The sequence below is a fragment of the Eretmochelys imbricata genome, chromosome 24 (genome assembly GCF_965152235.1).
Source record: "Eretmochelys imbricata isolate rEreImb1 chromosome 24, rEreImb1.hap1, whole genome shotgun sequence".
Classification (NCBI taxonomy): domain Eukaryota; kingdom Metazoa; phylum Chordata; order Testudines; family Cheloniidae; genus Eretmochelys; species Eretmochelys imbricata.
The window spans coordinates 7,746,174-7,817,414 of NC_135595.1; the positions used below are offsets into that span (position 1 = coordinate 7,746,174).

Sequence of the window (71,241 nt, forward strand, 5' to 3'; positions counted from 1 at the left end):
CAGAGGGTTGGGGGTAATAGGAGCCTATATAAGAAAAAGCCCCCAAAATCAGGACTGTCCCTATAAAATCGGGACATCTGGTCACCCTAGGGGTTCTTCCTCTCTCTAGTGGCCTTGAGTGCCGAATGTGACATTAAACAGCCGATGCAGGAGTGGCATGAAACAAATCAAGCCGGGAAGATGTGTTTAACCATCCAACTTATACCTGGCACTTGCAGATTATTTACAGCAGAGAGAAGGAGGACTTGTGGCACCTTAGAGACTAACCAATTTATTTGAGCATAAGGGTTCGTGATGCATCCGATGAAGTGAGCTGTAGCTCACAAAAGCTTATGCTCAAATAAATTGGTTAGTCTCTAAGGTGCCACAAGTCCTCCTGTTCTTTTTGCGAATACAGACTAACACGGCTGCTACTCTGAAACCTGTTATAGCAGAGAGGTTCTTGTCTTTAACCAAGGCCCAGTTGTCCAAAGCACGAAGATCACTGAGCTTGTAAATTCTTTGGGGGAAGGGACTGTCTTTTTGTTTGGCGTCGGCACAGTGCCTAGCTGGCCCTGAGTGGAATTCCCGGGGTGTTACCGTAACACACACAATAATGTAACTAGAGAAATCTGAGCTGGGAACCCCTAGTCCCTCCTTTATTCTCCAGTCCTGTTTGAACTTCCCCTGGTAATGTGGCTTCCCTAATTCCTCTTCCGCTGCTCGGAAATGCTGCTCCCTGAGGTTCAGCCAACATTTCCCTTTGCTGAAGGACTCCAGGCATCTGAGGAAGTGGGTTTTTTACCCACAAAAGCTGATGCCCCAATAAAGCCGTTAGTCTTTAAGGTGCCACCAGGCTCCTCGTTGCCTGCGCTGAAGGGAAGCCACGCTCTGCAAGGCACTTGGCACGATACATTAGGGCCACTAGATGCCACTGTTGACACATTTTGCAGAGACTTTTACAGGCTTGGCTGAGGGCTGCACTGCAGCGGGGCAGCAGTACGCATCTTCGCCAGGCATTCTGGGCAAGTGCAGCTACCCAGGTGGCAGATGCCCCCGTGTAGGAGATTGCTGACTGTGGAGGACAATCCTAGTTCTGCCATGAACTTTAAATCCAGGCTTCTGGCCAGCCAAGCAGTGATAAGACCTCTCCCAGAAGACACATACGCTCTCAAAGTCACCGCCAAGAACAGGGCCGGTGGGAAAATCCAAGCAGAAGGCTTTGAACAGGGAAGCAAGGCAGACTGGCTCTTGGCTGGGTTTCTTTTTCAGCAGCAGCTTCATCGGGCCAGGCCAGGCTGATGGGAAGGGGATTCGCCTTCTCACCTTGCTATAAGTATGATGCTGCTTCACTCCACAAAGGGCTTCCCCATGGACTTGCCTGAGTGAGTTTCATTCATTCATTCATTAGTGCCAGTCCGTGACTGACACCTCCATCCAATCTGTAGTTACTTGAGGCCTCTTTAGCAACCACAGAGCTGGGCAGAGTTGCTGATTTGAGGGGGAGAGGCGATCACACTTTTTTCCTTTGGCCTTCAGCTCCCACACCACCTTCAAAGGGCTCACATGCTGTCAACTCCTCCTCCAGGTGTCATCTCTCACACAGCATGAAGGAAATCCCTGGAACTCCCTGCTGCAGGACAGCAGAAAGTCAGATACAGTGGCTGGGCTTGAAAAGGGGGTGAACAATGTTATGACCGATGCAGGCTACGCTGAGGGAATCAATTCTCACGTTCCAGGGCAAGAGTTGATCGCCATGAGGGTCCAGCAGGAATTTCTGCCTCATGCACAGAATGACCCAATAGGCCAGGTGCATTTTGGGAATCTTTTTTAACCTTCACCCGGGGCCCAATTCATCATTTGTGCTGGCTTTTATACCAGTGTAAAGTGGGTACAAAACTCCCAGTCACTTTGCACTGCTGTAATGAATGCACAAGGTATCAGGCAGCAGAAAATTCTGGCGCAGCTATCAACCACCAGCATTAGGAGTGACGGGCATGAGCCTTCCCTCGTTTGTGGGCCCGGGACTGTATTCTGATGCCTTTTAGAGGGAGTGGGCTTAGCTTAACGGGCCCTCCTTCCAGTAGGTTCAAATTCTAGCTGAGTTGACCTGTTGTGGTAGCTAAACGTGAATTCCATGCAGCAGGCTGGGTGAGAGTTTCTCAAAGAAAACTTTAAAAATCCAGGCTCTGCGTGGACTTTCTGGTCCCCTCGCCCTTCTTCTCCGAGTAGGGCTTTATCCATGGCCAAAATTCCACCCCCACAAACTCCATTTTTATGCACAGGGCTGCAGAGCTGTTGAAAGTTTTCAGCAGTTCACCAGTATTTCCAAATAATGTATTTCAACTCAAAAAAAAAAAAAATAGGGACAAAAGCTGACCCGTTTTCACAAAGTCTCCCTCCACCTTCATTTTGCAACTGACTCTAGAGCTGGGTCAAAATTTGGACAGAAGTTTGACACACAAAAAAAGCCCCCCAAATTAATTTTCCCCCATTCTACCCGACTGCTTCACTTCACCCCAGACATGGCTGCATTTCTGTGGCACTGTACAGAAAGCCAAGCAGATTATAACAATAAGGCCCTGAGCCTGCAAACACACACCTGTTGAACTCAACAGTACGTTAATAAGAAGACCTAGCTCTTGTGTGGTAGCTTGTAGCTTCAGTAGATCTCAAATCACTTTACAAAGGAGGTCAGTATCATTATCTCGATTTTACAGATGGGCAAACTGAGGCACAGAGAGGCGCAATAACTTGCCCAAGGTCAGCCAGCAGCCCAGTGAGCAAGCCAGGTATAGTACCCATGTCTCCTGAGTCCTAATCCAGGGTACTAGCCACTATGACACACTGCTTCCCTAGAGTAGAGTATCGTTGAAGAAGTACAGACATCCCTAGTGTGAATGCAGCTATATAAAGGGGCTTTTTACCAGTACAGTGATTCCAGTATAAGCGGTACTATTATAAGGCACTATTATACTCATGGCGCTGGGTCCACTCTTATGGTAAAACTATTTGTTGCAAATCAGACCCCTTAACCGATAGATTGTACAAAATGTGTGTCTAGACCAGGCCTTAGTTCAGTGGTTCCCAAACTGGGGTTCGTGAGCCCCTGGGGGTTCACGAAATGTTACAGGGGGTTCTCAGGGAAAAATTCCCTAATGGCGGACAGAGCTGTCCCTAGGAAGCATGGGGCCAGCAGCCCGGAGCCCCTGGACTGCCTAGAGCTAAGCAGATCAAAGCGAGCATCTCTATCACACTGAGGAGATTTAAACTTCAAGACTCCTTATAAGAAATGGAAAGGGAGGTGGATATTTTTTGCTGTTTTTAAAATTAAATAGGCGGCTAGTGTTGTTTGTAAAATTATCATGATGAACAAGTTTAAGCTTTGTTGTACCGTGTGTCGTTTGCCTGGACTGCTCAAGACCTGAATGCTTGTGTAGCAGGAACTCCTTGAGTTGGCTTTTTAAATCCCTTTCACAGCTGATGCTCCTTGATGAAACCTAGGAGCCTTGTCTTAGAACAGGCTTATTCAAAGTGATAGAAGCTACAAAAGTGAGATCTTGGAAGAGTGTTGCCATTTTCATAATGTAATAAAAATACTGTAATGATAAATAATAATTATTAATAAATAGTGTGTAATAAGCGTGTCATTAAAAACAAATTTTATATTTCCAGGATCACTGCTTTTATCATTTATACTCAGGTAAAGGAGAAAATCCCTGGAAATATTCATTTTTAGGAGGGGATTTGCGAGACTTGACATTTTAGTGAAAGGCGTTCACAGGTTGTTAAAGTTTGGGAACCACGGCCTTAGTGGAAAAGAGAATCCAGCCTAATTATGAATAGGGCCCTCTACGATGCACTCAGGGGTCAAGGTATTTGTAAAAGACCCCAAATGGTAGACTCACGGCCCCACATGAAAGCAAATTGACTGAGCCTGGAGCTTTTCAATAAAGGACATTTACTTTGTGGGTAACATATCAACACAAACAGGTACAGACTGAGGTATCCAAGAAAAAACTTTGGTATAAAATGTACATGTCTTTAAAATGTTTACAGGCAAAGAGACTTTGGTTAGTTAGCACAGTCAACAAAGAAGAAACGAAGAAGAAACATTCAAGTGAATATATAGCAATGCACTGCTTTTCACACATGGTCACAGCACGCTACCAACAGGAAAGGAAGGAAAGGGCTGGTCGAGTTTAGCGTCACATATTATTTGTGAGTGGCTTCCGGTGGGGTCATTGCTTGGTTGGGTGTTTTGTGAATCGGTGCTGGTCGGCCAAAAAGAGAGAAAGGAATTCAGCAACAGAATTCAGATGTAGGTTTGGGGACGGTGGCCATGTGTTTGCAGTGGGATGGCACAGGGCCCAGTTCTGGACAGCGATCAAAGGGACCTGACGCCCCCCCCAGCAGCAGCCACATGGATCCAGGAGACTCCTTGGCAGGGCAGCTACGCTCAGGGGGCTAGTCCCATTCCCACCCACCTTAAGTGCTCCCTGTATGTTACCAGTGTGGCACAAAGAGGCCTGCATGTAACTGAGAATCAGGCCCACCGTTCTGTATGAATCCGTGTAGCCTGCCACAGCCAGAACGTGGCATCAGGGAAATGAAGGAAGGAGTATTACAGCAGTTGTTTGCATTGTGCACAGATAGGAACAGAGGGCAGGGTGCTCGCATGGCTAGGAACAAATGATGCTCAGAGCTGCTGCTAGATAATTCCCAGTTCCCCACTGTGGAGAAGAGGCCAGGCTGGGCTGCAGAGAATATAAAGGGGATTCTTGACTGAGGCTGCTGGACCCAGCCAGACCCTGTGGTTCTCTCTGACTGGCTTCTGCCAGTTCTGCAGCAGAGATGTGCCTGCCAGGGGCTGGCTGACAGAGGCACCTCTCAAAGTTGGACTGCAGTAGTGGGTGAGAATCTTACCATGCCTGACTCACTAGAGAGCTTCCACAGCCTTTTCCCTTTATCCCCATACTCCCACCAGCAGTCCTGTGTAGGGGAAACAGTTCCCCTGACCAAGACCAAAAGGCAGGGCTTAGAGGTAAAGTCAGCAGGTAGGTGGTGTTGGGATGATGGTATCTATCATCACAAGTTTAGGGATGGATGGGTTCAGAATCCCACTTTTGTGCCCTGGGGGGTGAATTGTCCAGGTCTTTTCTTTCTCTCTTTGATGTTGCCAATTCCAGTGTAAATCTGGACGTTAAAAGAGATGCCCTTTAGCCTCCCAAGTGGCAGACAAAGCCGCTGCTTGAGAGACACCAGTGGGGAGTGGGCGAGGTTCGTGTCCTTAGAATCACCAGCATTTCCCAGCAACTGGGATTACTGGAGAGAGACTGGGATTTCCAGTGGAGTCTAAGGGAGTTAGGCACCCAGCTCACACTGCCATTCAATGAGATGCCTCAAAGCTCCTTTGAGCGTCCCCACCAGAGAGTCAAAGGGCCAGAGGGAAATCAGGGTACTAAAGTGAGCGGGAACTTGGACCCAAACAGCTCTGATCCTTGGGGATCCCCGTCTTGACCTTCCCGGCTTGTGGTGAAATAGCTCGGGCAGAATAAAGCCCTGCCTGAAACGCAATCAAAGCCCCTGAGCAGAACCATTTCAAAGTGCTGGATTGTTTCCTGCTCCAGGGGATTGTCTGTGTTGGCGGTGACGGCTGTCTCACCTGGTTCCACATGAAAGCACCCCCAAAGGGCTTGTGTAACCCAAGCCAACGGGAGCTCCCTGCCCCAGCCCCCGTGGCCAGACCGCGTGTAGCGTTTCAGCAGCCCACTAGTCTCTCTGAGCCAACGGATCTGGGGCAAAATCCTGGCCCCACTAAAGTCATTGGCAAAACTCCCGTTGATTTCAAGCTTTCACTAAGCTTTCATTCTCTAATTCAGGCAGGGGCAGCTCAGGCTTTCAGATCCAGCGGTTCTGCATTTGCTCGTGACCCACCCAGGGACGCCCACTAGGAAGGCTCCTGCTGTATTTCTCACCTAAATGGAGACAGAGTCCCCTGAGAAACCTCCCAAAGGGGCCTGGATTTCATTCACAGGCAGAGCAGAGGGTTTGGGTCTGTCCCAGGACTCTGGGACGCTGATCCGGACCCAGCCATCTGGGGTTTGCCCCTTGCTCTGACGGGAATGTTGAGAGGCTGTCCCCAGGGGAGTCAGAGACGCAACTGCAAGAATGGGTTGCGGTCCTGCTCAGTAGCTCTGCTCCCGGGGAGCATTCAGGCTCATAGCAGCTGAACTGAGGGGCAAAGGGATGTTTTTAATGTTCCCAATTGCCCTGCAGGCTGTGGGGGACGGAGCCTGGTTCTAGCCTGGCTTGGGCCTCATGAATACAGTTAGTTCCTAGGTTCCCATTGCAAATCTCCCCCACAGATGTAGGAGCCAGCAAAGGTCCTAGGCACTTGTGCAGCCAGGGAAGTGTGCGCTGGCTGGAATGACATGGGGGCATGCTATGCAATGGAGACAGCAGAGCTGCCCAGAGCAGGATTTTTAGCGGGCAGAGGTTTTGTGGCTGGGGATGATTCCCAATTCAAAGCGAACCCAGTTTGATTCTCAGAGCCCAGCAGGAGTTTGCAGCACTGACAGCTTGTGGGGAAACATCTTTGCCCCGAGGATGTTTCTTGCTCAGTTAAGGGGGGGCGGGAACGAGCAGAAAAATAATCTTTGGATCTTTTTGCACAACAGCCTTGTAAACCAATCCGGAGCCCCACTAAACACAGATCCGGCCCCACCATCCTGCTTTTACGGAGAGTGACTCCTTAGCAGAACAGCACCGGTCTGTCCCTTGTTCGGCCACGGCTGGAACCTAATCACCGTTACAGGTGTCTCACTAAAGTGCATTGTATTGGTAACATCCAGAGAGCTGGGACCGTGGGGACTGTCACAGAATGGTTGTCTGGGTTAGGACAGATGATGCATCTAGGTCACATCACTAGCTCTGCAGGGTGACAGTCCGACACCATAGAGCACTTCGAGAGACAAGCCATGCAAAAAATATATATCTATAAATATAGCTATCGACAGACGCCTGCAGGCCCACATAGGTGCCCACACGGAGACTCCTTGCAAAATCTTTGGTATCTTTGGTGCAAGAGACAAAGTGAGGTAGAAATTTGCCACAGTTTGACAAAACAATAGATTCGCACAACACACATGAGGACAAATTCGGGTGAGGAGTGGCTGGGCAGGCAGCGGGATCCCGCCTCCTGGGAGGTGTCGCTCCGGTTTGCGCTGGCGACGGTTTTCAGACAGCAAAGGGGAGATGGAGCCAGCAGAGTCTCGGCCGGGTCTGATGCGTTCATGCAGAAGCCGGGGCAGGGTTTTCTAGGTCAGATCCTTCCTTATGTGCAACTGATTCCAAGAGTTGGGGGTGGATTTCCCAGGGCCCTGGTGTAGCAGATGGATGGGGCAGGGTCTCAGCTGGGGGAATGAGCATCACGCCAAAGAAGCAGAGGCTCTGGCCTGTGCTATTTATCAGGACGCGCGCACGCTGCGTCGGGAGGGCTGAGGCCTTTCAGCACAGCCGCTTGGTTATTGATTCGTGACCGTGGTCGTCCCAGCTTGGGATCAGCCCTGCTCCATAGAAACGGAAGCCTGGCAGCGCCGCACAGGAGGGGTTAGTGGAGATCATTAAGGACAGGCTGCCTCTGGCTCACTCGTTTCACCCCAGAAGCGTCAACCATTTGACAGACCACTCAGATCAGAGCTTCACGGGTCAACCGCAGGTGCGATTTTGAAACCAGTTCACTTACACTGGTGCACCTTCGTGTGTGTCGACGCTCTTGCATGGCTTTAAGCCTGACCTATAGCGGGTTTAGTCTGGCCCAATGTGCCAGCTAAACCAGGTTGAACTGGATAGAATATGTCCATACGGTGGTCTCGTTAATCGAGTGCAAGCATGCGTGTGTGTAGACAAGCCCTAAATCGCACCCGCATCTTGTAGAAGCAGGCAGCATGCCTGCCAAGCAAAGATCTCGGGTGCTGGGGTAGACGAGGGAAATTGGCCCAGGTTGCAACCCCCTCCTGCAGCCATGCTGCCCTGTGCAAAATGGGGCTCCCACCCGCTGGAGGGACCCTGGGAGCTGATCGGCCACAGGGACGCTGGCGCCAGCCCCATCTTACAACAGCACAACGTGTCCACCAGCAGCATAGTGATGCTGGTCAGAACCATCCCGGGTGAGAGTCCCCCCAGCCCCTGGGGAGGTCGGGCACGAATGTCAGCTGTGCCAGGATTTCAGTCCTGCCCCAGGCGCGTGCTCTCGACTCCCAGCATGGGGATCCCATTCGCTTTCGAAATGGTCTCAGGGCATCACCTCGCCCCGCCACCCACAGGGCGCACAGATACCAGGGTGATGGGCACCTTAGTCAGACTCTGATTCTGTTCCTTGCTGCATCCTGTTTCCCCTTGAGCTCCGCCGAACAGGGAACCGGAGGGTGTCTGTCATGCACAGACAGGGGCGGGGCAAATAAATATAAGAGTTGCCACCTCCCCGAAGCAGGAGAGCTGCTCTGGACCCCAGCGAGGCGCCGGGGGGTGGTGGTGGGCAACTCCAGAGGGGGCAGGTTGGAGACGCTGGGTGGCAACCCAAGGAGGGTTTTTAAAGCACCAGGTCTTAGCTATGAAGTCGAGCTCCAGCTCTGAACCCTCCCAAGGCTCCCGGAGGGGGTTGGAGCCGGTTTTTTGGTCTGTCCAGGCTGTACTAATGCCCTTAGCCCAGGCACTAGCAGGGCAGGGGAGAGGGGGCGTCCGTAGTCCTATAAGCGCCCCCAAAACCCAGATCCCCCTTGACTTGCATGGGTGCTAAGGCCCAGATCCTTGGCAGCTCTGCACCTCGGAAGCTTTCAGGATGGGTTTGGTTCATCTACATGCCCAGGCCTCTCCAGCGCACCAATCCCCTCTAGGCCAGGCAGAGATTGCCCATGGCTCTTATGGGCCCAGAAAACCCCCCTGGACCCACCCCTGCAGAGGCATCCATGGAAGGGACACAAGACAGAAGACCCCTTGATTTTTCCAGGCATCCTGGTTGTGAGGAGGAGGGGGATTGGGTCACGTTTGGGCAAAGCTCAAAGCCAGTCTGTCTTATCCAGATGGGGTCAAGCTCCCCCCTGCAGGCAGAATGGGCTCCTTGCCCCACTCCCCCCGAGTTGATTTCCCCATCGCTCCGCACCCCGTGCGGTCGCTGCATCAGTGCAAAGCGAGCGTGAGACCCCCCCTCACTGTTCTGTCCAGTCATGCACCACGAGCGCATCAGCACGGGAGTGTTTCACACTCACTTTGCACGAGTGGAAGCGATGGCACCGAGGCGACAGAATCAGGACTCGGGATTTCAAAGCGCCAAGACTCAGATCCTCAAAGGCATTTAGGTGCCTAACTTCCCACAGGAAACCAATGGGAGTTGGGTGCCTATATGCCTCTGAGGATCTGGGCTTTAGGTCACAGATCTTAGCAAGCGGTCAGCTGATGCTGTTGGGCTGTTCACATGGGGCAGGACCACAGGGGAGCTGGGTGCAGAGCACTTGGCTGCCAGCCATCCCCCCTGCAGCAGGGACCACTCGTATTCCCAGGGATTTGCTGTTTAAATGGATATGCCAAAAGCTCCCTGGGAAAACCTCCACATATGCACTGGGGAGAAGCCACTCGGGGAGCCGCACCACGAGGTGTGATTTGCAATCCAAAGCTCCCCTGCCCCCCGGCGCCTGAGTCTGAGCGGCACCAAGGATCCCCACCTCCCACTGGTGTTAAGAGAAGCTGCGGCTCTTTGCCACCACGCACTGGGTTCAAGGCTTCATTTGTACAGCACCTTGCGCAGCCATAAACGGCAGTGCCGAGCGGGTGGACAAGGCTGCCCTCTTTGAGCATAGTAGTGCGTTGAATGCACTTTGCACCTGTGCAAACAGCCGTACAAGGTGCTGGGCATGGGGGAATCAAGCTCACACAGAAACAGGCCCACAGTCTGGACACTTAGGCCAGAAGAGGAGGCAGGTTTGTCTACACAGGAAAATTAATCCAGATTAAGGTAGAGCATGAATTTAAAGCAGAATAGATATCCTGGAGTACCTCACCTGTAGATAAACCCTTAATTAAGTTGCCAGAGATAATTTTGATGGATTGACTTTACTGCCAGTCAGCAAGAGAGAGGGAGCCAGGCTGGGGGAATGTCCCATTCGCCTTGGGACTTCTGCCCCTCAAACCTCCACCCAAACCAATCATCATATCCCGGAAGGGATCTCCAGAGCACCTTTCCTCTCACAATACTTGACAGACACTGGCTCATTCAGCGTTCTGGCACCCCAGAGAGGTAGGGTAATTGTAAGGACTCCGACAGGTGGGAAAACTGAGGCACAGGACAGGGAGGCGATGTGCCCCAAGGTCACACACCAAGTCAGTGGCAGAGTCAGGAACAAAACCCAGGGCTCCTGACTTATCAGCTTCTGGTGATATTTCTAGAAACCTTGTCAGAGCCACATGTAGAACCCAGGAGTCCTGGCGCCCAGTCAACTGCTCTATCCATTAGATTGCATTTCCCCTCCCAGAGCCAAGGACAGAACCCAGGAGTCCTGGCTTCTAGGCTATCGTTCTAACCATTAGACATCACTCCCCTCTCAGAGCCAAGAATCAAATCCAGGAGTCCTGACTCCCAGATAACTCTCCCCACTACCCCACCCCGCACCCCTCTCAGGGACACAAATAGGACCCAGGACTCCTGGCTCTGCTTCTCACCTCTGGGCAGCGCCGCTTTCCAGAAAAAGGAAACAACCATGGGGTCAATCGTCAAGAGGAAACAAATGCTCTTTAAAGAGCCACGACCTCCCCCAGGCACTCAAATCTTCAGCCATGGGCTTCCCCTGCCTCCCAGGCAGTGTTATTGGAACCGGAGAGGGGGGGCCCAGCTCCCCAGCCGGTGCCAATCAGCGTGGCCCCATTTATCCCAGCTGAGGATCTTGCCTGTGATTATTTAAGCTCCGATCCCCAGCTGGGGTAAATCAGCAAGCCCCCACTCAATGCAAAGGAGCTGATTTATGTTAGCTGAGGATCTGGGCCATGTGGGTTCTGTTGAAACAGCTGAAAAAAAACTCGGGCAGGGGAAGGGGAAAGAAACCACCGAAGAGGAGAAATTAAAAACAACCCACCCCATCAAACCCCACCCAATTGACACCAGCCTGGCGTGGTGCGCCCTGTCCAGCACCCTGGCTTCCCCTCATGCTTTGGTGCAAGTGATGGCAGAAGAGGCGTGGGTGCCCGAGGAGGGGGGGCGCCCCTCTTCCATCCACTTGTCCAGGCTGCGGCGCCGTGCATTCATGAAGAAGTTACTGACGGTGGAGAGCTCCAGGCCCAGCTGCTGGGCGATGGTGACCTGCAGGTCCTTGGAAGGCCGCTGGTTCTCATGGAAGATGGCATGAAGCGTGCGGCGCTGGATGTCCGTGAAGACCAGCCGGTGCCGCTTAGGGACGTGGTTTCTGTCGGCTTTGCCTTGCTCTTGCTCTTTCCTTTTGCAGGCTGCGGCAGAAGGAGAGAAGAGGAGACGCGATCAGAGAGGAGGGGAGCGGCTGCCCAGAGGCACTGAAGCTGGGCGGGTGGGGTGGGTTTAGAGCCAGGGAACCAGCCCAGCCAATAACCCCGGAGACTGGAATCCTCCGGCTACCCCCAGCCCTGGCAAGCTTCCCACATGCTGCTTGGAGCCCCCGGCCCCACTCCAGATCCTCAGCCACAAGCTCAACTCGGGGGGGGACCTGCCCGACTGGATTAGCGCAGGGGCTTGTCCAGCTTCCCAGCTGCTAAGAAATCCTGCAGCAAAGGGATAACCCGCCCCACGGGAAGTTTCCTCCTGACCCCTATTTGGCGCTTGCCCTGAAGGAGGAGGGTGTCTGTCCCAGCAGAGCACGTCTGATCCCCTGGCAGGGGATGGAAATTTCATCCGGCCCTGATCCAGGTTTCCTTAACCACAAGACCAACCTCATGGGCTCATAGGGACTGCCTGGCTGGATCAGAACCAAGGTCCAGCTAGCCGGCTATCCCACCTCCCACAGGGGCCAGTACCAGCTGCTTCAGAAGAAGAAGTCAGAACCTCGCAGTTGCCGATGGGGGAATATATGGGATATAAGTTTGAACTGGGGTAAATGACTGCATAAGGTGCAGGGCAAAGGAGACTCGCCCCCGGCATTAGATCATGTCCCAGTCTCCTTCCTCCCTCCTCCGGGGATGAGTCTCCTTTGCCCTGCACCGTGTGCAGCCATTTACACCAGTGCAAACTTATATCACACAAGCCTGCAACTGGGCTCAGGACCCCGGGGTGCTGGGCGCCGCATGGACACCCAGCGAGAACCGGGCCCTGCCCTAACAACTCACACTCTGCTGCCATAGCCGGGCCTATGAGTTTCCCCTAATTGTCAGCTCAGCTGCAGGGAGTGAACGGGAGCTCAGAAGATGTCAGGACGACCTAAAACAAGAACCGCGGGTGGGCAAAGGGGCAGAAGTGAGACAGACAGAGACTGAATTTGTCCAAACAAACAGGTCTCCTGATATAACTCAAGGACTGAGTTCAGATCATGCCCGTTGAGCCAGAGCTGTGTAAGACTGGACCAGAACTTGTGTGAGACATTAGGCCTAACTGGGGGATAAAAGAACACCCATCCAACTCTTCATAACAACTCTTCCACACATCGCTCCCCCTTCGGGATCCTCAGAAAGGGACTTTGGGAGGAACGCTGGCTGCGGCGACACTGGGTCGACACATGGAAAATGTGTCTAAATCCCTTGTTTAGAATGAATGGAAAACCCATCTAACCCCGCCAGGACAGGGCAGCTCTCAGCTGGGGTTCAGTTTGTGGGCACAGTGGGCTCCAGGCTGCAGAAGTAACTGGGGATGGGACAACCAGTTCAGAGACAACCTGGCCTGAACCTACAACCCAAATCGCAGGTAGACGGCCGACAAAACTGTGACCAACACCCCCTTCCTCCTACCCCATATTCAATGTCCCCCACAGGGAATTCCCCTGCATAGCAGCTTCCCCAGCTGGCATTGAGTTGGTGGGCCCAACCCTCCAAGGTCTCTGCTCTGGCAGCGTAAAGGGGCCTTAAAGGGGATGGACAGGACCCCAGTGCAGGGGTCTCTCTGGCCAATGTGGAACTGGCATAAGGGGAGGCATTTCAGCGTGGCTATTCTCTGCTTCCCAGGGGCCACAGGTAGCAGCGCGCAAGTTAGAGCAACTCTGAGGCCGCTCTAAAATACACCTAGCTGGAAAAGGCTCCAGAGTACGGGGGACGCAAAGATGGCTTAAAACCATTGCAACGCTTCCATGAGCATAGGGACTGAGTGACTGAGACTCAGGCCCATTGCCTCTTTCTGGGGATGGCCACAAAATTACAGCTGTTGCAAAGAAGAAGAAAAAAAAACCGGTCCTCTCTGCAGACGGTTCACTCAACTCCATCACAATGTTAAACCCCCAAGGTATTTTTGCAAAGCCAGAATCCATGCCAGAGACCCAGACAGAGCTGGGCGCCTGGCCAAGGAGTCCAACAAACATTAACGTGAAGGGATTTGATTGCATGTAGTAAAAGCCTTGCGCACGTTCATTTTAAACAAACCTTCTGTTTTCATTAACAATCCCTGGATGGCTGAAGCTTTAAGATCCCTGCCATCTTCTTGGCAGCCAGCAGGGGCAGTGGGGAGAAACAGACCCCATTGCGCTTGGTGCTGTAGGAACACAGAACGAAAAGACCCCACAGAATTTACAATCTCTTATTGATCTGTGTTTGGACAGCCCTTAGCGCAACAGGGTGCTGGTCCGTGACTGCAGTGCGGGGTTGCTACTGTAATACACCTAGTAGCAATAACAATGTACAGCACCTAACACAGTGGGATCCTGGTCTGTGATTGTGGCTACCAGGTGCTAATACAATACAATTAATAATACGAGTTACTATTACTAATCATAAGTGGGAGGCGGAACCTTTCACCTCGAAGCCAGTGGTTCAAATACAGCCCCATGCTGGAGTGACCAAGTGAGGAGCTGGTTGGATGGGGTGCAGGGGTGGGTCAGGCTAAGTCCCAGTGGGCGGGGGTCTATGTTAGTGCCAGCTGTGTGGATGGTTCATCTATTTTACCCCCTGCCCTTCCCTTGTCCACCTCGGTAGAGCTGCCAGTGGCTTACTGGACCAGAGAGGCTGGTGTCTAGGGCAGGGCGGAGGGGAGTTGTCAGAACATGGGGCCTAGCAGGCCTACCCCAGTTATGAGCTCAGCCGCTGAAGAGCAGGTAAAATGAACACACCGGGGGGCAGAGCGCTGAAGCTTGCCCGCCCACTGCCCGTACTGGACATTGACTTGTGCCCGACCTTGCTACCAAGGCTGCTACTCCGGCTAGCTGTGAAAACACAGAACCTGGTGAGCGCCGGCAGAGGGCCTGCAGACTATTTAAAGGGCTACCACCCTCTCCCTCCACACCCCACGCAACTGCAGCCTGACACACCCGCTCCAAGGGAGTAACCGCAGCCCGGCTTCAGGTCGGGCGTCGATAGCCGTTCACAGCTCAGGAAACCAATAATGCATGAGAACCGTCACCTCACTTCACTCGAGCCTGGTCCGAGCAGCCGCCCGCCATGAATATTGCATCAGGCACTTTAGGAGGCGTGTTGGGGGTGATGGATGGGATGGGCCCAGGGAGCCCAGTGATGAGCAAGAGGCCGACGGGGGTGTGTGTGTGTGTGGGCGGGGGTGAGCTGTTAAATGCTTCCGTATTCAGCCACAGATCCTGTCTGAAAGACAGGCAGAACTATTTTGGGAGTCCTCAGTCCAGTGCTTCATGGGCCAGGCTCCTGGATCGACAGGGCCCAGCTAAGACCTGCTGCGACCCAGCAAGGCCAGCTAAGCACTTACGACTCCATATCCTACAGCACAGCCGAGGCTAGGGGACGTCAGGCAAACGTCTGAGCGACACAGAGGGTCACCGGGCCGTTGCCTCTTATATCTGCTGCACCTCTTCTATACCCTAGTATCTGAGTACCTCGTGATCGTTAATGGCCGGATCCTCCCAACCCCTCTGTGAGGCAGGGCAGGGCGATCACCCACTTTGTGCAGATGGGGGAAACCGAGGCACAGAGCGGCCAAGTGACTTGCCCAACTCTGCAGCAGAGCAGGGAATGGCACCGCTTGAAAAGCAGGCGTGTGCCCTAACCACTGGGCCAACCTGAAGGTCACTCATAGAATCACAGGTTTCAGAGTAGCAGCCGTGTTAGTCTGTATTCACAAAAAGAAAAGGAGTACTTGTGGCACCTTAGAGACTAACCAATTTATTTGAGCATAAGCTTTCGTGAGCTACAGCTTCATCCGATGAAGTGAGCTGTAGCTCACAAAAGCTTATGCTCAAATAAATTGGTTAGTCTCTAAGGTGCCACTAGTCCTCCTTTTCTTCATAGAATCATAGAATATCAGGGTTGGAAGGGACCTCAGGAGGTATCTAGTCCAGCCCCCTGCTCAAAGCAGGACCAATCCCCAACTAAATCATCCCACCCAGGGCTTTGTCAAGCCGGGCCTTAAAAACTCTAACGATGGAGATCCCACCACCTCCCTAGGGAACCCATTCCAGTGCTTCTGGAACCCACCACCCTCCTAGTGAAATAGTTTTTCCTAATATCCAACCTAGATCTTCCCCACTGCAACTTGAGATCACTGCTCCTTGTTCTGTCATCTGCCACCACTGAGAACAGCCAAGCTCCATCCTCTTTGGAACCCCCCTTCAGGTAGTTGAAGGCTGCTATCAAATCCCCCCTCACTCTTCTCTTCTGCAGACTAAAGAAGCCCAGTTCCCTCAGCCTCTCCCCATAAGTCATGTGCCCCAGCCCCCTAATCATTTTCATTGCCCCAGTGAACTTTCTCCAATTTGTCCACATCCCTTCTGTAGCGGGGGTCCCAAAACTGGACGCAGTACTCCAGATGTGGCCTCACCAGTGCCGAATAGAGGAGAATAATCACTTCCCTCCATCTGCTGGCAACGCTCCTACTAATGCAGCCCAATATGCCATTGGCCTTCTTGGCAACAAGGGCCCACTGCTGACTCCTATCCAGCTTCTCATCCAATGTAATCCCCAGGTCCTTGTCTGCAGAACTGCTCCTTAGCCACTCAACCAATCCTGTTCTAAGGCTGGCTCCGGGACCTGAGCACAGCTGTCCTTGGACCTGGTTTAGTAGCCAGGCATGCCCGAAGTCAGGACCTCAGTCAGTTGCTAGAGGATAAACAGGTGACTCTGTAGTTCCTAGCGGGACAACTGCAGACGGAGGATGCAGCTGGGCTGAAATCAGCGGTGAGGATGACGAAGGCCTGGTAGAGACAGGAAGGACTAGCTGGAGGGCTGGATGCTTTAGTTTGAGTTAAACTTCCTCTTTGTAAAGCCAGCCACAGAAGGGAGCTAGTGCCCCCCAGCAAACCCAGCCCATGCGGGTAGAACCTGCCACGGCACTGAGATTGCCTTAAAAACCATGAGATTTTTAAGCCAGCAACAAGCCCGAGGCTCTTCTGATTTGGCTCCTGTTGTCCTAGCCGTTCGGGGTCCCATTTTCAAGCATTTCTCTGCAGCTGACAGAATCACCTGACTCCAGGAGCTGGGACTTTAAGCACCAAACGGCATGGGAGCTGGCGACACTGCCCTGCATGCCAAGCACACCCACCCAGAATGCACCTGCTGGTTTACCGGTGTAAGCGGGGCCTGCACACGTCTCTGTCAGCCCTGGCACACCTGTGACCCAGTGGCACCAGGGCACCGGTGGCAGCATACCACGTGATGCAACACCCCCTTGCTCCCCCTCCAGCCTCCTGCCCCACGCGCCCCCCCCAGCCAGCTGTACAGAGGCTTCTCTCCCCAATGGCACCACTGTATCCAGCGATGATCTATGTGTCTGTCTTACGGCTGTGAAACATGAGGGCCCTGCCTTTCCCTCCTCCCCCACCCAGTTCCTGCTGTGCCCCCACCCCCAACCAGCCCCCACCCCACCCCCGCTCCCTGCCTGGCTCCTCGTCTGGGGCCGCGCGCTGATAGAAAATATTGATCAGATCCAAGCAGCGCGTCTGCAAGCAACAGCCTCTTTCACGTTAACCCTTGCCAAGCCGGGCTTGAAGCAGCCACGGATGGAATTGGCGGGGGGCGGGGGGGGAGGTTGGGGTTTGCTCAGCAGCCCTGAGGGAGGCTTGAAAGGAGCATAGTCTCCTTCAGCAGGGGACCGGGGGCTGAGCTCTGCTCTTTCCGATGAAGCCCCTGCTCTGTCAGTTGTAACTCAAACCTCCCACTGAGGTTGCAGCAGGTTCCAGAGTCAAGCAGAATGGGGCAGTTCACGGGGCTCACGCCTCCTGGAGCTATCGTTTCAGGCTGGCTGCGAACTCAGGCAGGCATCAGTCACGTTTTCAAGCTTTCCTTCATTCCTGCTCCCTTCGAACGATGGCAGGAGCTGGGGCCCATCGCTCCTCTGCCTTAATCCGGCCCTGAGGGTGCCTGATTCGAACCAAACCAGCTGCTCTAGTGCACAGGGGCAGCCGTTACCCTGTCACCATCACACAAGGCATCCTCTTGCCAGAAGCCCCTTTCAAAGCCAAAGAGGCCCCGAATAGATGAACAGCTATTCTGTGTGTGTGTGTGTGGCGGGAGGAGGGGGTTGTCTCCTGTCTTAGTACGTAAAGACCCCACCCAAGACTGGTCTGACACAAGATGGGTGCCAGCCACAAAACTTCAGATCCAGGCTTTGAACACCCTCAAACTTCGATGGGGAGGAGTTTGGGTCCGGGGTGCGTGGAGGTGATACTGGTGACAATCCCTAGTTCTAACTAGTAACAATGGGATGACAGGAATTGTCCATCTGGACCGATCTCCTCCTAGCCAAGTAACCCAGCCTCCCCGCAACGACCAGCCCCACTGGCTCCAAAGAAAGAGAGAGCCCAGGGGACAAGATTTTGTTTCCAGGACATCTTCCATCAGAAGATCTCAAAGCCCTTGGCAAAGAAACTCTCCTGCTTTTCTGTCTCTCTCCCCACCCCATTTTGCGTATTGCTCTTGTTAAGAGCCGATTGCAACCCCAGTCTCACTCCCCCCCGGCCCCCACTTGCTCCCCCTCTCCCACCAGCGTATTCCCCATAACAGCTCTGCTGGTAATGTCACAATGGGCCCACAGCTGGAAATTCACAAGACGGCTGGATAGGCAGAAATTCAAAGGCCCCATTTTTCCCTGGTGTTGGGCACCTGCGACTCCCCCTGGGTTTGGCAGGAGCTGGGGGGAGGCTCAGCATCCCTCGGAAATCAGGCCCAAAGGTCCTGCGCCCCACTGAAATCAACGCAAAGTTCCTGTGGAGCTCAGCGGGGCAGGGTTCCCTCTGACTGCGGCACTGGCTTGAACACGGGAAAGGATGAGCCGCTGAGCGCCAGGTCTAAAGCCCTGGCAGGTCGCGAGGCGTAGGGACACTGAAAGTACTTAGGGGCTGAGGGTCAGCCCTGAAAGCCGGACTCAGCCCAGCGCCTACCAAAGTCAGGGCAAGTTGTTTGACTAAAAGCCCTTAGTCTATAATACACAGCAAGTCCCCAGCAGGCGCTTGGCCTCGTGGTGATGGGGCTGGAGTAGAACTGGGAAACCAGGGCTTGATTCCAGCTTTGCCACAGGCTCCCCTGGACGAGTCACGTCCTCTGTCTGGGCCTCAGTTCCCCAGCTGCTAAAATGAGTATAATAACCCTTCACTTGTCTGTCTAGACGTCAGGACAGGGACGTGGCTGGGCAGGGCCCGGCACGACGGGGCCCTGACCTCGGGCACTGTGTGTCTGGGCAGGGCCCGGCACGACGGGGCCCTGACCTCGGGCACTGTGTGTCTGGGCAGGGCCCGGCACGACGGGGCCCTGACCTCGGGCACTGTGTGTCTGGGCAGGGCCCGGCACCACGGGGCCCTGACCACAGTCAGGGCTTTGAGCTCCCTTCAGATTCCTGGGTGTAAGGTCACTGACTTCCTCATTTCACGGGTGTGACTGAGAGGGGGATTTTGGCCCTAAGATTCCAGGCTGGGATCCCAAGATGCCTACGTGATTTAGGTGCCCAAAGCCCATTGGGTCGGCTCCAGTGGTGGCCCTACTGCTACGATTCACCCAAAGGACCAGAGCAGCCTGTTCTCTCGGTGCCCCTCGTGCCGGGGCGGGGTGGGGGTCCGGCACATCGTCCCTGCTCTAGTCCTTGTACCTAGACACCAGGACAGAGATGCTGAGAGCGGAGCAGGTGACATCAAGGTTAACGCAGGCAACAAGGGAGCGTGGCCATGAATCACGCTGCCGAGATAAATCGCCCACCGGGAGTTGCCATGGCAATGGGAAAGGCCAGGCAGATCGGCAGGATCCTCTCTGGACACAGGGGCACCGGGGTAACCGGCCCCCACCCTCCAGGAAGGGCAAGGGGCTGGGAGAGTCAATGCCCAAGGAAAGGATGCAACCTTTCCCCTTCACGTCTGGGAACGTTTGGCTGCCCTGCTCCTCTCGCGGGCATTTATACTGGTGCTGGGGGGGTACGCTGCTCCCCAGTCAGCATCCCTCCTACACACACACTTTGGGTCAGGGCAATGGTCACCAGGTCCCAAACCTTCACGCCCAGGAGGGACAGTTCTGCTCTCTGGGGCAGCCCCCTGCACTCAGTGGTGGATCATGCTCCTTCCATGTGGCCTCTTTTCCCGATTTAATTTGCACCTGCTTCCGCTGTTCCCACACGACCTGCTGTCGTTTAAGGTCACGTCTCCTACTCTCCCTGGCCCCGCCCCCCGAAAACCCCATGGCCAATCCTTTCCCAACTGGATCCAGCCCCCAAGCCTTAAAAGACCCATAGCTGGGGGAACTTCCCCAGCCCTGAAGGAGAACAAACACTGGGAACAGCCAATGCTTCCTTTAAGCATCTTCGCTAGGATACGAAACCTTACCGAGCTAAAAAACAGCCGCTGGCCCACGGAGAAGATATGGCTGAGTCCAAAGGGCCTGATCTCTCTCACAGAATCATAGAAGATTAGGGTTGGAAGGGACCTCAGGAGGTCATCTAGTCCAACCCCCTGCTCAAAGCAGGACCAACCCCAACTAAATCATCCCAGCCAGGACTTTGTCAAGCTGGGTCTTAAAAACCTCTAAGGATGGAGATTCCAGCCCCCAGAGGAAGGCTGGCTGGCCCGGGACTCCAGCAATATGGCCTCCATCATGGCTCCGTGGCTACCCGGCCGCCATGGCCAGGTTGGGTTTTAAGGTGGCTGAGAGGAAGAATCTCTGCTGATGCTGTTTCTCAGCTGGGCCCAGTTCTTATTCCCCACTCCTGTAAATACACCCACTCTCAGGCCGCTCCCAGAGCCACCATGTGAACGAGAATCCGCTTCCAGGGACTCGCCTCCGTAGAGAATGTTGCCCTCGCTTTGCATAGAGGATAAACACAGGCTGGGGGAGGGATGCAAAAAGAGGGGGCGAATTTTGGCAAATCCAAAATCAATGCTGCCCTTGCAGAAAAGCCCCCCTGGGGAATCGGGCGCAGGGAATTGTGGGCTATTGACTACTAGCTTGTGACTGTCACTGACTGACTGACTGCAAGGAGGAGAGAGAGAGAGAAAAAAATCAATGGCTTCCCTTAAATAAAGCACCCCAGGGGAGGTTGGAAATCAGCCAGGAATTCTCTCCTCCTCCCTTCCCCCATGGCAGCCTGGGTCTCTGTGGCATGGATGGGCTCTGGCACCTGCCTTGCTCGCCAGTCTGCATCCCTGCCACGTCCATCTGGTACCCAGCCCCCAGCCCCGCCGAAACAATGGACCCAGGTATTGCAACATTACTTGGTGCTTTCCATGGGAATGTCATGGAGCTTCCCAGCCCCGCACTGTGGGGTGTTAGGAGAGATGGGTAAATGGAGGGGGATGCTCCTGCCTGAGGGCATGCAGAGACTCAGGGCCAGGAATAAAACCCGGGAGTCCTGGATCCCAGGCCCAGACGCTAGTTCATGCTCCCCTCAGGAGCTGGAAACAGAAGACAGGAGTCCTCCAGCCCACGTCTCCTGCTCTAACCATTAAATATTCATGGTAAATACGCCCAGTGGCCTGTGATGAGATATTAGATGGGGTGGGATCTGAGTTACCCAGGAAAGAATTTTCTGTAGTATCTGGCTGGTGAATCTTGCCCATATGCTCAGGGTTTAGCTGATCGCCATATTTGGGGTCGGGAAGGAATTTTCCTCCAGGGCTGATTGGAAGAGGCCCTGGAGGTTTTTCGCCTTCCTCTGTAGCATGGGGCACGGGATTCTCTGCTCCTTGAAGTCTTTAAACCACGATTTGAGGACTTCAATAGCACAGACATAGGTGAGAGGTTTTTTGCAGGAGTGGTGGGTGAAATTCTGTGGCCTGCGTTGTGCAGGAGGTCAGACTAGATGATCATAATGGTCCCTTCTGACCTAAATATCTATGAATCTATGAACCACTAGGAACCACTCCCCTCCCAGAGCAGAGACTAGAACCCAGGAATGCTGGCTCTCCCTGCTAAAATCACTAAACCCCGCTCTCTTGCTTTAATGGGGCACTGGGGATCGCCTGGCTGCAGGAGCCGCTCTCCATTCAGCGTGAAGCCACCAGGCCAGAAATCTGCACCGTGTCCCTCCGTGAAATTCTCCCGATTGTGGGCTTCTCTTTGCCCAATGTTCAGAGTTGCTCTGGCTGGGAGCAGCTGCCACTTTGATGGAGGGCTGGGCAGATTTGACTCATTGGTCCTGTCTGCATCCTCAGCTGACATGGGGTCCATAAACCTCTGCAGCCCCCCCGCCCCCCCGCCAGGAGCTAGATCTAGGTGCGTCTACACTGCATTGTGAAGCTGGGTCAGACTCAGGTTTGAGCCCCAACCACCTATCCATCGCCACACAAATCAGTCTGATGTGGGTCAGCAACCCCTGAGGACCCTATGGCCCGTCTTGGGGGGTGTCTGAGCCTGAGTCCCGCTGAAACTCTGATCAAAGCCCTGTCATTTTGCAGTGCGGACGCAGCTCAAGCCGCAGACCCGAGCCAGAAGGTTTGCACAGGGCAGTGTGTACGCTGCAAGACGTGGGTCCAGCAGCTGCAAACCCAGGTTTACAACGCAGCATGGATGCTTGAAAACACCAAGTCCACAGGTCCAGGTCCCACAGATACAGGTTCACAAGGCAGGGTAGACATCCCAGAGGGTACCCGCCCCCCCAGCCTGGTTTCAGAATCTGAGCAGGAACGGCCAGACAGCTATGTTTAGTGCCATTGCAAGTCTGTAGACCCGAGTGCTGAGGCTGGTTGCTATGGTTTTTAGGAGTTTTTTGCAGTGTAGACGTACGCTTAGGGTAGACCTTTGGATGAGGGCTTCAGCCCAGGCTCTGGGACCCTCCCACCACTCAGGGTCTGAGTCTGAACATCTGCGTAACAGTTAAACAGCCCCTGAACCCGAGCCTAAATCAGCTGGCACGGGCCGGCCGCGGGTTTTTCACTGCAGCGTAGAGGTACTCTCAGTGACTGGCCCAGGGTCAGGAAGTTTGTGGCAGAAGGAATTGAGCCTAGTTGGGACGTCTCCTAAATGACAGGCTTGTGGCCTAAGCCCCGGCCCCAGCCCTAGCCCCTCTCCCTCTCTTGTCTCTGTTTGCACCCAGCCAACATCCTGACTCGACCTGCCTGTCAAATCTAGAGCAGCTCCCCTCTCGCTAATTACCCGGCTCCCTGAAGTCCGGCTCATGGCTCCCCCAGCTGGAATTGGCACAGATCCTAAGATGACAGAGCAGCAACCACTGCTAGCAGGGGACATTTTCTCACTGGTAACGTGCAGCCCAGCCAGTCCCCAGCTGTCTGACTTCATTCTCCCACGTGTCGCCCCCAGCCCCTGAGATTTTACCCCAGCCGTTTGGTCTAGGTTACAGAGCATCGCCTCATTCAAACAGGAGAGGAGTCAATTGCTCTGTCTCTCAGGGACATGCATGTTTCATTTACATTTTTGACACTAGACTAGGGAGCGCGGTTAGTGGTTAGAGCAGGAGGGGACTGGGAGATAGGACACCTGGGTTCTATTCCCAGCTCCAGGAAAGGGGTGTGTTTATAATACCACAGATAGCGGCTCTTTTCCAGTAAGACTCTCAAAGTGCCCCCCCCACCCCGCAGGGTCAGTATCTTTTGTCCCATTTTGCGGAGGGGGAAAGTGGAGTTCACAGAAAAGAAGCCACTGGCGCACGTGGGAACAGAACTCAGGATTCCCAGTCTCATTCCCTGTGTGGGTTTCCTATCTCTGCAGCCGACCTCCTGTGTCCCTTCAAGCAAATCCCCTCCCCTCTCTGTGCCTTAGTTTTCCCATCTGTAAAATGGGGGTGCTGACCCTCCTCTCCTGCAAATGACTATATTAACCGATGCTAGGAAAGTGCTACGAGACCCTGCAATCACAGGCGCTCCTAGGGCGAAGGATGACAGCTGTTAGACTGTTTGCTCTCTGAGTGTGTTTGAAGGTGGCCCAGAAAAGACCCTAGTGCTACATGATTTCTTCTGACCGACCGTCGGGCAGAATTCAGATACTCCTCCAGCCTCAAAGAGCTCCAGCAGGGAATATTCCCGCGCTTCAAAATAATGCTGAGCGACCACTGGATCTTTTGGTGCGGGGACCAAACCAAAACCTCCCCCCCACCCCCAAAATCCTAATCGTTCCTAGCCAAAAACTATTTTTTCCATTGAATCAGAAAACTCAACGTTCATTGGACATTTTGAGTTGCCTTGAAACAAAGATTCCCACCTCCCGGTTTTTTATTTCAATTCAGCCATTTCAGGTAGTTCCCCCCTCCAAGGGCATCATCATGGTGCTGGATGTTTTTGTCTCTGATAACAGGGGCTGAGACCCAACAAGTCGTTTCACACAAAGCAGCCATCAGAGGGAAACAGCTTTGGGTCACTGACGACCAGGCTGTGGAACCCAGACCTGGACCCCTGAAGGGGGTGAGACGCGTGGGGAGGAGAGATGTGTGGGGCAGGGGAAGCTTGACCTGAGCGGCACCTGGTTTTGGTTTCCAGGGGGAAGCCGATCCAGAGATCGCTCCAAAGAGCAGGGCTGACGGACTGGGCCCAGTTCTGGTCTCTCCCTGGTTTTATGCTAGCAAATCTCCAGGGTTTTCAGCGGGCTCTGGCTCGGATCCTCGGTGGAGCCACACCGGCATTAGCACAAGAATTGGGATCCCTGTCTCCATCCACCAGGCTGCTCCCCTTCAAACCAGGGGCCTGGCTCCAGTGGGAGCAGGGGCAACTCGGTTGTTTTCCAGCTGGTTCTGTTTAGCCCCCGTTGCAGCTGCAGCTGCTGCTGCTCGCCCCCCCCCGTTGTCGATTCCCAGCCTCGCTCTTCGATTCCTCTGCAGCAGCAAGGCCCAGTGTTTTGTCTGTGGCTCACGTACTGGAGCGGATTCTGCAAAGGGGACGCGCCATGCCACACTGCGGCGGAGGTGGGGTTGGAATGGCCAGCCTGACGCCCCCGGGGGGCCTGGATTTCTGCGCTGAAGCACACAGGCCAGGAGGCTCTGGAAGGAGTGTGTGTGTGCGTGTGTGTGTGTGTGTGGGGGTCCTATGCCCTTCTTGACCTGTGCACCCCCTAATGCAACACCCCCGCAAAGCAGCCCCCTCTCCCCTTTTCCCAGCAAAGCTGGAACAGCAGAGTGTTCATACCGCAACAGCTTCATCACACTTACCCATGTCACCACAACATTTTTACTCACCTTTCAGATCTAAGGGCTAAGACACTAGACTGGGTCTATTCCTTGCCCTGCCGTGGGCCTGTTTGAATGACTTGGGGAGTGGGACGTCCACGCTTGGTGCCTCAGTTTCCCTCCCCCCCCCCACCTTTCGTCTGTCTTGTCTAAGTTCTCTGGGGCAGAGACTGCCTCTCACTCTGTGTCCGCTCACAATGTCTCCAGGCTCTAGTCCCATACAAGTAATAATGGCTTGCGACGGAGCGAGGGTCTCAAGTTGCAGGGCGGGAGGTCTAGGCTGGACATTAGGAAACACTATTTCACTAGGAGGGTGGTGAAGCACTGGAAGGGGTTCCCTAGGGAGGTGGTGGAATCTCCATCCTGAGAGGGTTTTAAGGCCCAGCTGGGATGATTTAGTTGGGGTTAGTCCTGCTTTAAAATGGGGTTGGACTAGCTGACCTCCTGAGGTCCCTTCCAACCCTGATATTCCATGATTATCAGTATTTGACTACCCCCTGCAGCACAAAGTACAGGTTGTTAAGTAGCGGGGTCTCAGGCCCGGGAAGCTGGGCTTTGCGTGTGGATCCCTGCACCCGCACCGAGCCCGGGTCACATGAATGGGGTTCGGGGGCGGGGTTCTACAGCACGGAACGGCTTGTGGGACTGACGCCTCGCCAGCACATTTGTTACAGAGCTAGACCGATGTTTCCCCCTCGATACATCATATCAGGGGGATTGTTGCTCTCCTGCTCCCCAACACGCTCTCCAGAATTAGGGCCCAGCCGTCCGAGCCCTGCGCCTTGCGAACGCCACCAAATCAGGACAATCGCGCTTTGCACCCCCCGTTTTGGGCTCCTGAAGATGGACGGGTCACAGAGACTCAGACCTGAACACCAAGGGCAGGAAACACCGGTTGATTGAAAGGCTGCTGGGCCAATCCCATAGTTTGCCCCGCCCCAGGAGGGGCCAAGGGGACATATTAATGTTTGTAAAGCACAGTTAAGGTGAAAAATGGCTACAGAACTGCTGTGGGAGGTAGCTAGGGTCCTGGGAATCAGGACTCCTGGGTTCCATCCCTAACCTGCCATCTTGCCCACAGCCTTGCTCTGTGCCTCAGTTTCCCCATCTGTAAAACAGGACTAACGATACTCACCTTCCTTGGAGAACCACGGATGAGACGTACTATCCACTATTGGTGCGTTAAAGTTTCTACTGATTATGAGTTGCCAGCATGTGGCTCCATTTGGCCTGGGTTTGAAGTCTGGGGCGGTATTTGTTTTCACACAGCTAAGGCCATAAGTAAATCAAAATCCAACTCTTACTTATACGGCAATAGCCTTGGTCTTTATTGCTTATAGAGTCAAAGGCCAGATGGGACCCACCGATCATCCTCCCTGATCTCCTGGATAGCCATGAACACTTCCCACCTGCCCCCACATTCATCCCCATAACCAGAGTTACACCAAAGTATCACAGCCCTCAGGAGACTAAACGGAGGTAGCACCCAGGGCGGAGAGTTTACTCAGCGAGCTAGACTAGAACATAGAGTATGGACGCACTTCAAGCTGGTGGCGTGATTCCCAGCTTGATACTGATGCTAGCTGCCATCGAGCTTGCGTGATAAAAACAGAGCAGAGGGGCTGGGGGCCGTGAGTATTGCCTCCTATCTCAGACAGGATCATATTGGGGCAGTTGGCCCCTCCTGGCCCGTGCCCAGCCAGGCTACACTCTATTGGGAGTATGCTAGCTCAACCACACTCCCTTCTCAAAGGACAGACGTAGCCAGAGACGTATTACAGTAGTGTCTACGGTCCCCAGTCAAGACTGGGACCCTATTGCTACAGTGAGAGAGAGAGTCCCTACCTCAAAGAGCTTACAAGCTAAAGAGACAAGCCAAAGGGTGGGAGGGGAAACTGAGTCACAGAGAGGGTCAGTGACTCGCCCAGGAGGAGAGGCAGGATCCCTGACCTTCTGAACCCCTGTTCAGCGCCCTGGCTGGCTGGACCCCAGCCCCCACTTGCTAGGTGCTGCACACAGGAACAAAAAGACACTCCAGTCTCAAACCTTAGGCACCAGACCAGTCTGAGTTTCTGGAGGCTCAGGCTAGGCAGGGTACCTGCCCCTTTGACAGCCTCGTCACAATTGCATGTTGTTTGTAAATCCAAAGCACATTTATCTAAGGAAGCTGGGAAAAAAGCTCAAACCGCATATTAAGGTCTAGTGTGGGCCGACTTTTTATTATGTATTCTTCAGGCAGAGGAGTGACCTCTAAGTATTACTGTATTTTTCCTAACAAGCGCTGTCCTTCTAGGAGCCCTATGTCAGATCACCCTCAGTTTTGGAAAGGGGCTGCCTTAGGTTGAAACAGAGAAAGTCCCGCAAGTTCGTTTTTAAATTTAGTCTCTAAAGGGTTGATCCTGCACTCCTTAGAGTCAATGGCAAAACCTGCATAGACTTTAATGGTGCAGAATTAATAAGATCTCAGCTGATGTCTAGTTGTAATTTTCCCACTGTTTCAGGAAAGCTATTAATTTATAGGGAGTTAGTATTGCCCACCACAAGCAATCAAACAACATGAGTTATGCCTTCTCCCCAAAAAATCACGTGATTGGATCTAAAGGCGTGGAAATTTAACTAGAATAAATCCTGGGTTGTTTTTATTTGTCATCTCCTCTTGGAGCCTTTAACAGCCACATTTGCAAGCTTCTCTCTACAACTCCAAAGGTTAGAAATAATAATAATAAAAAAAGTCATCGGCAATGCAAGATTCTTACATCATCACCTGACTCCAGGAACTGGGGCTTTAAGAAAACCCAACAGCATCGCAATAAAATTGCAAAGAGTTGGCAGTACAACAGGTCAAATCCCGCAATCTTTGTTCCTGCAAGTAATCGCAGTGGACTCAGCAACGCTACTCTCAGGAGTCCGGGATGCTGGATCTTGCGACAGCTAGCCACCATTGTAGTCAACAGCACAACACTCACTGACTTCAGCGCGAGCAGGATTGGACCCTGTGTATCTGCCACGTACCTGTAAAGGGACTCAGTTTCAAATCAATAGGAATAATCTAGCTACACTAAAGAGAGACTCATTTCAAGTTAAATCAATATTTTAAAAAAAAAACCCAAACAACCTTCCCTGCAATCCCATAGTATGGAAACAGCTGATTGTACTAAAAGTGACACGCTTAAGGCCGAGAATTTTGCAAAAGAGACTAGCAAGTTTGGAAGCTCAACCTGAGACATCTTACAGGGGCCTGAGTTCCCACCTTCCGAAAACAAGGTTTCAAGATGGGCGTCTGAAAACCAGGGCACCTGTTACTGACTGTTTGTATTGGGATAGCACTTAGGAGCCCCAGTCAGACCTCAGGAGCCCATGGGGCCAGGTGCTTGTGCCTAAAAGCATTCGTCATCTTTTAAAAAGGCCCGGGGACAGATTTGTAAAGGTTTTTAGGCACCTGAACATGCCGGTGGGCACTTTTGAAACTCCCCCTAGGCGCCAATCTGCATCTTTCGGCACCTAAATGTATTTAAACCAGAGGTTCCCAAACTGTGGTCCGCGGACAGTTCCCTCTAAGGTGCCTGTCTGGGCAGCCGCACACAAGAATGAAGGGCCACCCACCTAATTAGTGGAGCCGTGCTGGCGAGGCTCCACTAATTAGGTGCCTGGATCCTGGAGAAGACGCACATGTAAGGTGAGGTGGTGGCCTGGGGGGGAATAGGGAGTAGGTGGGAGGGGGCAGTGTGGTGAGAAGAGGGGGTGGGGGAATTTGGGATGTGCAGGGTTGTGGCGGCCAGAGAAAGAGGCGACTTTCCCCAGCTCCAGGGTTATGGCTGCGAGGGAGAGAGCCCCCCCACACTTCCCTGCCCCAGCTCAGGGGCTGCTGCGGGCAGGGAGAGACCCCCCCTCCCTTCCACCCCCAGCTCAGGGGCTGCCGTGGGGGGGGAAAGAGGGCACATCCCTCGTATTAGAAAGGTAAGACTGCTGCTATTAAAATATGAGTTGTGTGCTTTTATTTGTAGAACAAAAAAAAGTTAATTGATATTCATTTTTTTATGTAGCGCTTTTATCCAAAGCCCTTTACAATAGTGAGCTAACGGGACAATCAATATTTGGAAAGATCATTAAGTGGCTGGCCGAGACCCTCAGCAATTTTCAAGTGGTCCGCGGGAAAAAAAGTTTGAGAACCACTGATTTAAATAATCTCCCTCTCTTTTTCTGTTTAAATATATCACGCTATTGATTTTATGGGGAAGGTGCTCTGATGTCACAGTGATGGGCAGCAATATAAAACCCTAAGACACACACACCTCCCCCCCCCCCTCCATTGACTTTCGTCACGGATGCTCTGATTTCCACTTCCCTCAGCTTTGGACAGCAAAAGTAGCTTTATCTAAGTCTAGCCAGTTTCATTTGCTGGCTCTCAGGCCCAGGCTCCATGCTCCTGTCCTGACACAGCACGGGAAAATGTATATTAAAAAGCATGTTAAAAGCATGTGCACACGCGCAGGGGGGAGATCCCATTAAGTTTTTGTTTGGTTTTAAAATTTCATAAAAACTTTTCTATTCCTCCCAGGTGAAGTTCGCCCTGCCTCAGGGGCGTGGCACAAAACCTATGCTCCAATTTCATCCCAGGGCCTTAAAGTGCTTTACAAACGTTGATCAGCCTTCACCACCCTTCCGGGTGAGTGATCATCTTCATCTGGAGAGGAGGGGCAAGCAGAAGCCCAAAGAAGTGAAAGTGCCCTCCCCAGGGGGCCCCACATGCAAAGTTTCCGATTTACATTGCAGGACAATCCCTGTGCAAAACCTGGTACCTCGGCACGGAGGGCCCCCTTTCACAAGTCAAGATTTCGCCATGAACCCCGGCGAGCCCGGCTTCTCTTGGCAAAAAGTTCCTGGCAAAAATACCTGATGTTGAGTTCCCTCCCCGGGCCCAGCGATCTGCAGCCTCCCCCAGCCAGAGATCTGGAGTCTCGCTTCCTCCTGAAATAGGGATTGCCTCCATACCCCAATCCTGATCCCCCGGAATGCCTCCCTGCAGCTCACTTCCCAGCTGCTGGTGGGCCGCAGGCAGAGGGACGTGTGTGCTGTTGCATAAGGGCACAATCCCACCAGGCCCCATGCTGGGCACAACTTCAAAGTCAGCAGCACAGGAAGACCCCCAGGTCCTTTCTGTCTCCCACGTTCGCTGAGCCAGCTCAGAGCCCAAAGCACAGGGGCTGATCTCATGGGTGGCTCTTACTCAGTGGAGGCAACAAGACTGGATTGGGGGCCGGATCCCGCTCTTTGTTCCATGTTTGTCCAGGACTGGACACCGTGGGGGCCTGGTCCATGACTGGGGCTTCGAGGCGCTACGGCATAACCAAAAATAATAACATAAATCACCGGTAGGCAGCCGCCTCTGGGGTGGAAACAACCGTCTAGCCTGCAGTATGCTGAACAGTGGCGGAGGGATCAACTGAATCCGCAGAGATGAGGCCATAGCTATGGAACGGGGCTCTGAAGGCAGTGACTGAAAAGGATTTAAGGATCATAGGAGACAAACACTTGGACATGAGCTCCTACTGTGATGCTGTGGAAAAAAAAGGACTAATGTCATACTTGGACGTAAACACAGGGAAGTAGTGAGTAGGGATGGGATTTCCCTGCTATGGGGATATTGCAGCCAGTTCTGGTGACCAGAGTTTATAAAGGATACTGAACACTTAGAGAAGGGGCAGAGAAGAGACACAAAAATTATTTGAGGACTGGAGAAAATGCCTTATGGGGAGAGACCAAGGGTAAGTCTACACTGCAGACCAAACCCCACAACAGTGATTCTCAGAGCCCAGGTCAACTGATTTGGGCTTGCGCTGGGGGGCTAAAAATTGTAGTGTAGACATTCCTGCTCGGGGTCTGAAACCCCTGTCAGCTTTAGTTTGTACTGACTTCGCTAGTGATTTTTATGTAGCCTGTTGTAAAATTAGGCAAATATCTAGCTGAGTTGATGTACCCCTTGGAAGACCTCTGCACACCCGCAGGGGTTTGCATACCCCCAGTTGAGAACCACTGGTCTTGTGGAAAAAGGCAGCATGAGAACCAAATGGCCTGAAGCTGAAGCTAGACAAATCCAAGCTCAAAAAAAGGCTCCCATTATTAACAGTGCAGATGACTAACCATTGGACCAGCCGGCCAAGGCAAGTGGTGCATTCTCCATCTCTTGATATCTTCAGATCAAAACTGGCTGCTTGCCTGGAAGAGATGCTAGAACTCAGCTGTGCTCCGGGAGGTCAGACTGGATGATCTAACGGAGCCGTTCTGGCCTTAAAATCTGTGAGGGCAACTCTCCTTCTCTGGGCGGGTTTTCTCATCCATGCAGAACAGACCCAGGTTTCTCTGGGGATCATCCAAAGGGCGACAGGCCCTGTAGAGCTCAGTGTGTCTCTCCCAGAAGGGTGGAGATGAGTCAACTCTATTGGGGTTCAAACTTGCAAGTCCAGGGAGCATAGGAATTGCAAACTGGAGGTTTACTGCCCCAAGCCTACCCCTCCAGCCAATGCAGCGGGAAGCCGAACACTTCTCTTAGCCCAGCCAAATGGCGTTGCTAACACAGGGCTGCAGCTAACTCCCCGGTGCTCACCAACTCCGCCCTAGCGACAGTGGCTGCCTGCATGCAGACCAGGGTCACCGTCCGCAGGCCAGATCACGCAACACAAGCCCACAGGAACGCACTCACAACATTCACCACTGCTGGGTTAACCTGGGGGCTGGTGTACAGCGGGGCCTTCTATACCCTTCTCTGCCCCCCACGCCTCTTGGACAGCTTCATTCCCGGCTGCCCACCCTGCTACAGCAGAGGGGACACAATCGAAGACAGCCACTGCTGCCCGATGTTAAGCAGCCATGAGGCTGCTCCGACAGTTCCGGGGACAGCAGCTTGCATGGCTCAGTAGTCGGATCAGGACAACACAACCAACCACCCCTCTGCCATGCTTTCGGCATCACAGGATCTGGTCCTCGGCCTTCACGGTGCTAACCTCAGGGCCTGGGCACTGTGACAAGAACCCCACGCCAATGGCTTTCTTAGTCAATGCTAGAAATCAGAGGTGAGGAAAGGCCTCATGCAGCTAGTGCAGCCCCCACAGCCGTCCCCAGCCCTAGGATTTCTCTGGGGAACCGCACCCAAGAGAAGCCCTCTGCTTTCCCACGAGCCCCGGCAGGACTAAACACTGTCAACGTCTCGCGCCGCGATCAAGGTAAAACGAGAGGAGCCGGAGGACGGAAAGCACAGCACACAACTGGAGCGAGATGCCTCTGAAAATAACTAAACGCTGGATCTAAAGCTCACGGCAGCCAACCGGGGGACTTGACGCTATGGCTCAGTCCCTGAGCCTGCCCTGCTTCCTATTGCCCAGGCCTGCTCCTTCTCCTGCTAAGAGACAGCAATAAAACTCGGGGGTTGGGAGAGTCCTAGGGTGTCTAAATATCATTCCCACCAGCCACAAACACCCCCATTTTGTTTCCCCTTTCCCAATGGAGCCATAAGCCTCCCAACAGCATCATTAGCGGCTAAAGAGCAAAGAGAAGCTGTTATCGCAGGGCCCTGCTGTGTCATATGATGGGGCCAAGGCCGTTGTCACATGGCTTTTAATAGACATACGCACACAACCAACGCTAACTGGCTCACCGGGAGGCAAGTCAGAGAGATTGGGACCAGGCTGAGAGCCTGAAACACAGCCAGTGCCTCGCATTGGCTTTATCTTTTAACCTTCGCTTTTCAACCGCACCATCCCTTCTGAAGATGACGGGAGAGCCTCGCAAGCATGAAGGAGAAAGGAACATAAAAGAAGCAGAATCATTCCAAACAGCCATGCAAACTCATTGAACTGCAGTGATGATCTGAAGAATCACCAGCCACCAAGATTTGGGCCAAGATTTTTCAAAACGAAGGATGACAGTTAGGCTCCTAGATCCATATTGAGGCCACTAAATAAATAGTCTCATTTTTGGAAGCGCTAAACGCTCACCAGCTCCCAGCGGTAACAGCTGGGGGAAAAAAAATTTAGGCCAATTATTTAGAAGCCTAAATAGGGATTTAGGAGCCTCGCTTTGGATAAGGGTCAAATCCTCAACTGGCCTCAATTCAGCAAAGTCCCTCCCTACAAAAGGATATTAGTTAATGTTAGATATTAGATTTTAATGGGACTTAAGCACACATTTAATGATAATCGTATGCTTAAGAGTCTCCTGCTTCAGAACTTAAGTCAAGCTCTAGACTATTAGGGGGAGAAGCCCCTACGCCAGGTTGTCACATCACTGCAGGGTTTCTTACACCTCCCTCTGAGGCATCTGGTGCCGGCCCCAGTCGGATACTAGGATAGATGGGCCTTGGGATTGATCCAGCCTGGCTTGCCTAACCAGGACTCTGGCGTAAATCAAGATTGTGCCACTGAAGCCAATGGGAGTCACGCTGGTTTATACCAGCTGAAATTCCGGCCCGCACTTTAGAAAATCTTGGGGGTTTTGGTCAATGAAAAAGGCCGTCCCCTCCCATCTGTTGCAAGGGGGCAGCACTGTAAATCCTCCATCTGTGGAGATTCTCCCCTACAACTTCCTCCCACTGACCCTACAATAATAACAGCAGCCCAGAAACATCGCTGTCTTCAGTGCTATTTGGACCCCATCCAAAGCTCGCTGAAATCAGTGGAGACTCCCATCAGCTTTGGCTCAGGCTTCCACGCCATGGGATATGGTACACAACCATTGAGAACAAGGTCTCCATCTTGATCGTGCGGCTGAGACATTCAATCACACCATGGCAACACGAGGAGCAGGGTGAGGTGACAAAATGGCTTTACCAGCATAAAGGGCAGAACGCAGGTGAAGAAAAAACGATGAAGCCCCTTGTGTGTATGTTGAAACCACCCCGAAACAATACAGGGGAATGCAGGAGAGGGAAGGCATCCGGAGATTCCTTTGCAACCCAATCACCCCCACCCCCCATAATGTGGGCGTGTACATTGCAAGTTCTAATCAATAGCTCTGATCTGTATTACCAAGCAATAAAGGCTCGGGGTGTAATTATTCGTGCATTGCGGCTTCATTCAGGCCTTCCAGTTTGCGAAGAGATTAGCAGAGTCACACAGCTGGTGACCTTTGCTCTCTTTCTCTCTCTCTCCCCAAAATCAAGAGGCAGCTCCATATATCCCTGTATTGTTCCAGGCTCAGTTCCTGATCATGCTCATAAAAAATATCTTACCTTCTAACCTTAAAGCTGCCATTCTTTGAAACTCAGGCTCCTGCAGCCAGCGCCACATCCTTTTGAAAGTCTCCCTCCCGGACTTGAGCTTGCTCCAGGGCTTAGGGTTCCTGAGAAGGTCTGACAAGGTGCCTTGAGACCGGCACAGCACCCTCTCGGCAAAGATGGCCTGGGGGATGCTGTATCTCTTGAGCTCAGCGATGATCCGCTGGGCCACTTCTTTGGTGTTGATCTCCTCCAGCTGGCTGGAGAGGACGGTGGTTTGGGTGGAGATGGGCTGGTTGGGTCTGGAAGTCACGTCCGGCCGGGCATGGACATAGTGGTGCTGGCCCATGCTGTTGGGGGATCCCATGGTGGAGTTCTGGGAGGGGGAAAGCTCCCTGGAAAAGTGCTGGTCGATCCTGCCAAACATGGCAGGGTGGGCTTCGAAGCTATTGGCCGCCACCATCTTCTCGTTGCCCAAGTGTCCGGCAGAGTGGCCGTAGCTATGCATGGGGGTCAGGTTCGGGCTGGGCAGGGACGACAGACTCTGCCCCATGCCAAGATCCTTGTGGTAAGGGCTGTAAAAGTTAGCGCCGGAACCCAGGCCCCTTTCTTCCCTCATCAGGGTGAAGCTCCCAATCACGTTGCCCACCGGCAGGCACTGGGGGTGATGGTGCTGGTGGTGGAATTTCTCGTGCAGCGGCTGCAGAGGGGTCAAGGTGGTGTAGCTGTTGGCGGCCCCGGTGGGCGAATCCCCCCCAAAGCCAAGCCCCGGGTGCAAAGAGGTGGCCAGGTGGTGCTCGGCTCGGTGATACTCACTGCCGTCCAGCACCGAGGCCACCAGAGACGGTCTGGAGAGAGCGGAGTGTAAAGCTCTGCCTTGGCCATGCATCAGCTCCTGCTCCTGGCTGGACATGTCCCCGGTGTTCTCCAAACCCAGCTGGACATTCATGGCTGCCGGCTAGTGCATCCTCTCTTTATCTACTTTGCGACTCATTAATCTTTCGGTTCTTGAGTGTGGGGAAGGGCTTGCCAGATTTCAAGGGGGTCTGAGGAAACCTCTCTGCCTTTATCAGTGGGGATGGACAGCCAAAGCGGGAAGTCCCCTCTGTATTCAGCGCCCAGATCTTGTCTCCAGTGTGGGAAATCTAACATCCACTGGTCTCGGCTGCAGCCCCAGGAAGACAAGGGCTCATCATTTCTCCCCAGCCCCCACACAAGCCCCTTTCAAACTGATCAGAAACTGGACACATTCTAACCCAATGCTGGATGGATTTGGGGGAAGGAAGGGGGGGAGAGGAGGGAGGCTGGAGGATTCCCCCCACCCCCTCCCTTTAAACCCCAATCAAAGTGAGAAAGTTCATGAAGAACCTGGCTTACCTAGTGCCGGCGGGTGCTTTTTCTAGGCATGGGGGGGGAGGGATGTAAAAATATAAACAAATAAAATAAAAACAACAACGACAAGAAGAGTAATACTAAAGAAATGAAAATCAGCAGCAGGGGTTCAGATCCCCCCTTCCTGGAGCTTTCAGCAGAGGGGCTCCTGTGTCCGGGAATGTGGAGGGGAAGGAAAGGTCTCCTCTTCCCTGATCATTCAGCCCTTTTAGGGTAGTCCAGGAGATCTCCAGCGAAGTGCTTGCAAAGCAGCAGCGGGCTCCAGCAATTAGCTACCGGCTGTGTTTTGGTGGTGTGGGGGGACGGATTAGATCTCTCGCTCCCTCTGGTTTTAATAGGTGTAGCTCAGAACAGTTCCATCCTCTTTGTGTCTGCTACACACTCACTCACACACACACACACACACACACACACACACTGATCTCCTCCCTCCCTTCCTCCCTCCCTCCCGAGAATACTGCCCTGCTCCAGCCCATAGCTACTCTCATCGATTTCACTAGCAAACACTCCGCTTTCCTGCTTCTCACACGTCACCAAGCCTAAAATCTGACAGATGTGCAATCAGCAACCAACCTGATTTAACCCGATCGGGCCCGGCTTCGACAGAGCGAAAAGGGGCGTGGGGGGGGGGGTGCGGAAATCTAGATTATATTGACTTTGCAGTTTGTTGCAATACTTCGTGGCTCAGGGTTAAAATGTATATTTAATACTTCCCCCAAAATATTTATATCTTTATCTATCCAACTGAATAAATACACCATATCTGTCTAGCTTTACACTGCTGCCCATCACCGTGGTATCTGAGCCCCTTCCACGTCGAACCAACAGCGAAGTCCCTCGTGGATTTCAGGAAATCTCTGTCTCTCCTCTGTATACTACCTGTATTTTTGTAATGCCTCTCTCTTATGTATGAGATCACAAATAATCTATATAGAGTCTGTATTTAAATATAGATGAATCTATACAAACACACTTAGAGAGTCTATGTGGAAGCTTGGGTTATAAATTTATATAAAGCCACACAACTGTGTACATTCTTATATTTTTGTGATTTACCTACCTTATGTAGGAGATCATAAAAACCCCATGTAAATCTAAATAGTATAGAAATTGCAAATGCATGTTCCTATATTTTTGTGATTTCTCTTATACAGAACTCACCAAAAAATCTATATATAATATATACAAATCTAAATATATAAATCACACACACATATTCACCTCTCTGCCTTGCTTATATGTAGACGGAAAAAGTGTGACAATCCAAGCTATGAGAGTTTCATAACCTTTCACACTGTATAAGGGGACACTTAATTAGCCACAGAGCTGAAATGCGGTTTAAACGGGACTCATCCGTTTTAAAATCATTCCTGTCCGACCAATAATGATCCCACGGAGCCAATAACGCGAGATTTTTTTAGCTTTGTGCACAATATTAATAGCTTCTAAATCTTGGTAAGCCTCTGTATCTATGGTCTGCAAAATGCAGATGTAGTATCCGAATCCCCTCCCCTTATACTCACAATGATTTCAACCGAAACAATTACAAAAGTAGATACCGGCGGCCCTGGGACAAAGTAAAAACTCTCCAAGAGTCCCCCGGTGTATAGATTAATTGGGGGAACATCCTAACCCCCTTTTGGGAATGGATCTCAGACCCAGGGAAATGGAAAGAGATTCATCCTATTGTCTGATCTAAGTAAGTGTATTCAAATAGGCATCTTAATAAAATGACGATAATGATAATAGGCGAGCAAAGGGGAGTCCGGGGGGGTTACAGACACAGGAACCTAGAGAAATCAGTTCATGGTTGGCAGTTTCTTCAAAGGATCTTAAAAGCTCCAGTTGCAAGGGAGGGCTGGGGGGTTTCCATTAGGATCCGCAGCTGCTGTATCCTTCTCTCCAGCTGGAGCCTTTATGGTTCACAACCTGGAAAACGCCAAGTATTAAGTTCCATGGAACATTTCTGAATATTTACCCTCTTTTCCTCAAAGAGACATCACTGAAGTAATCAATGCAGTATGCAGCAATCTACGAAGCCAGCGTAGAAAAAGAGAGAGAGAGAGAAAGACTGGGGAGACTGGTTGTTTAGTGAAGAGTGGGGAGGAAGTCAGGATTTGGTGGGCGGGGTGGGGTGGACACACCACAAATGTGTGTTCCCCCCCCCCACCGCCCCAAATCTCACCAAGTGCGCTCTGGGAAATTGGATAATCTGCCCTGCATTTTAACCGGGCCAAGGAGACAGGATTGTCCCTGTCCAAAAAAAACAAACAAAAAAAACCCCCCAACCAACCAACCGATTTCCAGCCTCTGGATTAAAAGATGGGCTCATCTCCCTGTTTAAAAACAAACAAAACAGCTGCAGAGAGTGGACCGGGAACTGCACGTGTTCCTGTGGGGCCAGTGTGAACAGAGAAAGAAGGGGAGTGTGTGTGAAACAGACGAGCTAGATCTGTGCACTAACCTCTTCCATTGGGCTCGCCTGCTGTAGGGCTAAAATGGGGGAGCTGGTGTATGTGTGTGTGTGTGTGGGGGGGATTGTTAGAAAGGGAAGAGGCTACGTGAGAGATCCGGGTGTTGTACTGGGAGGGAGGTTCATGGCCACACAGGGAGGGGAGAGGCTTAAGGGCTATTACTGTCATAGCCCCTGCTGGTCGAGGTCAAGGGTAGAGGCTCACAGCCCTGGAGTCAGACTCCCTAGATCGCCTGGGTTCCAGCTGGTAACCTGAACTCAGTCCCGCCTGACTTCCTCACCTCCCAGGGCAACGCACACGCTACCCACACAACATTACACGTTTCAACCTAGTGCACAATGCGTCTCAAAAATGCCCCAACCACCCCCCCTCCAAAAAAACCCCACCCACTGACCCAGAGAGGCAATGCCCCGCTTCCGCCCCCCGCCCTCATAATCCTCTCTCCTCTGTGGTTAATGGTTTTGTTGTGATGGTTTGAGAGTCTGGGGGATTTTTTTTCCCCCTCCAGTTGCACTTTGTGTGTCTAGCTGCAAAGCAAAACAGGCCCCATGGAGGCCAATCGATGCGCAGCTACTGGCAGATTTTCCAGAGAGATCAGTTCGCGTTTAGACAGAGGCGGCTCCCTGGCTGGGGTCTGAGCCCGGGTGGCGGTAATTTTCCTCCCTCCCCAAGTGCTGAACCGAGAAAGTTTTTTGTAGGCTGCCCTGTGGTTGAAGTGACTGCCCCCTCGGATACCGCCTTGACAAATCTGCCCCTAACGACTACAAGGCTCTCGGAGGAGCTGTCCAACCCGTCGGTGCTGAAGGGGCTTGGGGCGGACCAACTGGTGTCGGGGCGGGAGGGAAATATTTACAACATATCCAAAAATCAAAGTCACCCCATAGATCCAAAGGGGCTCGGATGGAAACAGCAAATACAGGGACTTTCTCTTTTAAAAAAATCATTTTGCTAAGCCAAAGCCTCCAGGCAGGAACGCAAAAAATATATTTTTGTTGTGTCTACATGGAAATAAAGCGAGTTAAGAAGTGCGTGTACCCCAGACAAACACTCACGCACAAACCGGGCACCTCTCCCACTGAAACTGAAATAACTGCAGGCTTGGGGAGTTTTTAAATTATTTGGGGGACGCAGGCAAGAGAGAGAGAGAGATGTCAAAGGGTTCAGTTTATACTTAGAAATATATGAGCTCACTGGTTTTAGAAGAAGGCGCGCTCTTACTTATTCAGCGGGAGAAGCAGTTTCGATTTCAGCTTGCAAGGATGGTATCAGGGTCAGGTTTGAGCTCCGAATCCAAAAGCAGAGAAATGCCAGGAAAAGCTGCAAGCCATCGCTCAGCAATCCACGTTTTGCAGGGGCACCTCTTAGCCACTGGAATGTCCCCCTCTCTCCACACTTTCAGCTCGTTTCATCCAGTGGTAAAATAGCCAAAAAAGAGGTTTTGTTGCGGATGCCAACATGAGGTTACTAACTTTATTCCTGGTCAGAACGGTGCCAAGAGAGACGTGTTCGATTTCCAGATCACAGTGTCTTCAATCATTTGAAATGGCATTCCGTGGTGTGTAACAAGAATGAAACACACACACACCCCATAGTCCAAAACACATCGCTATTTAAAAGTCGATTACTATATTCTTTATTTTTTCAAAAGTGTAAAAAGGGGTAAATCAAACTTAAAATAACTGGGACACTTAAAATACACGGAAATACTGCGATTGGAAATTTATCGCGCCTCCCAAATGACTTCAAAGATACCAATCAATTGCTTTACGGTGGAGACAAATGTTGCCATATCTATATTCCAGTGGAACCTAATTATGAAATAATATCATACTCCCGAGTTTCCCGGCACCTCTGTATATGGCCCCCACACAAACACTTCAAGGCACTAGCCTCATCAGTTTGGTTTTTAGCTCTCCTGAACAGAGTTTAAAACACCATTTAGTTGATTAATTGCTTTTTATTGATCACTTTGCTGTTTGGCAAGAACATTGGCCCTTCCACTGAATATATTGAAATACTTTCCCCTAGCCCATTAAAAGACACAAAATACTTTGTTTTACAATTTGGTTGGCTCCCCCACCCCACCCCCCTGGCTAAGCAGAAAAGACAGGCTCTCTCAGTTATCATTCACTTCGAGGAAATGAAGTTGTGTTTAATGCAATTTAGCCCCCTTAAAAATGAAAATTGCATTACATAAATTTAATATTTCTCCTCTTTAGGGCTTTTCAGAAATAATAACTAACATTGTTAATGAAATGCCAGCCAACTTTCTCCTGTTGTTCGTCAGATCTAGCCTCCACAGAGGACGGATGGTGTCAAGAGCCCTAATGTATTTAGGGGATTTATTTCAAATTGTTTAAAAAATAAGTATGCTCAAAGCTAAAATAATATGAAAAAAAAAAATCCTAGAAACAAGAATAGATTTTTAAAGGAATTAAAAGGCACCGTGTCGGGGGCAAATAATCGCCAACCATATTTTTAAAAGCTCAAAATATCCAGGAATGTAACACTTTAGTTGCAAAGGAAGAAAGTTGTCAGAACTCGGCATGTCCTTGTTATAACAATGAGAGTTCGAGATTTGTTTCGTGTAAGTGTGTTTATTATTTAAAATGCTCAGTGCATATGAGAGATGCTTTTATTCAGAGGTCTACATTATTCAGAGGTCTATCCAGATCAGCTGAATGGATGTTTAACCACGAACACTTCAAATTTTCAAACTGGCAGTGATCTAAAGAGATAAAACATCCTGTGATAATTGGATTGTACCTATGTGATATCTATATCTATCTACACACACACACACACATCATCTATACAAACACACACACACACAAATGCACCCATATGGATGCCCATGCACCTACACATCAAATTTCACACCCACACAGGAACATTTAAATTATGTCTAATGTCAATTTCAAGAGGGGAAAAATCATTTCGCTGCCTCTCAAATAATATTCACTTTTGAAAGCTCGTTGAGTTGTTTGTATTTACTTATTTTAAGTAATCTTCCAACAAATGCCAACTCTTTGGGAATTATGCTGAAGCCTTTAAAAAATACTTTCCCCCTTAACAACTCTGCCCCAGTCAATAAACAAATCCAACCTGACACAATGAAACCACTTGGCAAGTTGGTAATTGATAGGAGGGCTACGGGTTTAAAAGGAGAAATTTGAAAATAAAAACTTCATCAATAAAAAAATCAGAGGTCTGCAGGATATTGCGAGGCAGCCCCCAAAATAAAAATAAACATTAAATAGCTACCTAGTGAAAGACTCAGGAATTCACTCTCACCTGATAAACAAATATTAACATGACTCAATATTTAAAGCAGCCCTCTGGCGCTGGGGGGTTTCTGATCTCATTCACACCATACTGTGAACCCTTTTCAGGAAAGTCAGTGAAGTTACATCTGTTTAAACGAGATCAGAATCCGTCCAACCCATTTTGCAGTGAGACATCACAGCAGTTATAGGAGATGAAATATAGAAGTAAAGTAGCAGACAAGAACAATCTGAAACACCATCTGATTATCAGTGGCTACTGGTGTTATCAGTTGAAAAATGTAAAGTGGTTGTAATTACACAAATATTCTGTGGATCTGATTCAGTAGAGATCTGAAAATTATATATATATATATATATGTTTAATAATATATATAATTACACACATATTGATTATTCAGCTTTGTATAGAATCAAGCTGTATAGAATATCCTATATATAATGAAGACATAGATAAACACTGAGTATTTTAAATAATAAAACATAAAAATGAGAAGTGATACTATTTGAGAGGAGAAAAATATTAACTTTGCATAAACAGGCTTTTAAATAAGCCAAGAAAAGACCACTCAGTATAAAGAGGGGAAAGTGACTCCTGGTCATTCAGACCTAATGTAACTATAACACGACACGTCCACAAATATAAAAAAAGAAAAAGAGAAAATTAGTACAGCTCTTTTCCTCTCCATTTAAAGTCCCTAATAAAAAGCAGAGTGAATTATCTTGAAGTCAGGGAAATTTTTTTACAAATCTGGTAAGCTGTTAACCTTTAGAGGGCTATAAAAGTGGCTGTAAGTAAAAAAAGGAGAATTTAACTTGATTTAATGTAATCAACATTATTTAAACTATTCCCTGGACTATTCCCCAATGTAGTTTACCTTACAGATAAAGGAAATAGCAGGGAAGGAAATTGAATTACATTCCTATATTTGCCATGCTATGGATCAAGTTCCTGACAGCAAGGAGGTGAAGTATCTGCCCCAGCTATGAATCATTTTGCATTTACAGTATTTTATGTTTCTTAATAAATACTACTTCTATTGGGTTAAGCTTTAATTTGGACGCTATTACAGTGGAACCCATGGCTCTTCGAGGCTGTTTAAATCTGATCAATAGAATATTGTAATAAAGTATCCCTTAATGAGAGTGAAATTAACAAGGGCCGAGAGATGACAAACCGTCTGCGTTCATTGGGGAGTTTGCTTCTTGTTTTAACCAAAGATCTTTAGTATTGTCCAAACTTTTTACTTTTTATTCTATAATTTGTTGGGAGCCCCCTCTCCCTCCCCCTTTTGCTTTAAAACTGCAGGAAAGAGAGTTGATGGTTTTTAAATCAACTTGGTGCAAACTTTCCCCTCTTTGAAATCTCAGTGCTGCATTAAAGGGATCAGTAGGGATTGTGTGGTGTTGTCTTCACTAGATCCTTCAGCAAGACCACTTATTTGGCTGCTAAACAGAGATGATGCCCTTTGCTTGTGGCAGGGGGGCTAAAAGGGGCTTATGCTTCAGCTGTGAGTTGAAGGCAGGGGAAGCTAAAGGTTATAGGAGACCTTAGCCAAACCTCGCAGTAGGGTTCATTATAGCGAACCCCTACATCAGGGGCGTGTGTAGTGATCATTCTAGGGAACTGCAGAGAGTAGATCTGAGTCAGGGAATGGGTTGCTTTTATTCTTTTTCATTTCTAACCGGCTGGTGAGAGCCCTTTGGTTTTTTGTATTCCTCCTCTCCACATTGATTTCCATCCTGTCTATTGATCTGCAGCACAATATTGCAAGGCGTGCACTTTTTAAAAAACGCTCGGTCATTTCCATCTTTAATAGTGGGAGCCAATTTATTGTTTTCTCTAAGCCCCTTAAAAAACAAACAAAACTAGGAAACTTTAATGGATCCGTTTAGATCCCGGTTTCCCCGCCCACCCCCCTTTCATCTTTGATGCAGTAGGTAGGAAATGTATTTTAAAGCAAGGTTGTTTCTCCTCCCCCACCAATCCCTAAAACCTTTGCTCAAAGCATGGGTGTTGTGTTCGCACGGACCTACCAGTTGAATCAGAAAAAAATAAAATATAATGTAGATTTTGTAAGAATCGCAGAGATTTTATATCGTCCCTAAATGAGCTACGCATTTGTCTTGTTTCTCTTGTGGATCATTCTGTGGTTAATTTCTCTAATGCTGTGTATGCGAGACAGCTCCCTAGATTCGGTTGCAGGGATGCTGTAGCAGAAAACCAGATAATTTGCTAAATTCAGATCTCTTTAGATGTATTCCACCACCCGCAGAAAACTACAGTTTGGTCCATTCACACGCTGCTCGATCTTTTTTTTTCCCAGGTGAAGGCGTGAGAGAGTCTGTGCTCAGCTTAGGAAAGATTGTGTCGTGATCATAACAATAAAATCGCAGAGCTTCCGTCCTCAGTGCTAAACGCAAAGCTGGTGGAGACAGAACAGGCTGGAATATTAACCCCAAGATGCACGGTGACATGAACAGGACCATTCTGCTTCGTGGGAGGGGCGGAGAGGGGGGTTAATTGTCGAGAAGGTCATGCTAAAAGAAACACAAAGGGGGCGGGGGGGGGGAGATTTTACAGTACAGCTTCTCGCAAGGAAAATACACGTCACCATTAAATGCAGCCACGGATGCATATTGACCGGTCTGCTCTGGCTCCAAGCTGTGTGTGTGTGTGGGTGTGGAGGGGGAATAGTTTTTTTAAAAGGGGGTGTTTTATATAACAATCAGATGCCAGCTCCTTGCGAAATAAAGAGCTCAGGAGTTGCAGCAATTGGGGGTTTTCTTTTACCCCCACCTCTGAAGGGAATTTTGTAAAATTCCCCCTTAGGGTGAGGACGAAGCGAGGGGGAGTGGGATCAACCTTCCTCTATTCCTTGCCTTTGTCCTGTGAAAGTAGCAAAACCAGGTTTCGAGAGAGCAGCAGGAATGAAAACACAGACTAACTGCTCGAGTATGTACTTTGCAGCCCAGGGAAACAAGAGAGACGGGGGGGGGAGAGAGAGAGAGAGAAAACCAGACGCTCGCTGCGTGTGACTTGCTGCCCGCTCTCCATCCAACCCTTTCACCTGACCCCCAGCTCTCTGATTAATCCCCTCTGCCCCGCCCCCCAATTAGAGACCCGAGCCGTTCATTTTCAAGTACACTCACAGCTACTCCCTCCAAAATCTGGTGGAATCCAGACCCCTGCCTGCCTGGCAGCCCCACATCTTCCCCAAAGAAGAAACCACAAGTCCAAGCTGGCTCCCAAAGTTTCCACCGCCTCCCACTTGCCTGTCCTTGAATCAACTGGGGAAGGGGCGAGAATCTCCATCAAACGCTCAGTTTGTGGCTACTTCAGTCTGGGTCCCGCCCCCTTTCTCCCCAGTGCTTCACAGGGATCCAGCAGTCTGCAGCTGCCTCTTTGCTACGTGCCCGTCAGAAATTCCCACGATCTCACCTCCGCTTCTTCGCCTCCCTGTGATTCTTCTCCTGTGGACCCATGGCTGGGTCTCCTGCTTTCTGATGAAGGGACCCAGGGACTCCTGCCCCTGGGATATTCTGTCTCGGCCCTCCTCCTGCAGCTTTCCCTTGCCAGTAAAATAAAATAAATCCACCTTTTGCTTCCAAAGCTGTCCTTCTCTTCTGGGGATCTCTGCCCCCACACCCGCCCAGTTCCTGGCTAATCAAGATGTTAACGAACAGAGATCCCAATCAATAGATTCAATCAGAAAAGCAGAAATGATCATACTTTCACTTCCCAAAGCTCCCCCTCCCCCCAGCACACACAGCTCTTATCAGCTAATGAAAACAAATAATCATTAGAGGATAATTTGACAATCCAATTTAATTATTCCTAAACCAGATATGAGCTTTTCCAGTGGGCTAGCTGGAGCTAGAAAGATTTTTCTTTGATGGTATTTTGCAGGGGGTGGGGATTTATTTCAGAGCTGAGTTTGAAGGATCTAGTCAGTTTCATAGCACCTTCTTGCAAGCCACAGAGCATGTGGAAAAATCCGGATTTAGTCTTTGCTAGTTCAGCCTAACACATTTTCAGATGTATGTGCATGCATCCTTAAACATGGCATGTGAAACCCATATAGTATTACGTTTCTGATTAACCCGATTTGATTTTTTATGAGTTTGCTAGGCAGAGTTTACTCGCCTTGTCCCTAGAGGAAAAAGGTCACATGGAAAATGTTGATTTTTCTAATAAAATAATTATGAAATACTGGCTGAGATAAAAAAAAACCCACACGCAAACAAGGAGACAAGCAAACCCATGGAGTGATGGTTAGATGAACTACAATGGGAGAGCATCGACTCTGGGTTATTACTAATTCCTGATAAGAAAGAGCCATCCATCCCACCCTATTAGGATCTGACGCTTTAAGGGAGGTATAGATGGTTAGTCAGATACAGAAGGAAAGTTAAATAAATTCTGGATTGCGAGATCTCTGAGGGAGGGACTATCTGTGTTACATTTCAATAGTCCCTAGTACAGTGGGGCCCTGATCCAGGCCACTCAGTGCTACCACAATACAAACAATCAATAAGAATAAATCCTTGTGTGACTTTCTTTACATTTGTTTCCGCAAGAAAAAAAACGGATGGAAAAAAATACATTGGGAGGATGACTTGCACTCTTTCATGGGGTATAATAATTGGATAAAGCTCTGGTTGAAAAATAAACCCCAGCGAAATGACCACAAACCACAGGGGGAGAGAGCTTTTATGCCTTAATAGGGAAGAAAATAAGAGAATGGGTGTTAACACCTAAACTAAAGATAAAGTATAAATTCCCACTTAGGTAGCATTACCTTGTCCCTCGGAAATCTGTGTGTATGAAAGGCCCTTTTGTTGTGTATAACATGCTGGCACATTATTTTCTGGGCTACATTTTTTCTAAGAGACATTGCAACCAAGGGCAAATTACTTCCCTGTCCAGTTACAAAATCCAGGCATTAGGGATTTTGAATGGGAACAATGAGTGGGGCTAGCCTGTTAGAGAAGGCAGTGGCCAGTGGATTGAGCACTGACCTGTGATTCAGAGTAGCTGGGTTTTATTCCTGCTGTGGCTTAAGCCATTTTGCCTTGGTTTCCCCTCCCACCATTTGCCTTGTCTTCTCTACCTAGGTTGGGGCAAGAACTGTCTCTTACTAGAAATTTGTACAGCACCTGGCACAATGAGGTCCGGATCTCAACTGGTGCTAATAAGGGCTACTGTAATACAAGTAAATAGTAATATAACGCACACATAGCTAGTGGGTGTTATGTCTCTCATCTACCTCATTCTTTTGGGATCTGAATGCTAACAGCAAAGAAGTTAGTTCAAAGGGTTGTTTGCCAGATACGCTAGTCTAGGCCCAACATTTAGGTTGGGGTTTTTTTTTTAACTGCCCAGATTAACAACAGAAATAATTTAAAAACCCAGCAAAAAGTGTTTTCTTTAAATCATTATTTAAAGAGGCCTCTGCCTTGCTGGAGCCCACAGCTGTCTATTTATCTAGCCCCTCTGTTTTTCCCCAGCGCTGACATATCACAGAAGGAAAGCATTTAAACAGCATTGTGCTAAATGGTCCATTGAAGTCAATGGGAACCAGCCCATTGATTTCAATGGGCTTTGGATGCAGTCCCATGAGACCCGGAAAGTGAAACAGACTAGAATCAGGGCCTTGACATTGAATAAGCAAGAGTCACCATCCTAGCTGAGTGAAATGCAAACAGCGTAGATGGTGAAACATCAATGGGAATTTTAAATTTGTTTTAATACTCCAAGGCACAGAAAATAACCTAAGCAAGGATTCCCCACCCCCCATTATACAGGTCTAAGGCCTGATTTCTGTTAATTGAGACAGTCACAGGGAATCCCCAGTGTGAGAACTGATAATCAGGTGGAAGCTACTGCTCAAGGAGTGAGAGACTGTCAGGAAAGGGGCTGCAGCCTGGTTAGACAATTAGACCTGACTGTCCTTTTCATAGAGTCTCAAATCACAACCGAGGAGAGGGGAAGTTTGCCAGGAAAAAAACAACAGGGTGCTATTGGGAAAACCAAGGCTAATTAAGAGCATGTTCAAATGACAACACTGCAAATATATGAGGGTCCTATTCATTGCTCTTTACTCAGGCAGGCCCTGATACAGCAAAGCACTTAAATGTAAGGGTATATTATTAACTTCAATGGAGTCTAAGCAAATGTTTAAAGTTAAGTACCTGTTTAAGAGCTTTGCTGTATCAGGACTTCAGGCTTACTCCCAGTGATGTTCATGGAAGTTTTGCCTAAATAATAATAATCCCTAGGTCTTATCATCTGTAGACCTCCAAGGGCTTTACAAAGGAGGTGAGTATCATGATCCACATTTTACAGCTGGGGAAACTGAGGCACAGAAAGGGGGAAATGATGTGACTATGGTCACCCAGCAGCACAGGTCTCCAGAGCGCTAGGCCAATGTAATAAGTACTCACAGTAAGACTCAACTCTAGAAGGGCTATTAAACTTCATGCTTCAGGATTTAAGCTGATCTCTAACAATTAGAGACCAGGATGAGACCTTCACTGGGGTGGGAGGGGAGGTATAGAGTCTCTCACATCTGCCTGCTGTTGGGTTCTGGCACTGTCCTCTGACACACCGTTGTCAGAGACAGGACACTGGGCTAGATGGATGCTGGCCCTGATCTAATCTGGCAGTCCCTAGTGGTATGCCCACATTGAAGCCTGGGACTCACACTAGCAGAGTGTCAAGCCCACCCAACCCCACTGCTGCTGGGAATACGGCACATGGGACAGCTGCTGGACGACTGCTTAGGTGGTTAGCTCTTGTCTCTCTGCAGGAGCTGCCATGTCCTCTCTGCTATTTTTAGCACACTAGCTAGAGCTGAGCTAGCGCAAGTTGGTCTCCCTGGGCTGGGAGGCTCACATGTCCACACTGAGCCTGAGCGCTGACTCAGGGCTGAGCCCAACTCCCTGCTTCCGTCCACACACAAATCAGTCTGACTTAGGTCGGCAAGGACTCAGAACCCACTTCGTAGGACCCTGCTGAGGGAGGTCGGGGCGGGGGGGTCAGAGCCCAAGTCCTGCTGAGATTTGGGTTCAAGCCCTGTCACTGTGCAGTGTGGACGCAGGGCAAGCCTCAGACCTGAGTCAGAAGGTCTGGTTAGTGAAGTATGGACACGGTGGCACAGCCGTGAGACCCAGGTCCAGCAATTGTAATCCAGGTTTACAATGCAGTGTGGACGCTCACGCATGGACTGGGAAACACCAAGTCCACAAGTCCGGGTCCCACAAACCGGGGATTAGTGTGCAGTGTAGACACAACTCCAAGCCTGCAAACACGTTCTCTGAGAGTCCCATTGAAATCTGTCGGATTCCTTGGGTGAGGAGCACTGGATCCTAAATTATCTCCATGTTGGGCTGCTTCCTTGATTAAAGGATCATTTATATATTGCCTCTTCAATTGCTTTTAAAACCCCTTTGCACTCTCAGTCAGAAATAACACTCAGGGTCTAACCTGTAGTAGCAGGAACTGATGACATCTGTCCCCATGCACTCTTGCAGTTACTGGACAATCAGCAAGGATCTCTGTCATTTCCACTGCGTGTTTGTGTTATTGGAAGGCTGATCTAGGCTGCATTCCCCCTCCAAGAGTTTTGCTACGGCTGTTCCCCTCCCTTAATACAGTCACTTGAAGATACCACCAATAGACAGACATGCTTTGCTCTTAATACATTGGTTTCCAAACAACCTAAAGACAGGGCCTGGAAACGGCTAGTATGCATCTATACGCTGTATCTGGCACCTCTCTGAAGCTACTATCTTGTCCTCCAGCAACTTGCCTTTTCATTTTAACAGGCAGAGTAAGTTCCTAGGTGCTACAGTTGCAAAGATGTGATGTCTACAGTCCCAGGAGATCTGTTCCCCGGGTCTACTCCAGGCAGGTGAGGGTCTAGTGCAGGGAGCGGCCCTGGTTGGCTGGGAAGTTGCACACAAGGTGAGCTGCTAGGTGTGCTTCCCAAGCTGGGCAACCAGGAAAGGGCATTTCAAAAATACGCAGGATGTTTTAAAGTGGGGAGGGGTGTTGCTGGTCTCCTTGACCCCGGGGCAGTGGAGTTCACAATTGTGACCAGTGCAGCCACTGCTGCAGGGAATCGGGCATTGCGGGACAGCTGCTGGAGGACTTGTAAGGTCGACATAGGTCACGCAGCGTCTACGCTCACACTGCGTCCATCTCAGTAGGTCAACCAGGGCTCAGGGCCGTTCGGGGAGGCGGTTTTACTGTGTCACCGTAGACCAATCTGAGTGTAGACACCCGCACAAATAGGTCAATGCCAGGTGACCTAGGTCGACCTGACTCAGCAGGGTCGACCAGTTTGCAGAGAGCCTGGGACAATAGCACCAAGAGGTGTGAACTGCCCCATCCATCACACTGAGGGGTTAACTCAGATGCCCAGTTATAAGAATTTAAATATCAGAATTGTTAACTATTTCACTCCTGGTGTAAGAACGGCGGGGGGGGGGGGGCGTGCGTGTGACAGAGCTGCACAGTTTACTGTGAGAGATGTCTCCTTTCAGTATCATAATAAGAACTGCCCCCCCAGTGCTTTTCAGACAGAGAATGGGCTTCAGGCATCAGGAACGGTAACATACAAAAGCCAGCAGGAGAACACTTCAATCTCCCTGGACACTCAATGACAGATTTAAAAGTAGCCGTCCTTCAACAACAAAACAAACCCTTCAAAAGCAGACTTCAAAGAGAAACTGCTGAGCTACAATTCGTTTGCAAAGGTAACACCATCAGTTTGAGCTTGAATAGGGACTGGGAGGGGCTGGCTCTCGACAAAAGCAATTTTCCCTCTCTTGATATTGACAGCTCCTCATCAATTATTGGGAGTGGACCACATCCCTCCTGAGTGAATTGGCCTTCAGCACTGGTTCTCCATTTGTAAGGTTACTCCCTTCTCTTCATGTGCCAATATATATTTATGCCCGTATCTGTAATTTTCACTTCATGCATCTGAAGAAGTGGGTTTTTTACCCACGAAAGCTTATGCCCAAATAAATCTGTTAATCTTTAAATTGCCACCAGCCTCCTTGTTGTTTTTGTGGGTACAGATTAACATGGCTACCCCTCTGATAAAAGGAGCCCAGAAGCACTATCCCCCTTTAACAAATTGGGAAACTGAGGCACAAAGCAGGGTGATAACTTGTCTAAAGTCAGTTAGTAAACAGAGCCAGGACTCGCACTCCAATATCCCAGTGCCTAACCCGGGACCTTACCAACTAGGCCACACTGGTAGGTAGCATAGAACCTACCCCACCACTTTTGCTTTCAGACAAGGGGGATCCCGGTTCAAGGACCCTGCCAGAGGTCTTCTATGGGGAGCTATGCTCTAACCACCCAATGGTGCTCATGCAGCATATTTTAAATCTCAGCACAATCTATTCAGAGCAGCAGATCATGTGGGTGGAGCTTGGACCATCACCTTCCCCCCAGCAAGCTGCCCCCTGCCTGGATGCCTGATAACTGAGAAAATAAAATACATTGTGCTGGAGTTATTCCTGTCCAGATTCCTGCGCTGGGACTTTGTAAAACTTGGAGACCGAGCTCTAGAGAATCTATCCCAGGCTTTATACTTAGCCCGCTGCAAACCAGCCCCGGGGGAGTTTAGGGCCTGATCCTATCCCCATTGAAGTCAATGTGAAACTTTCTCTTTGCCAGGAGGGAGTGAATACTCTTCCAGGGGAAAGTCACCTGAATAAACTTGATCCCGATCCTCTGCACAGGGCAGAATTTCGCCCCCCAGTGCAGTTCAGCTATACCTCACCATGCAGTCACAGAGCCTGACCAATACCAGGAGGCAATCCAGTTTGGGATGGGAAATGAAAAACCCAACCCCTTCTCCAGTTGAAACTTCCCTGGGAATTTAGCAGGGAAGGATGTAAGTCCCCAAGCGGCATTTAGTTAGAACATGGGGCGTGTGTCTGGAAAACACCATGGGGTTCTTTAATGACCATCGGTGGCTGGAAGGTGGTCTCCTCAAGAGCCCAGCAAGCCACACCAAGGCCTGGTCTACACCTAAAATGTAGCTTGATCTAGCTACATTGCTCAGGGCTGTGAAAAATGCCACTCTCTGTGTGGTGCAGTCAGGTAGAGCTGTACCACTGTAGACACAGCTAGACAGAAGAACTCTTCCATTTACCTTCCTGACGCCTCTTAGATTCATAGATTCATAGATATCAAGGTCAGAAGGGACCATTATGATCATCTAGTCTGATCTCCTGCACAACGCAGGCCACAGAATCTCACCCACCCACTCCTACGAAAAACCTCTCACCTATGTCTGAGCTATTGAAGTCCTCAAATCGTGGTTTAAAGACTTCAAGGAGCAGAGAATCCTCCAGCAAGTGACCCATGCCCCATGCTACAGAGGAAGGCGAAAAACCTCCAGGGCCTCTTCCACTCTGCCCTGGAGGAAAATTCCTTCCCGACCCCAAATATGGTGATCAGCTGAACCCTGAGCATATGGGCGAGATTCATCAGCCAGACACCCAGGAAAGAATTTTCTGTAGTAATTCAGATCCCACCCCATCCAACATCCCATCACAGGCCATGAATATTTAAAGATCAATTAATTGCCAAAATCATGTTATCCCATCATACCATCTCCTCCATAAACCTATCGAGTCTAATCTTAAAGCCAAATAGGTCTTTTGCCCTCACTGCTTCCCTTGGAAGGCTATTCCAAAACTTCACTCCTCTATTATGTATGTGTGTAGACTTATACACAAATAGTCTGAAACAGTTAATTAAAAAAATTAATACAATACATTAAAACAGTTGTTGAGGGGCTGGAAGTGTTAAAGTGACAGAAAAACCCCCTTACATCGCTGTAGTCTGGGTCTATGCTACAGTGGTATACCTGTGGTGCTTTTAGCCTAGAGATACCCCAAGACATTAGATCAGTAGCGACTCAGGAAGCAGACACCATCCATGTTTGTCATTCAGGCTTGACAAAGCCCTGGCTGGGATGATTTAGTTGGGGATTGGTCCTGCTTTGAGCAGGGGGTTGGACTAGATGACCTCCTGTGGTCCCTTCCAACCCTGATAGTCTATGATTCTATGTTCCTTCGAGGTCCCCCTCCCACCAGTGTCCCAGGCTGACCCTTCAGAGCGTTAGCAGAGACACCAGCCTGGAAAATTTAACTCTGCTTGGGCACAGCTGGCATTAAGTTTGAGAAAGAACTAGCTAAGTGATGGGCACATACATACACGCTGGTGCCAGCTCTTGCCGTTTTGAGTGTCATGCAATCAGGTGCGTCACTTAAAGTCACACAATCACACACAGTTTCTAATCCTGTGGCTGTGGAGAAAAGCTTCAAAACGTGGACTTGATTGAAACCTAGAGGCTCAAAAGCCAGACCGCAAATAGAAAGAACCCAACTTAAAAAAACCGCAGTAAACCCCCCTAATTTTTTAACATTTGGAGTTGCCTATACTGGATAAACTTATCTATAGCAGCATCCTCTTTCAACCTGAGTTTCAGGGTCACTCAGCATCCCCACTGGAAATCCCCGGTTCCTGGGGTTTACACTTTGGCTGGAAATGAATCGCTCTGCGTCAACACTTTGCATTGAAGAGATCTAGCTCAGGCTGGATTTGTGCGTGAGTGGGGCACAACACTTAGCTCCGAAAGAGCCCTCCTCCTCCACAGGGCTCAAGGCACTGGTAAGTATCAATACGCCCCTTTTTATGCATGGGCAACTGATGGGCAGGGACCTGCTTCACGGAAATAAGTTGGTGGCAAGTTTGGGAAATAGAACCCAAGTGTCCTGAGTCCCAGGTCAGTCCTCTGCCTTACTGGGGAAACACACACACACTCTCTCTCTCTCTCTCTGTTGCGGGTGGATATAGCATGCATCCAGGTGATTGAGGGACTTTTGGACTCACATCGCTGGCCGTAACCCAATTTTGAAGCCTGGAGCTGTAGAACAGGAAGGGGTGCAAAGCATCAGGGGTTTCGGAGGCACCTAACCACAACTCCCGTCTCTCCCTCGAGCTAGAGCCGTTGCTCCGAGAGCTAACTTTCGCGGTGTCTTATTAATTCCTAATGTAGACTGGGGCCTTTGGGTGCTATGGAGGATACATTGAAAGTCCCAGGTCTAGCTGAATTGCTTCATTAGCAGCACTGGGAGCCCAAGGTGGGCTGGGAACCTGGCCAGGGTCGGGGATATGCCTCCACTGCCCCCACCTCCCTCCTGCCCTCTTAGGGGCAGTATCCGCCCTTGGCTCTGATGACAGGCCAATCTGACCCCCCCCCCCATGCCCATTAATACCACCTCATGGAGCCCACAGAGCCCTCCTCCCTCACCCCCTCCCCGAGCCCCAGTCTAGTGACCTCTGCCCTCCCAGCTGCCTGCCCAACTCACTAGCCCCCATCTTCGATGCTGCGGTCTCCTAGCAACCGTATCTGACCCGGCGTCTCCAAGAAGTGGCCTATTGATTGTGTAGATAATAAATGGACAGCAGCGATGTGCCATCCCCAATCCATTTTTACTCTTCCTTGTGGTTCCTTGATAGATTCTTGCTCTGAACCTCGGCTGGAGGGATAAGTGGGTTAACTCTTTAGGAACCAGGCCTTCCAGAGGGCTCCCTGGCTTCTGTCAGGTCACCCACTCCCTCCGACGGTGTCTTTTCACCTTGTTCGCCACGCTGCCAGGCCCAGATGCTCCTGCTTGCAAATCAGTGTAGCTCAATCGGCTCCAGTTTACACCTGCTGAGGCTCTGGTCCTAGGCTATGTTGTTTCTGTGATTTGCAGGCAACTCGTGTATGTTTATTCAGGGAGATGGGGAGATCTTTGGGTTATCAACCCCCTCTCCTTTGCATTCTCACTTTCATAAATTCTTAGATTCTAAGGCCCAGCAATCCTTTAGTCACATACCGCGGGCCAGAGACCTTCCCGGAAATAATTTGTGTTTAGACTAGGACACATCTTTCAGAAAAGCAGCCAACCTTGCTTTAAAGGTTCCCACCATGAGCCTGGGGAAGTGGCACCAAAGGTTAATTTCCCTGGCCATTAAGAATTCCCGCTGTATTTCCAGTCCGCATTTGTCTCGCGAGACCACAGGTGAGCGCACCGAACTGACGCACACTGAGGAATGCAGATCGGAATCCCCATGACACTGGAGGGAAATGGGATGACTCTGGATTTATACAGGTGTTGCTCAGAGCAGGACCCTGCTGTCTGAGAGGAGACAGAAGCAGAAGGAGGTCAAATGAATCGGTGGGCAAGGCCCAGATTTTCAAAAGGGCTCAGCACTCAAAATTGGGGGCAGCTTGTCAGAAGAGCTGTGCTCCCAGTTAGCCACCAGACGTTCAGAAATGCAATCACGTTGGGTGGCTAAACTCTTTTGAAAATCTGGCCTAAGTGGAGCCTGTTGGGGGGTGAGTACACAGGGAAATCTGGCCATTGTTTAGGTGCCTAAAGGGAGCACAGCTGGAAAAACTGGTCATAAAAGTGCAGTTCACAGACTTTAAAGCCAGAAGGGACCATTACGCCCGTGTAGTCTTAGCACAGGCTGGAGAGCATCACCTGACAATTTCCACATCAAGCCCATCACTTCAGGCTGAACTATAATCGATCTTTAAGAGAAGCAGCTAGTCTTGAGTTAAAGTCTGCAGGGGATGGTGGACCCACCATGACCCTAGGTAAATTCTTCCAGCGGCCTCTTACCGTCCATGTTAAAATTCGGTGCTTTAGTTCTAATCTGAGTACATCTAACTTCAATTTCGAACCCTGGAAGCTCATTGGGCCTTGGCCTGCTAGATTAAAGAGCCATCTAGGTTCAGAAAGCCCTTCCCCATCTGTGTAACTTTAAAAGATTGGTCTCTTGAACCAGGCAAAAAAATAAGATCCAGTGTGTTTACAGACCCCCTTAGACCAGTCTGGCTCATGTTTCCAGATTGTCCTGAACAGGTAAACTGAGAGCAGCACAAAAACTGTCCACTTTTCACTCCAGGATCATGTCAAAATTCATTGATTTGATCAAAGATGAGACTTGCAGGTAACATTTAAAAAACAACAACAACAACCCTTCGTTACTTAGGAGCTCAAGGTCCAAATGTTCAAAAACATCTAAGTGATTTAGAAGCCTCACTCTCATTTTCAAAAGCCACTTAGGACTAGAATGTGGCAGGTAGTAGGGGACTTAGGCACCTATCTGCATCTTAATAGGATTTTAAAAAGTGCCTAAGCGAGTTAGATGCCTAGCTCGCTGTGATACGTTCCCTAGCACATGAACCCCCACCACAGCCAGGTCCCTGGCGCATGGCTACTCCCTTCTTGTCTAGCCACAAAGCTAGGCCTAACCCTTACTGATGTTTGGCAGACTTTGATGGCTCGGAGATCCACCTAACATCACTGCTGGGTTCAGGGCGGTCAAGAGAACGTTCCATCCCCTTGGGGAGTCAGGGGTGTGGGCCTCTTCACCTGCACCAGCTCTTCCACCCCCATTGGCTGGGAGAGAATGGAAATATTAATCAAGGCCTGGGGGTATCCATCCGCTAGGACTGCCAGCCCCTCACCCTGCTGTCTGTGGGATACCCCACACTCTCTGCCTCCATGATGTTTGATTCCACCTAGCACCACCAAGCTTGCGGACAATTTCAAAAAAACAGCAGCAGTGCCAAGGGCCGGTTGTTGGGTTCCTGCAGTGAGCTGGTCAGAACGGGCCACGGGCAGAGGGCAGACGAACCGCTGCCTTTCCAATGGGTATTATTCTGTGTATTGTAGTAATGCCTACAGGCCCCAGCTGAGATCAGGGGCTTATTGCGTCAGGCGCTGCACAGAGAGTGAGAGACAGTCGCTGCCCCAAAGAGCTCACAGTTTGAATAGACAAAAGATTGGAGGAGAAACTGAGGCACAGAGCGGGGACGTGACTTGCCCATGGTCACACAGCAGCTCAGTGGCAGAGCCAGGAAGAGAACGCAGATGTCCTGACTGCCAGTGCCTTACCCACTGGACCACGGTGCCTGTCAATAAAACACAAAGCCAAGGTCCTCACCCACCTGTGATCACTACACATCCCAGGAGGCTGGACATGACTCTAGAGACAAATGAGCTGGGGTATTGCCCATTTGCTCTGCTACCTCTGTGCCTGCTGGCTAGAGCCAGGGCAGGGACAGGAGCTGAGAACACTCCACCAGAGAAGCTGTTTGCAGTGGATTTTCCTGCAGCAAAGGCCAGGAATCAGGCGAGACGAAAACCTGACGGGGTGAAATTTCCAGACTTAGGTCCCAATCCTGCAAACCGCCCTGTGTCAGCGGATCCCCCGCTGTCCCTTGGAAGATTAAAGCTGGGGCCTTCAAAGGAGGTTTGGGGAACCAGGGGAAATTTGAGCATCTTGCTCCCTTAGGCTTCTTTGCCTGACGCAGTAACGTGTGCAACAAATCCAAAAAGAAAAGGAGGACTTGTGGCACCTTAGAGACTAACCAATTTATTTGAGCATGAGCTTTCGTGAGCTACAGCTCACTTCATCAGATGCATAAAGTGAGCTGTAGCTCACGAAAGCTTATGCTCAAATAAATTGGTTAGTCTCTAAGGTGCCAAAGGTCCTCCTTTTCTTTTTGTGAATACAGACTAACACGGCTGCTACTCTGAAACCAATAAATCCAAAGGTACTTAAGCAAATTTTAGCACCTAAAGTCCACAGGATGGTTCATGGGCTTCAAGTTAGGCACGTGCTTAAGTGCCTTGCTGAATCGGGACCTAAGTGGAAAGCTAAACACGGCCTTAGATACGGAGTTGGTAGCTCTGCCTCTTTAACACACACACACTGCGGAGTATAAAACAGCAGGTAAATAAGGGTTAAGAGCCAGGCATTTTAAAAAACACATTTTAGGGAGGCAAGAAGGGGCTGTATCTTGGGAACCCCTTTGTCAAATGATCCCAAATTTTCACCATTTACTCTACCCCAACCCTTGATGTGGCAAACAAATTTTCAAGGCAATTTGCCCATTCATGTGCCTTTTACAGAATGTTGAAAAAAAATCAACCCTTAAAAAGAAACTGCTACAACCGTAAAAGTGTGATAACTCCATAGTTCAGTTCAGGCTTTCCCTCTGTATACACACATACACAATTGTGCCCTCACACTCACTGCATATGTGCAGCTATACAAACACACACACAGTCTTGATCTTACACATTAACTCACTGCATATTCACACGCATGATCTCACAGACCCACATACACACACGTATGATCTCTCACACACACTCACTACGTATACACACATGTATGACCTCACACACATGATCTCTCTCTCACACACACGATCTCACTCTCACACACACACACGATCTCACTCTCACACGTATCTCTCACACACACACGTATGATCTTGGTCTCTCTCTCTCACACACACACGATCTCACTCTCACACGTATCTCTCTCACACACACGTATGATCTCGCTCTCTCTCTCTCACACACACACACACACACGTACGTACGATCTCACACACACATTCTGCATATATAAACACAGGTACAAACAACCGTTTCCTGGCGACGTCACTGAAACACACACACAGGCCAAGGCTACAAGCCAGAGCTGTTGCCCAGGTCTCTACGGCACGCCTCGCACCTGATGAAAGGGGCGGCTGTGCTGCTGGCGAGATCCATTACAGACCTGCTGTTAAGCACTTCAGCGCTGGCCTGGGTCACTGATGGAGCTCCCCGGGCCAGCCACTGGAGCCCAGCTGCGCTCGCGGGTGGCAGGGAAGAGCACATCATTAGGAGCGAATCGGCAGAGTTACGGTCACCAATGCTGCTATCAAGATTAAAGAGAGGGCCCCGGTTAGCTGGGCTAATGGCCACTCCGGCTCCAGCGCTGTGCAGAGTGGGGTTTGGAGGGCTTCTGATAAAAGGCCCAGAGATGACACAGACCCGCCTCTGAGGGCGCTTCAGAAACACTCCAGCCTTCGCCTGGGGGAGATGGGCAGGCGAGGAAGAAACAGGAGCAGTACAAGGAGCCTTTCACTCAGGAATCAACACCCACCCCCCTCCTTCACCCCCACCCCCCTGTTGCTGAAGTGCCTTTCGCAGACAACAGCGGCCAGGCCTACCTGCCTTCCTCTCTCTCAGTCTCAAAGCCAGCTCTCTTTGCTCCCATTCTAGGGCCTGATCCTTCCAGGCGCTTCCAGCCTCCACCAACTCCCATTGAGACCCCCCCACACCTTGCAGGATGCGTCAGGTCCACAGCCAGACCATTGGGATCACCTCATCTGACCCCTTGCATGGCACAGGCCAGAGACCTGCCCCTAGATAATTCCTGGAGCAGATCTTTTAGAAAAACATCCAATCTTGATTTTAAAATGGTCACTGATGGAGAATCCACCATGACCCTTAGTAAGTTGTTCCAATGGTTAGAACCCCTTGTTAAAAAGGTTTCAGAGTAGCAGCTGTGTTAGTCTGTATTCGCAAAAAGAAAAGGAGGACTTGTGGTACCTTACGAAAGCTTATGCTCAAATAAATTTGTTAGTCTCTAAGGTGCCACAAGTCCTCCTTTTCTTGTTGTTAAAAAGTTACTCCTTATGTCCAGTTTGAATTTGTTCAGCTTCAACTTCCATGCCATTGGTTCATGTTAGATCTTTCTCTGCTGGATCAAAGAGCCCATTATTAAATATTTGTTCCCCATGTAGGTACTTACAGACTGTGATCAGATCACCCCTTTATCTTCTCTTTGTTACGCTAAATAGATTTAGCTCCTTGAGTCTCTCACTATAAGGCAGATTTTCTAGTCCTTTAAATCATTCTCGTGACTCTTCTGTGACCCCTCCCCAATTTATCAACATCCTTCTTGAATTGTGGACACCAGGACTGGATGCAGGATCCCAGCAGCGGTCACACCAGTGCCTAATACAGATGTAGAATAACCTCTCTACTCCTACTCAAGATTCCCCTGTTTACACAGCCCAGGATCGCATTCGCTCTTTTCACCACAGAGTTGCACTGGGGGCTCATGTTCAGCTGATTATCCACCACAACCCCCTAATCTTTTTCAGAGTCCTTGCTTGTCAGGACAGAGTCCCCCATCATGTAAGCATGGCTGAATTCTTTGTTCCTAGATGTGTACATTTACATGTAGCTATATTCAAATGTATGTTTGCTTGTACATAGCTCACCAAGTGATCCAAATCGCTCCATATCAGCGAGATGTTCTCTTAGTTATTTCTCTTCACTCGCCCAGTTTTTCATCTGCAAACTTTAGCAGTGATGATTTCATGTTTTCTTCCAGGCCATGAATCAAAGTGTTAAACAGCGTACGGCCAAGAACCGATCCCTGTGGGATCCTCCTAGAATTGCACCCAGTCAATAATGAGTCCCTGTTTACAATTTCATTTGGAGACCTATTAGTTAGCCAGCTTTTAATTCATTTAATGTGTGCCATGTTCATTTGATATCATTCCAACTTTTTAATCAAAATGTCATGTAGTACAAGTCAAATGCCTTACACATGTCTAAGTCTATGACATGAACATTATTACCTTCATCACTCAAACTTGTAATCTCACAAAAAAATTGGCATTAATTATATTACCCTCCTTATTATTAATCAAGTTCCATCTCAGCAGCTCCATTATCTTGTCCTGGAACAATGTCACTCTGACAGGCCTATAATTATCCAGGTCATCCTGTTTACCCTTTTTAAATATTGGCACATCATTAGCTTTCTTCCAGGCTCTGGAAATTTCCCCATGTCCCAAGACTTATTGAAAATCAACATTAACAGTCCAGCAAGCTCCTCGGCCAGCTCTTTTTAAACTCTTGGGTGCAAATTATCCAGATTTGCTGATTTCAAAATGTCTAACTTTAGTAGCTGCTGTTTAACATCCTCCTGAGATTCTAGTGAAACACCAATGGGAGCCCTCCCTAGACATTCCCTGGCTGTTGCTACTCCATACCTGGGAACGTGGGGGCATCGGGGCAGAGGGATTAGAACTCAGATCTTCCTGCTCCCAAAGCCCAACCCCCCCGAGCTACGGGACAGGGCCAATGACACATAGTGGAAGATCTCTGATTTCCTCCAGCAGAGGGCCGTGGTGCAACCACACGTCTAGCTAGTAAAAATTCATTAAAAAACTCACCCTTCTCTAGGAACTTTTCAGCCACGGATCTCAATGTACTTTATAGATACTCATTAATTAAGACACAAAGACATACGTTATTAATCCCCTTTTGTGGCTGGGAAGAAGCTATGGAGCGAAGAAGTGACTTGACAAAGGTCACACGGCAAAGTCAGGAACGGAAGAATCCAGGAGTCCTGGCCTTAACCACTAGAGAACATGCCTCCTCCCAGAGCTGTGAGTAGAACCCAGGCGTCCTGGCCTTAACCACTAGAGAACACGCTCTCCCAGAGCCGGGAGTAGAACCCAGGCATCCTGCCTCCCAGTCTCCTCTGAGCGCTTGACATTATCCTTCTCCAAAGCAGCTATTGAGTGCTGTTGAGCTCTTTTGAAAAAAAAAAAAAAACAGGCCCCAGGTGATTCGTCCATGCAACCCGAACAGCAGACAGATGCCCACAGCAACCATCTCTGCAGATCAGGGCTGTGTTTACAAGCCGAACGGCTGGACGAAAACAGCCCCGAATGAGACAGGTCAGCTCTCCCGTCACCCAGCGTGCCCTTCCTACCTGAGAGCCGACGCGGCTGTCTCAGAGGCCCAAGACTGTGAACGGTCAGACGCACGCACCTTGTATTCCCGACAATCCCTCTGATGGAGGGCTGACCAGTGGGCACAACCCCCGGCTAACCAAGCAGAACTAAGGGTGACAACACAACACACCACAACAACACGGGGGGTGGGGGGTGCCGATGCTGCTGCTGAACGGGGACCGGGCCCCTTTAAGGAGCCCCCCGAAGTGATAGCCCTTGTATCGATTTGCAGCCGGGGCCGGTGACCTCTGTCAAACCACAGGGGTTAAAGGTCAGCAATCCCTTCTGCTCCCCTCCAGGCCAAAGGAGGAGGCTGCCTGGGCTCGTGTGGATGAGGCCAGGGAAACAACATAGAGGAGAACGGGGACGGAGAGCTGGGGGCGGGATGGGCAGTAGGGAATACAATGAAAACACACACACACACCCCGTTCCAGCAGCACATCCTGTTATTGGTGGTGGGGGGAGGTCAGCGCTGACGGGGAGGTTACCCCCCAATCCTACCAGCAGAGGGAACCAACTGAGACGCCCCCCAGCAGGTGCTAGTGAGGGATGCCGAAGTTTTTCAAGCACTCGGCACCCACAATGTGGGACTTCCTGAAGTTCTCCGCTCCCAGAGCGTCCCTGGGCATCTGGCCCCGGCTGTGGGTGTTGGAAATCTGGCCCAGGGGGACGTCAGACGCGCTCAGGCAAGAGCAGCATGCGGTGTTAGGATCACGTTTGCTATCATTCTCGGCCCCATGGCAAAACTCCCATGGACTACAATGCAGCCAGGATATCACCCCAGGTGAATTCAGTCACTGCCAGTCTTGCCTGTGTCACCTGATGTCGCCATTTCCCATAGGCTGTCTCGGCACAGATTATTATTCTGGGGTGTATTACGGTAGCACCTTGTCACTGCGCCCAAGATCAGGGCCCCACTGGGCCAGGCGCTGCACAGACACAGAGGCAGTCCCTGCCCTGAAGAGGTCGTGGTCCAAGACAAGACAGCAACTTGTGTCCGGGGACAGCTATTGCAACAAAAACAGGTCTGTTCTCAGGACTGCAGGCTGGGAACCTGCCGTGGTATTTAACTGCATCACAACAGAGGGGAGGGGAGGGTCGAGTCGGGGGGCGAAGACTCCCATTCACTAAGCAGGAAGTAAGGGAGGAGCAGAGCATGGCTCCAACCCATAATACTTTGAGTAACCCGCTTCCTCAGACCACTTTGCCTCTTCTAGCCAAGCATCCTGATGGGCTAAGCTTTCCCACCCCCCTGACCGGGTGGTACAATATCACTGTTGTCGTGCTATAGATAGGGAACCCAGGGGCCCAGAGAGTGGAAAGGACCTGCCGAGGTCACCCAGGGAGCTGGGAATAGATCCCAGGAATCCTGCTCACCTATTACCTATCTCCTCTGCATTTCTGAGGAGCTTTAGGGGATCTAGCCTCAGGGGTCAACTTCAGGAGGAATTCTCTGGCTTGGGCGGGGCCGGATTTCCAATTAAGCACAGTATTCTAGGGGCGCCTTACCTCTCTAAAAGTGTGTGCAACACAAAGGTCAGCTGTAGGCGGGGGGGTGTGTGTGTGCTGAAGACGCTGTGGATAGGGGTGCGTAAGGTGAAAATCCGGCCCTGGGCCTGTGCTCTGCACATCAGACTACTGTATTTAGCCCCAAAATCAGATCGGGGCCCTATCGCGCTAGTTCTTCATGGACGCAAAGCGAGAGACAGTCCTTACCCTGTAGGGGCTCACAATCTAGAGCGTGGGAAAGGAAACAGAGGCACAGAGAGGGAAGTGACTTGCCCAAAGTCATCTAGCAGGCTGGTGGCAAAGAGAGGAACAGAACCCAAGTCTCCTGGCTCCTATTCCAGTGCTTTAGTCACTAGACTGCACTTCCTTTCTATTTGAGGTTCACCCAGGGCTGTTTTTAAAAGGGCCTGGCAGAGGGACGGCTACTAGCCAGTCCCTTCTGGCTTCTCCTGTCCCCGGAGCGGATTTACCGTGAAACAAACTGTGCGGTGGCACAGGGCCCATAACGACAGGACAAATATCTGACAACCTGAGTCCCGGCCGGTGACACAGCAGGGCTCAGGCAGGCAGGCTGCCTGCATGCCGTGGCCGCTGGCCCCACACCGCTCCCGGAAGCAGCCGGCTGCTGGCACGTCTCTGCGCGCCCCTGGCGGGGGCGGGGAGACAGCTCTGCGTCCTGCCCCTGCCCCGGGCAGCGCACGGAGACCTGCTGCCCCACTCCCCCCAAGGGGCGTGCAGAGACGTGCCAGCAGCAGGGCTAAGTCGGCTCCATGCCCGCTCTGCCTCCCTCCTGCCAGCCTATCCCTGCAGCCCCAAGGGGGGTGTGTCTCCATGTGATGCCCCCGCCCCGAGCACCAACTCCACAGCTCCCATTGGCCGGGACCTGTGGCCAATGGGGGCTGTGGGGGTGGCACCTGCGGGTTGTGGTGTGTGGAGCCCCCCCCGCCTCGGAACCACTGCCGGAGGGGTGTGTCTGTCAGTCGCTTTGGGAGCCACACCGCCCGAGGTAAGCGCTGCCCCCCCCACCCCCTCCTGCACCCCACCCCCCTGCCCCAGCCTTTGAAAAATCTGACCTGAAGCGCTTTGGAAAAATCTGGTCCACACTGTGCAAAAGTCACGAGCAGCCAAAGTATCAAGGGCATTTCCTGTCTCCCACACCTATGTGCATGCTACACAGACGTCAAGCCAGACAGAGCACCTGCTCAGTACATCCCGGCAGGGATATGGGACAGGATGATCCAACAGGTGTTTCCCAGCTCTGGCTCCTGTGGTTTAGATGCATCATTGCAGGTGAGAGCTGTGCAATAACTTCCACCACACGGCTCTGCACTCATATATTGTGTGTCTTTGACTCCTTGCCCCTGCATGTGCCCTCTCTTGCATCCCCGCTTTTAACATTGCAAATCTCTCAGCAGCTTCCAGAGCAGCCGTTTAAAAAGTCACCTGCCAGAAAAAAATATTTCCCTTTTCCAAATGTGGAAATTCTCCTCACAATGACCCTGGCTGCAGATGGGTCAGATTCTAGCATATGTGAGGCATTGCACTGACACAGGTGTGTTCTAGCATAGGGAAAGGTCCAGTTTCCCAATGGAAGCGCCAACAGGCCCAGCGATATTTGGCTTATGGTGCTCAAGAAACTTAGGTGGAAAGATGAGGAAAAAATAGTGCCAAGAGCCACTTTAAAAAAAATAAGTCTCTAACCACCTTTCTGCAAAATCCATGGCAAATCCATGGCGGCAGATTGAAAATTTTATCGGAGTGTACTCAGGATTGTAATGATCTGTTTACGTGCAGTATATTATTCAGTCACTAGATGGCTCCATGTGCTGTGTAGAGTGTAGTCCCTGGTAAACAAATGTAACAGAGCTGGAACACAAGCTGGGTAGAAACCTGAATTTTTATGTATTTAGTGTGTGTGTGCATCTGTACTTTGTAGGTCTTTTCTTTAATAAGCGCTTCCTGTTAAGGAGATCTGGGATTCTACATATCACAACACAGGTAAAGCACATATCACAGGCCCCAGGAGATGAAACCTGTATGCTCTCCCATCCCATCGTGTATCTTCTGCCTACCCCGTCTCTCTCCGTCACCTGGCTGCGCTTCATTAGAAATTCACAGCCCTGATAGCCAACAAAAGTTTCTTAAAGATTGGCTGATTTTCCCCACTTCCGCTCCTGCCCACGTGTTTCCATGGTTACTCCTGATGTATTGAGCTATTGATCAGACAAGCCAACATATTCTGTCCACTCAGGGTTCTGCTGTGCTGGCATATTCTTCTCTCTGACCATAGGCCTAAATCAATATCAGACTCTGTTTATTCGGGATGACTATTTTCCCCCCACTGGCCCCCTCCCCTCTGCTACTTTTCTCCTGCATTGGCTACACCAAAGGTAAAGTTCAAGTGACTATTTGGATCCCAGCTGCCTGTCTTATTGCTCGTATGGGAAATCTGCATTGTCTGGAAGCCATTGTGCAATGGGGGAAGGTGATAAAGACCAGGATGTGTTACAACATAATTGTGCTGAACCTCAGTACCAATAGCATGGGTGTGGTTCCATAGCGGAGGCGAGGAATAAAGCTTCCACCTGTTAGAACTACACAAACATTGCGCATGCAGAGATCACTTTGCCCACTGCAGGGATGCGGCCACCTCTGGCGTGGAACTTCACAGTGCACAGCAACGTGAAACAGGGAGCATTTGCCCAGCCCTGAAATGCAGCCACCCCTGGGATGAAATGCAACCGCTGCTTTACAGGGCACAACAATGCCACACGGGAAAGTTCACCCAGCACTGAAATGCAGCCACCCCTGGGATGGAACGCAACAGCTGCTTCACAGCCACACAATAAGAACCATGTAAGCAGAATACCACAGGCAATTGATACAGCAGGGGGAATTAGGGGGATGCAGAATGTAATGAATCCCACACCCCCTAACTGGGCTCAAATCCCCTTTCCTACAAGAGGCAGGACAGGGGTTATAATCAGCACAAGCCATTCAGTCTCCTCTGACCAAGGATGCTTCCGGCAGCACAGCGCCCCCTTGCACCATGCAGGGTGATAGGTCCAGGTGCCCACTCAGAGCAAAGAGCACCCGCTACCGAAATAACCAACATAGATCCCTGCAGCACATGGGCCCAGCCGCTGGCCTGGCCCTGATGAAGCTGTTTTGGATGTGGGAAATCTGAAGGTCAAATCTCAGGGTGCTCTCCTTTGTATATAGTGGCCCTTGCTCCCCCCGTCATCAGACTGCCCCCTCTTCCTCCCGCATGCACCCCACTTGCCCTCCAAAATAACTCACTCACCATATTGCTAGGAGTCCAGTTCCTTGCTGCCTGCTGGCCTGGCTGATGATGGGACAATGACAGGCAGATGACCGAGCCAGAGAACAGTACAGCTCGGCGGGATATAAACAGGATATCCCCAAGCAGAAGCAGCCTTTTCATCTCGGCTCACGGAAGCCCACACCTAGCACAGCTCCCCCCACCCCCCCGCCAAATTAAAGTAGCTCCTGGATGGTGCATGTGTGACCCAGAGAAACAAGTGTCATTGATTTCCCCCCCACCCCCATCCCTCTTCTTCCTATGGATCAATGCAGCCCCAATCAATACTCGTAGTGGGAGGTTCACCCATCTGGCGTGTGCGTTCACACACATACACACACACAAACTAGCCCATGCAGCTCTGGAGTGCCGGGGTAGGAGCGAGTGAGCTGACGTCGGTTACGTCGCACATGCTGGGGGAACGCGACGCCCAGGCAGTGCCCCTGGATGCAGTGCAGCCGCTAACTTAACAGCTGGGGCTAATACCTTGCTCTTCTACACCATCTGCTTTTCATCAGTAGCTTTACGAACCGGGTCAGTAGCATTAGCTGCATTTCACAGATGGGGAAACTGAGGCTCAAGAAAGGGAAGTGACTTGCCCAAGATCACCCAGCAGACCAGTGGCAGAGCCAGGAATAGAAGTCAGGCTTGCCCAGTCCAAGTCAATGCTTTATCCCCTGAGCTGCACTGCCTCTCAGACAGCCAGCTCTGGCAGCTGGACAGCCGAAAAGCCCTTGCACCTTGAAGACTTTAAAACTGGGTGCCAATGACTTCCTTGCATGGTCGCTACACAAAAGCGGGATCTCACACGAGTGGCATGAGCTACATTGCTCAGCTTGCTGCAGCCAGGCACTTCTCCTCTCCCCTCCTCCTCCACCCAGGGAGCTGAGCGGGGCCCTATCGTGGTCTCCCTCCTCTCCCCGGGGGCCTGATCCTGCCCCATCAGAAGTCCCAGAACACCCCCTTCCCTTTGTAATGAATTACAGCTGCTCCACACTTTTCAGGGTCAGGGCTGGTCTATCAAGGTACTTCTGGGGCCCCCTGTCCCATACATGGCCCCTCCATTACACCCCCTTCTGGGGTCACTTGGCACTGCAGTCACTCCCCCTCAGCGTTCCCCACACAGTTCAGGGTTGATGTGGCTGCTTAGCCCTGCGGCCCAGCCACTCAATAAACGCAACCATTTCCAGGGTAATGAGCGTCCGGACAAACAGCCGGTTCTTCTCTCCCTCCGGGGATACTCTTCACTCCCCTGGGCTACCTTTAAGTCTTTCCCTACTCTGTTGCAGAGTGTTGACCCCCCGGCTGCTTTCCCTGGAGCCCCTCTCACCGTGACCTGCAGCCCCTAGCTCAGGCCCTCACAGACACCCAGGTGGTTCCCTGCAGCTGGCTGAGCCCTCTTATAAGGCCCAGGTGTTCCTCAGGCTGCCATCTGACCCCATTACTCCCACCCCCGCAGGCTGGGAGGCTGCTAATTATGGCACAGGCCAGGCTAATTGAACAGGGTCGGGCTGCCCAATGACACTCCCATGACTACGATATCTCAGTGCTAGAGACTTCGGCTCCTAATTCCCACCAAAATCAAGGGGAGCTAGGCTCCTAAACCCCTTTGAGGATCTGGGCCTGAGCAGCTTGCAGCCTGGAAAGTCTCTTGCCCTGCTCCTCAAAGGCGCCTCTTTAGAACTGACCCTCGTCCCAGAGAGAAGGGAGTCAGAAAAAGCCACGGCTCATTTGAAATGAGATCAGGTTGATTTTATTTAAAAAGCCAGTTCGAGCCGGTTCCACAACCCAAACTCTCTCCCGGTCAGCTCCCGATGGCCACGGAGACGCTTTTCCAGTTTTATTCATCCGCCCCCAGCCGCGGGCTCCATTTCCAAGCAGTTAATTGAAATTATCCGTATGGATACGAGCGACTACGTGTATTACGGTATCGCCTGGGAGCGCCGGCCAGTCACTGCCCTGGGGCACCTCAGGGTGCTCGGCAGCGTACAAACGCAGAACAAAGAGAGGTTTCAGAGTAGCAGCCGGGTTAGTCTGCATTCGCAAAAATGAAAGGAGGACTTGTGGCACCTTAGAGACTAACCAATTTATTTGAGCATGAGCTTTCGTGAGCTACAGCTCACTTCATCAGAGGCATTCAGTGGAAAATACAGTGGGGAGATTTATATACACAGAGAACATGAAACAATGGGTGTTACCATCCACACTGTAACGAGAGTGATCAGGTAAGGTGAGCTATTCCCAAAGAGACAGTCTCTGCCCACATACAGCCTTCTTTTGCCATCAGTTCTGAGGATGTGGGGCTTGATTTGCAGAGGGCAGCTGGAAATCAGAGCCCAAGTTGAGCTCCCCCCTACAAAAAGCAAGTTCACCCCAAATCACTTGGGAAACATTTGGGCCCAAAATCTTCATGTAAATGACCCCCCCTCCCCCCGCTGACATCCCAAAAGCCGTAAATCGGACTGATCATCAAAGGGTTATTTTAATTTGTTCCAGATCTCTCTCTCTCTCCCCCTCTCGCTACCCCCGAAATCCATCCAGCAAGTTGTAGCAGCTTAGAAGTTAGGAGCCATCTAGCAACCGCTCTTAATTCCTGTCTTCCCAGTTGCCATGGCTGCAAAGCAATTCCTGTTGTATTGACGTCCTCATTGATCCGTGCTTTGGTGCAGTGCCTGCCTGGACATGAAGCACGGCCATTGTTCTTCAGTACTTGACAGACACCAATCAATACCAGGCTGGATTTTCTACCTTCCCCTGCATGGGTAATGCGAGATGCTTTGCTTTGGGGCTTCTTACATTTTCTGTTCCTTACATAATTTCTCCTCTCTAGTTTTCTCCACCTCTTCCTGTTTTCTTTCTTTTCCTCTCCATCTGCCTACATTGGGGATGGGTGAGCCGGAGGATAGCTGGCATGGGTGGGTGGAAATCTACGAATTCTACCCTCTCCGCCCAGGAGATCTGAAAATAAAGGTTCCCTAAAGCGAAGAAGGGGGATGTTTAACCCCATGGCTGCTGGTTCCTGATGCACAATCCGGTGCAGCCTTTTGGCTGCCCCAGTGTCTGGTCCACGTGCATGGAGCAGCACTGGAAGGCAGATTTTGCCCCAATTCCCTCAGTATTGAAATTAGGGTGACCAGATGTCCCAATTTTATAGGGACAGTCCCGAATTTTGGGTCTTTTTCTTATATAGGCTCCTATTATCCCCCACCCCCATCCAGATTTGTCACACTTGCTGTCTGGTCACCCTAATTGAAATGGTTAGAAAGTTATGCCAACCATGACCTAGTTGAGGGACACGGATCAATGAAGCATTGTCCAAAGAAGCTGATTTTATTTTACAAGTTAAAAGAAAAATAAAACAAAAAGGATCAGATGTTTATGTAGCAGGTTTCGTGCTACAAGAGTCTGGCTAGGGGAAATGGCCATGGCGGGAGGCCCTGGGCTAAGAGACAGGAGACCAGGGGTGAGTTCCTTGTTCCGATGCAGAGCTCTTGGGTGAGCTGGGCTGAGTCACTTCATCTCTCTGGTTTTCAGTTTCCCATCTGTAAAATGATAAACTCTGTATTATCTAATCAGCTTGTGAGCTCTCTGGGGCAGAGACCCTCTCTGTGCAGCACCTGGTCTTGTCTGGTCCCAATCTCAGTTACTCTGTGTCTGTGCAGCGCCCGGCATGATGGAGCCCTGAACTTGGCTGGAGCCAACGGGGCTGCTGTACTGCAAAAGAATGAAGTCCTATACGGAGACAGATCCTTAGCAGCTGGACGGCAGCGTAAGTGATTTACTCCAGCTGAGACTCTAGTGCTCAGTGTGTAACGCCCCCTTGCGAGCATTTGTTTGGACTTTTGCAGTTACGGATTTTGTTTTAAAACCAAGCCAAAGCAGCCCGGATCCAAACCATCACGGCAGGGAAAACAGGGGTGTTTTTTCTTTCATTTATGGATTTTTGCAGCCTCAACCCCCATCAACCCTCCCCCCAGCACCCTTACGCTCTCACTGCCCTAAGCCAAGCACATGATTTACAGGGTCATTTCTGAAGGGGAACGGCTGAGCATTTGGGGCCGGACTGCGCTGCCTTGTTACTCCAGATTTACACCGGTGGAAGTCCATCGGGCCTAGTTTGCCTCCCACTCAAACCAGTTTCACAACCATTGGGGCCTGATTCTCATTTACGCCAAGGCCCCTTTACGCTGTCACTGGTGTCAAGCAGCCTTAGTGTAAATGAGAATCAGCCCAACGATTTGCACAGAGTCGCTGTGGATTTACACTGAGCCCTGCTAGGCCCTAAACCTTTTTGACTTACACACTGCATCATTTCGGGCCCAGTGCCGCAGCCCTGATTCACAGCTGATGGACTGGACCATTATTTCCTAACCAGGGCAACACTTTACACATGGACGGGCCCTTCCCCTGCAGTTTAGATTGGGTGCCTGGGTGTGCTAAAGAGAGGCAGGCTGGAGGACGGGTATTTTTCCCGCCCCTCTTAAAAAAAATCAACATTTGTACACTCTTTAAGCTCTGTTTGGGGGGTTTTAAGGAACATTTCAGACTGTCCTTGCTAGCCGGGCAAGGGAGAGACACACACAGGGTTTTAGCAGCTCCCGGCTGCATGGATTCTGTGTAAGTTCCTTACCTGGCCCCCATCACTGGAGTAGCTGAGAATGGATTTATCTTCACAGCCCCATGGAGGCAGGGCAGGGCTATTATCCCCATTGTACAGATGGGAAACAGACATAGAGCAGCTAAGGCCACGTCTACACTAGGGGCATTTCGCTGGTGGGGCTACGCCACTGTAGTGCTCCTAGTGTGGACGCAGCTTAGCACAGCAAAGCTGTATGTTAACTTATATATATATATATAAAACTTATAACTTATATGTTAAGTATAGCTTAGTCCAGCCCCTACCCCAAGCAAAACAAGCAACACCAGTAACGGCATGCGGCGTATCTGGGTCTACACTAGGGGCTGCTGTTGGCACAGGTGCGCTGGTGAGGGATCGCATCCTGATCCACCAGGTGACCTGGCAGCAATCCTTCCTCAAGGTCGAACTCCCATTGACTTCAGAGAGTTGTAGAGCCTGATCCATGACCAAAGGCAGAAATTACCCAGTTAAAGCTCCCCGCTCTGCTGCAGCCCCCCCCATGGCAACCTAGGGCCGGTCACTTCCCCTCTCTGGGCCTCAGTTTCCCACCTGTAAATGGAGAGAACAAGCCTTCCTGCGTCTGTCCGATCTGTTTAGACTGAAAGCTGTTTGGGGCAGGGATTGTGTCAGTACAGGGCCCAGCACAATGGGACCCTGATCTCAGCTGGGGGGGGCCCTCTGGCCGCTACCATAATACACCTAATCAGGCGACAAACAAGCCAGTGAGGAAGGCTGACTATTAGCCTCAGGAGAGGGGTCCGCATGGACAGACCTTCCCCTCTCGAGCGCGGAGCCCTGCTGCCAGACTCCTCGCTGGGTGTGCAGTTCTCATTTCCCTGGCTAGACGGGGTGAGCATGGGACGGTTTGAGGAAATCAAAGTGCCCTCCCAGACTCCAGCCTATTGGGAACTGCGGCAGGGAGCTTATGCTAACTGCCCACCACTGGCTCCTCATGTGCTCCCTTTGTCTAGGGGTGTGTCTGCACTTAGATCTGGGTGCGCCTGATACATAGGACAAGCCGGGATTCTGGCAGGCAG

General features: G+C 50.7%; 1 protein-coding gene across 1 annotated transcript; it reads right to left on the reverse strand.

Annotated features, from left to right (window-relative positions):
- Positions 1–11,173: 11,173 nt before the first annotated feature.
- Positions 11,174–34,839, reverse strand: LOC144279918 (hepatocyte nuclear factor 6-like). The gene is made up of 2 exons (XM_077841621.1): positions 33,906–34,839; positions 11,174–11,472 (listed from the first exon to the last, which is right to left on the reverse strand). The coding sequence occupies exons 1-2, from the start codon at positions 34,837–34,839 to the stop codon at positions 11,174–11,176; spliced, it is 1,233 nt and encodes a 410-aa protein (XP_077697747.1).
- Positions 34,840–71,241: the final 36,402 nt, after the last annotated feature.

Bases quoted from the DNA above. Each gene is read 5' to 3' on its own strand.
- LOC144279918 (XM_077841621.1), bottom strand. From the start codon at position 34,839: ATGAATGTCCAGCTGGGTTTGGAGAACACCGGGGACATGTCCAGCCAG. The intron at 11,473-33,905 runs GTAAGATATTTT...CTTCTGCCGCAG, and splicing joins GGCAGCTTTAAGGTTAGAAG to CCTGCAAAAGGAAAGAGCAA.